Source organism: Bufo gargarizans, chromosome 3 (genome assembly GCF_014858855.1).
Source record: "Bufo gargarizans isolate SCDJY-AF-19 chromosome 3, ASM1485885v1, whole genome shotgun sequence".
Taxonomy (NCBI): Eukaryota; Metazoa; Chordata; class Amphibia; order Anura; family Bufonidae; genus Bufo; species Bufo gargarizans.
This window is the reverse complement of record NC_058082.1, coordinates 542,332,548-542,404,636: the sequence shown is the minus strand read 5'-3', so window position 1 is coordinate 542,404,636 and position 72,089 is coordinate 542,332,548.

Below are 72,089 nucleotides of genomic sequence, written 5' to 3'. Positions count from 1 at the left end.
CATTTTCTTCATTTTTTTTCCATGCAGCACCTCCATCTTGCACAGCTGCGTCCACATGTCATGCAGCCGTCTCTGTATGTCCTGCATGCCTGCATCATGTTGGGCTTGCAGTTAGGCCATTTTTTTCTGCAATTGAATTAGTACTGTTAGGATAGAAAAAAAGATTAAAAAAATAAGTGCAATTCAGATCAAGACGCATGGATACCAAATTATATTGCTGTGTGAACATATTTACACTCCTGGCGGGGGCTGGTGACAACCTCCTCCTCCTCATCAGGAGCCGGGTGTGTCGTTTTTTGCTTCTGGGAGGGACCAGACTCTGCAACTTCCACCTCCTCACCCACTTCAGGTGGTGTTGTTGGTGCCTCAGGCTCTTGCTGGGAGGGTCCGGCCTGGTCTCCCTCCTCCTCCTCGCCGGACACCACCACCACCTCTATCTCGTCCATCGACGACCTACGACGGACTGTGGGAAGTGGAACCCCTGTAATCACACAATGTTCAGAATTTAGAAAAACAACTCAGAACTATGGTTGGGCGAACCCGAACTATAAAGTTCGGGTTCGTACTGAACTTTACGATTTTTGGACCCCAGACCCGAACCTGAACTTTTCAGTACTTGCGAACTTTTGGTGTTCGGGGAGTTAATGGCGCTTTTTGAAAGGCTGCAGAGCAACCAATCAACAAGCGTTTAACTTGTGTGCCCTTAGAAGCCATCACAGCCATGCCTACTAATGGCATGGCTGTGATTGGCCAGTGCAGCATGTGACTCAGCCTCTATATAAGCTAGAGTCACGTAGCGCTGCTCTGATTAGTGTAGGGATAGGATACTGCTACTGTGAGGAAGAGGATAGGAAAGAATCTTTAATCAGAAGTGCTTGTTAACTCAGCGATCTACATAGATTTTGTTTTGTGGGTGCAGTGCACAATCTTTTTACCCTACCCTGATCCCAGTGACACAGAAAAATTACTTTTATCCGTCTGTTAGTTAGGTGGGCGTCGACGGCCATTTTATGCAAGTTCAGTGCACTAGCACTGCATATGTGCATTTGTGACAGTCAAATAGAAGCTTGAAATACTGCAATTATATTCTGGGTTTAAAAAAGCAACTATTTTTGGTAATACCATACATCTGTGGCCTTTGCAGCACTTGACAGTGTGAAATACAATCTTGAAATACTGCAATAATGCTCTGGGTTTAAAAAAGCAACTATTTTGGCAATACCATACATCTGGGGCCTATGTTGCATTTGTTAGTGTGAAATACAAGTTTGAAATACCGCAATAATAATTTTGGTTTAAAAGGAAAGACAATTTTTTTGGCAATATCCTACATCTGGTGCTTTTGCAGCATTTGTCAGTGTGAAATACAAACTTAAAATTCTGCAATAATTTACTAGGTTGAAAAAAAACACCCATTTTTGGCAATACCCTACATCTGGGACCTATGCTGCATTTGTTAGTGTGAAATACAAGCTTGAAATACTGCAATAATATTATTGGTTTAAAAAAACACCCATTTTGGGCTAAATACTAAATTTGCGGAGAATGAGGAGAGCGTAAAATAAGGGACGTGGCCCCGGTCGTGGTGCTGCTGGTGCAGCTCCTGTTGCAGGGAGAGGACGTGGTCGATCTGTGCCAGCTACACGCACAAATGAAACACCTTCCTCAGGTGTGAGTAGGCGACAGAACCTTCAGCATTATTTGGTCGGGCCTAATGCGGCTCTATGAATATTGAGGCTAGAACAAATACAGGCAATAGTAGATTGGGTTGCTGACAGTGCCTCCAGTTCCTTCACATTGTCTCCCACCCAGTCTCTTGCTGAAAGATCAGAGTTGGCACCTGCAGCCGATGTCCATCAGTCTTTCACCTCACCCCCTTGCAAATCAGCCAAGCAGTCTGAGCCCCAAGTCATGCAGCAGTCTCTTCTGTTTTTTGACAACTCTGCTAGCAGGGTTTCCAAGGGCCATCCACCTAGCCCTGCCCCAGAAGTGGAAGAGAAACCCGGTGAAAGATGATGTGGAGGACGATGAAGTCCTCGACCCCACATGGAATCAAGGTCATGCGAGTGACCTGTCTAGTTCAGAGAAGGAGGCGGTGGTCACACAGAGCCACCAGCACAGCAGAAGAGAGAGCAGGGTGCAAAAGCGGTACGGCCGTCCCCTAGACAGTATGCCTGCTACTGCCCAACGCAGCAAGGGACTGAGCACACCAAAGCCAGCTCCAAGGAGTTCCCTGGCGTGGCAGTTCTTCAGACAATGTGCTGACGACGAGACACAAGTGGTTTGCACGCTGTGCAATCAGAGCCTGAAGCGAGGCATAAACGTTCTCAACCAGAGCAGAATCTGCATGACCAGGCATCTAAGTGCAAAGCATAAGCTGCAGTGGAGTAGACACCTCAAAAACCAAGAAAGGTCTCTGGCTCCTCCCGATTCCTGTTCTGCTGCAGTCTCGGCACCTGCCACCCGGCAAACAGAGGATCTGCCAGCAACACCACCACCTGGGTCCCACAGAAGCGTTCAGCTCTCCATCTCCCAAACACTGGAGCGGAAGAGGAAGTACCCCCTACCCACTCGCGATCCCTGGCCCTGAATGCCAGCATTTCAAAATGCTCACCTTGCGACGTGCCCACAAGGTGGAGCTCCACCTTGCACATCCTGGCCAGACTGTGCGAGCAGCAGCAGGCTATAGTGGAGTTTCAGCTGCAGCACGCATGGGTGAGTCGCTCTGCGGAACAGCACCACTTCATTACCAATGACTGGGCCTCCATGTGAGACCTGTGTTACTTGCTGCGCTGTTTTAAGTACTCCACCAACATGGCCAGTGACGATAATGCCGTTCTCAGCGTTACTCTCCCACTTCTATGCCTCCTTGAAAAAACGCTGCTGGCAATGATGGAAGATGATGTGGCACAGGAGGAGGAGGAAGAGGGATCATTTCATAGGGTTTCCGGCCAGTCATTCACAAGTGGCTTCGAGAGTGGGTTCCTGCACCCACAAAAGCCAGGTACACAATTGTCCAGCCAGGGCACAGTTCTGGAGGATGACGAGGTGGAGGATGAGGAGGAACCGTGTTCACAGCAGGGTGGCACCCAAACCAGCTCATGGCCATCACTGGTGCATGGCTGGGGGATATAGAGGACACAGACTATACACCTCCCACATAGGACAGCTTTTCGTTGCCTCTGGGCAGCCTGGCACACATGACCGATTGCAGAGTCTCCGCAACGACCGCCGAGTTGCCCACATTCTAACTTGTGCTGATTACTGGGTGGCTACGCTGCTGGATAACCATTACAAGGACAACGTACCGTCCTTAATTCCGTCACTGGAGCGTGATCATAAGATGCACGAGTACAAGCGCACGCTGGTAGACGTGCTGCTGGTGGCATTCCCACCTGACCGCGGGGGCACAGTGGAAGCATAATCAAAGACAGAGGAGGAGGAAGAGGTTGCCAACGCAGCTGGGGAACCATCAGCACCTCAGAAGGCAGGGTTAACATAGCCGAAATGTGGAAAAACTTTGTCAGCATGCCACAACAACCAGCACCACCAGCTGATATGGAGCATCTTAGCAGGAGGCAGCATATCACCAACATGGTGGAGCAGTATATGTGCACACGCCTACACGTACTGATTGGTGGGTCTGCACCTTCAACTTCTGGGTCTCCAAATTGGGCACATGGCCTGAGCTTGCCCTTTACGCCTTGGAGGTGCTGGCCTGCCCTGCAGCTAGTGTATTGTCTGAACGTGTGTTTAGAGCACGCCAGGGGGCGTTATCACAGACAAGCGCAGCCGCCTGTGCTCAGCCAATGTGGAAAAGCTCACGTTCATTAAAATGAACCAGGCATGGATCCCACAGGACTTGTCTGTACCTTGTGCAGAATAGACATGTATACCACACTTACCCAGCCATTGTTATACTACAGCGCAATTGCTCATTGTTGTATTTTTGATATTTCCCACTCTTTTGGGGTGTACCCTAATAAAAAAAAAAAAAAAAAAAAAAAATTTAAACCAAAAACCAGTGTTGGTTACCTCGTCCTCCTCCACCGCCGCTTCCATCTACACCCCTACGTCCACCGCCTCCTCAAGCTCCTACTCCATATGGACCTCCACCTCATACATCAAGATGATTTTTTTTAATTTGTACGTATTTTATTTTATGTCATTTTAATAATTTGTCTGTTAAATTTTTAGGTGAAATCTACCAATTTCTGGGTGTGATATACCACTGCTCTTCCTAGTAGACAGGTAAAAAAAAAAATCACTAATTTTTCTTTTACATTTTTGGGTGAAATTCACAAATTTCTGGCTGTGATATACCACTGCTCTACCTAGTAGACAAGTAAAAAAGAAATTCCCTTATTTGTCTGTTACATTTTCAGGGTGAAATTCACCAATATTTTGGTGATATACCACTGTTATACCTTGTAGACATGTAAAAAATAATTCACTAATTTGTCTGTTACATTTTTGGGTGACATTCAACAATTTTTGGCTGTGATAGACCCCTGCTCTACCTAGTAGACAGGTTGATAAATTTCACAAATTTTTCTGTTACATTCTTGTCTTGGGTTGACATTTTAAATGTTTTGCCATGAATAAACCCCTGTTTTGCATAGGTGACAGGGACCGAATTTTTTAAAAATAATCTGCTCCATTGGTGGGTGACATCAACACATTTCTGGCGATGAAAAACCCCTGCTCTGCATAGTTGACAGGGACTTAAATTTCTAAAATTCATCTTTAATTGGCCCTTTCATTTGATCCTTCTGCTTTAATAACTTGTCCCACATTTAATAACTTGTCCCACATTTCACCACAGAAACAGTGAGATACAGCAGTGTTCCGATCAAAAGCCACAGGTACAGACTGCATCTGCTTTGTATCCAATTCAAGCAAGGTACCTTGCATTTTTTCCTCCTGGCACCACAAAAAAATACAAGATATAGGTAAGCTTACCACCCAGTCATTTCACGTGGGATGCCACGAACGGACACTTAACCTGTAAATGTGAGTACCATAGACTCCATCTGCATTTACATTTTGAAATTATATTCTGACTTATGAATTCACATCGTAGCAGCACATGAATATCATTCATCAAGAATATCTCAGTGTAATATGCGGCAATTAGCAATACAAAACCAAAAAGGTATATTTGCTAGAGAGACCTCCTAGAAAGGAAACAGATGAAGTTGTATCAGATTTTTGGATAAGATCCATATGAGTGGCAGAGCCCTGCATATTGCTGTTCACCTTTGACTACATTATGTACCTTTAAATATCATATCAAGTTGTTACAATCTGTTCACTTTTTTAATATATATATATATAGATCCTATTCCCCCCCCCCCTTTTTTTCATTTTTTTTTCACGATTTTCTTCTTTTCACTAGTTCTGGAATATACCAATTCCATCTACTACTTTTAAAAAAGACACACCCGATTTATGTATCATCCAGTTCACTCACTAGTGGCACCAGGAAAGCTGGTTGTAATTCTATAACAATCTGCTGCGCAGATCTTTTCAATACACCACTACAGGTGTTATACAATATTTGGACTAACCTCATCACAGGTTTTCTACAGTATATCAGCTGACCTGACATTTGAAACAGCATCCCATTGATCAAGTATATCAACCTCACCTTTTAGAACATTTTTATTGAGTATTTACAGAGCAGTTTTTTATGATATTACATTGTAGGCTGCGAGAGCTCCGCAGCTTAAATTTTAATTTCGAATTTTAAATTTAATCTTAAGTAAGGACCGTGACTACTATAGCCACATTGTTTGATTTTTATCATTATTAATTGGTTTTATAACCATACTGCTCATATATTGCTATACGTTTGCGGTGGGTGGAGGGTTTTTCTTTGTGGCGCTGTGCGCTTCTTGCGGGGTGTTTGTGGTGGTCTGCGGGGAGGCGCCTGTTGGTGTGTGGTCTGTGCGGCGGCGGCCCTGCGGGTGTTCTCCGGCTGGTGGCACGCGCTCCAGAGCGCTCACCCATCATGTACACCATCAAATACTCATCTAGCACCCTCCTCAGTCTAAGGAATACCGCCACACTACTACCAACCACTTCCCAAACAATACTACGAAAGAACAACTTGTAAGAACTAACCTGAAATTACCGATCCAAAACAGGACCATACCACTTCCAGCACAACACCTGTCATGCGCCCTAATTAATACCAGATCAGCAGTGAAGCACAAACACGAAATCCACGACTTCATCACTCAAAACAACACGGACTGTCTCTTTATCATAGAAAGCTGGCTAACGCCAGACTGTAACACCATCTTAGAAGAACTAGTCCCGAAGAACTACTCCATCCTAACTGAGCACAGAGTCGGTCAAAGAGTAAGCGGCCTAGCGGTGATTTATAAATCCCATCTTATCCTCACCAAACCAACTGTACAGAGCACATTCCCATTTATGGAAACACTCACACTTCAACTCCAAACAACACCCCAGGACACCATCCACATATTACTATGCTACAGAGCACCGGGACCAAAGACACACCTCCTCACATCCCTCACGGAATTCATCTCTTCACTCCCTTTTTTAAACCAAAAACCTCGTGCTACTCGGGGACTTCAACCTCTGGCCCAACTCCTCCCAGGATCCCATCACCACTGTCTGCATCAGCCAACTGGAAACACTAGGTTTGCAACAACTGATAAGGGCTCCCACACATGTTTCGGGCCACACTCTTGACCTCATCTTCAAACAAAATATCGACATCAACATACTGGACAACATGCCACTGCCATGGACGGACCACCACGCCATCAAATTCAAAATAACCACTGACACCATTTGCCAAAAACCTACACACTTAAAAACTACACACTGGACAAGATCACAAAATAAATTATACTCACAACTTTTCAAAACCACACTTTGTAACAAAATAGCTGTGCTAACACAAAATTGCGCAACTGAAGACACACTCAACACCCTTAATACAGCACTATTACAGACAGCAGACACAGTCGCACCAATACGTAGAGCACCCACCCACAAAAATAATTCTGGTTGGTTCAGGGCGTGGTGAAACACGTGTCGAGGTTGAAGCAGTGGGGGAACCGTGTCACCATTTATCAGCAGCAACATGGGTAGGTAACATGGTATCTGGATTAGGGTGGGACTAGTGGCTTGCAGTTATTGTTATATGCCATCTTTATGAGTAGTATTGCACTGTCCATTTATATACCCTACAGCATCCATTGGTTGGACGCTGTGAATAAGAGCCAGGTAGTTGTTCAATACCAGGGAACAGTAATTGCACCCGCAACTACTCCAATATTCACAGCTTCTGTCAATTGTCTGTTACCTGCTGTATATGGTCACATTATCCCCCATTGTGATTCTCCACATTGTAGAGCCCTTTTGTGGCCCAGTCTCCATGTTCTGTCCCTTTTGAGTCTCACTTGTAATGATCATGTAATTTATATTGAATAAAATGAGATTTTTTTACCTTGTTAAATCCTTGCTCTTTTTTTGTACATGGTTCAACGACTACCTTACTTCACTGAAACAAGAACGCAGAAGAGCTGAAGGAGCCTGGAGAAGGAACCCAACAATGGAATACCACACAAATTACAAATCACTCACTAAAAAATACCGCAAAGCCATCTTCACAGCAAAAAAAATATTTTTCTAACACCATTTCAAAAGCCATAAACCGTCCCCGTGAACTCTTCAAACTAGTCGCTCAGACTATGAACCCTAACTGTTTAGAGCCTCCAGCACACGAAACACAAGAATTCTGCAATGAGCTATCTGACTTCTTTATTAACAAAATCACAAACATTCGAGAAATAGTCCAACAGAACATAGCAAGCAACACTTTTCGGCCAGGGCAAGAAGACAAAAATCACACAAATACTTTACAATCACCGAGATTTACTCTGGTCCTAATCACCATTGACAACACTAAAACCATCATCAGAAGCCTTTGAGACAGCACATCCCCAAATGACATTATTCCCACAAAACTTTTGAAAGAATGCACCGACATTCTGGCACCCACCATAACACACCTTATAAACCAGTCATTCAAAGAAGGAATAGTCCCGATCGACCTCAAGCAAGGCATAATCAAACCCCTCCTAAAGAAGCCCAATCATGACCCCAAAGACCCAAATTACCGCAGACCGATTACAAGCCTCAACACCATCTCCAAGATTATCGAGAAAGCAGTAGTACAACAGCTACAACCCCATTTGGACACTCACAAACTCTTGTACCCACTTCAATCTGGATTCCGCCCTGGCCACGGGACAGAAACGGCGCTTCTCAAAATCTGGGATGATGCCCTCGAAGCAGCAGATGAAGGAGAATCATGCCTCCTGGTGCTGCTGGACCTCAGCACAGCTTTTGACACAGTAAATCATCAAACCCTGCTCACTCGTCTCACAGAAGTAGCCGGAGTCGCAGACTCGGATCTACCCTGGTTCGCATGCTTCTTGGAGAACCGATCCCAGAAAGTGAAACTAGGAGCCTTCACCTCAGAAGCACGTAAAATCACATGCGGAGTCCCTCAAGGATCACCCGTGTCGCCTGTGCTCTTCAACATCGACCACTCCTCAAAATCATCAGCAACCAGAATCTGCTCTATCTTTCCTACGCTGATGACACCCAACTTTATTTACGCATTACCAACAAAAAAGAAGAAATACCATGCCCTGGAAATCTGCCTCTCATTGATTGACGAGTGGATGACTGAGAGCTCTCTCAAACTCAATGGTTCCAAAACAGATCTCCTCTTCCTTCATGCAAACTGAAACAAAAACTCTAGCATGACATGCACGCCACCCACCATCCTCGGACAAACCATTACTCCCAGCACCAAAGTCAAAAACCTCGGAGTCATCTTTGACTCAGACATGACAATGGATGCACAAATAGGATCAGTAGTCAGTGGATCCCATCATCTTCTTCGCCTGCTGCACAGACTCATTCCCTTCATCCCTGAAGGAGACGCAGCAGCAGTAGTTGGAATAACCATCAATTCCTGACTGGACTACGCAAACTCCCTCTATCTAGGACTTCCCAAATATCAAATTTCACGTTTACAAGTTGTCCAGAACACAGCCGCCAGACTGATAACTGGAAAAAAAAACTGGGAATCTATTACTTCGCCCTTGAAGACCCTCCATTGGCTACTCGTGAAGGATCGGATCAAATTCAAAACCCTCTGCCACATAAATGTACACAAGGGAAAGCACCCCAATACCTCTGCGAAAAAATAAAGCACTACACCCCAGGTCGCCTCCTCCAGTCAGCTAACCAGAACCTTCTCCATATCCCCAAGACCCGCTACAAATCAAAAGGCGAACGAAGGTTCACAGTCCAAGGACCCCGGCTATGGAACATTCTAATCTGCTCAGAAGAAAACCATCTAGCCTTCAGGAAGAAGCTCAAGATCCACCTCTTCTGAAAGCACAGGCGGTCAAGGGCTGCAAAAGCGCCTTGAGGCGATTTAGTTTGCAATTGTAGCGCTATATAAGTTATTCATTCATTCATCCCATTGCAGCCATTGAGCTCCCTGGGATGAGGTCTCCCTTTCTCACGCTCCCTCTCCTGTGTGGAACCCTAATTCGCCGATAACCGTGATCAACATGGTAGGCTCAGAAAAGAACATCGAAAGTTGATAGAGAAGATATCCAAATGGATCGTGGACGTCACAGGGACGTGCAATCAGGCAGAAGTTATCTATAGTCAACACAGTTAGAACAGTTTTTATTTTAAAAAAATTACGGTGTTCATCTGAGGGGTTAGGTCATGTGATATTTTTATAGAGCTGGTCGATACGGATGCGGCGATACCTAATATGTAAACTTTTTTTATTTATGTAAGTTTTACACAATAACAGCTTTTAAAAAAAAAAGAAATTATGTTTTAGTGTCTCCATATTCTGAGCCATAGTTTTTTTTATTTTTTGGGCGATTGTCTCAGGTAGGGGCTCATTTTTTGCGGGATGAGACGGTTAGATTGGTACTATTTTGGTGGGCAAATGCCTTTTTGATCGCTTGCTGTTGTACTTTTTGTGATGTAAGGTGACCCAAAAATTGTTTATTTAGCACAGTTAAAATGTTTTATTTTTTACGGTGTTCATCTGAGGGGTTAGGTCATGTGATATGTTTATAGAGCCGGTTGATACGGACGCGGAGATACCTAATATGTATACTTTTTTTCCCCCCCTATTTTTTACCTATTTTTTTAAACTTTATTTGGGGAAAATGACGTGTTTGCTTATTTTTAATGAACATTTTAATTTTTTGGGGGTAAACTTTATTTTTCAGCTTTTTTTTCACTTTTTGGGGTCCAATTCTTTACAATGCATTCCAATACTTCTGTATTGGAATGCATTGGCTGTATGAGTAATACTGTGTGTATTACTCATACAGCTTCTGGCCTGTGAGATCCAGGGGGCTGGATCTCACAGGCTCGTCACCGGAAAGCAGCGCAGATGCCTAAGGAAGGCATCGCACTGCCTTCCATGCCATCAGGTCCCCACTACAGCCCCATGGGGACCCGATGGCACCACCGCCGCACCAGGTAAGAGCCACAAACCGCAAGTCTGAATTGACCTGCGGTTTGCGGCGATCGCTGACATGGGGGGTCTTGGGACCCCCCGCGCATTTAGCCGAGGTGCCTGCTCAATGATTTGAGCAGGCATCGGGTTCCTATACATGACGTACCGGTATGTCATGGGTCCTTAAGGAATCAGGAACCATGCCGTACTGGTACGTTATGGGTCCCTAAGGGGTTAGAATCCTGTATTGTTATTTATCGTCACTAGTGTGGAAGTGAGTAATAGCCGCACACCCCCTCCTTTCCTTCAATTCTTCCGTTTTAGTAGCTTCTCCCACATTTCCGCTCAATCACAATTAAATTTCATCCATTGATCTCCCTTTGATGTGCTATCCCTTTCTCACGCTCTCCCTCTCCATCGTGGAACTCTGATTCGCTGCTAATCGTGATCAACATGGTAGGCGCAGAAACGAACATCGAAAGTTGATAGAGCAGATATCCAATTGGATCGTGAACATGGTGGGGCAGTATGTGTGCACACGGCTACAAGAACTGACTGATGGGTCTGCTCCCTGCAACTTCTGGGTTTCCAAATTGGGCACATGGCCTAAACTTGCCCTTTACGCCTTGACGGTGCTGGCCTGCCCTGCAGCCAGTGTATTGTCTGAACGTGTGTTTAGCACCACTGCAGGGGATAATCACAGGCTATATTTCCCAATGTTTTGGGGTGTACCCTAATTTAAAAAATAAAAATAAATTTAAAACCAAAAAGCAGTGTAGGCTACCTCCTCCTCCTCCACCACTGCTTCCACATACACTGCCACATCCACCGCCTCTTCAACCTCCTACTCCATATGGACCTCGTCCTCCTAGATCAAGATTTTTTTTTTATTGTTGTGTATTTTATGTTATTTAAAGTCATTTCCCTAACCACATTTGTTTGCAGAGCACTTGCCATGCTCTTAATCTCATTTTGCTGGCATTTGCAGCCCTCTAGCCCTTTCCATGACATTTTTTGAGCCATTTTAGTGCTCAAAAGTTCAGGTCCCCATTGACTTCAATGGGGTTCGGGTTCGGGGTCAAGTTTTGGTCAAGTTCGGATCCCGTCGAACCTGAACATCAAGTTGTCCGCTCAACTCTAACAATGACAAATATAGCTCAAGGTAAACACATGGTTGACATTCTTAACAAACAGCGTGATTAAAAACACAATGCACCGTCACATGTGTTGTGCTTTTTTATATTAGAAAGCTCCTAAAATAATTATGCTTGAATAAAAGTCTCTTTATATCATCAAGAAAGTGAGTGCTAGTCCTTCTTTGCTAAAACACAATTTTTATGGATACCTGCTTGGCTAAACATTATCATCATTGCGCCTCTTGAGCCGGGCTACACACAGCCAGAGCACAGACCGGAAGAGGTCTGTGACTGTTTAATGACAGTTGCATGGATGTAAGTATGTGATTTATTATTTTTATTTGGCAGCATGCTGTTGGGCCAATATTGAGGGGGGGGGGCTAAAAAGGGGAATTGTTGTTCTGGCACACATTATAAGGGGGCCACTGAAAGGACATTCATTCTACTGACACATATGCGTTTTTTTGTATTGGCACACATTGTAAGGGGGGTATTTTTTGTACTGGCACACATTTTTTATACAAGCACAGATTGTAAGGCGTAATTTTTCGTACTGGCACATATTCTTTTTTTTTCTACTGGCACACATCATAGGGGAATTATTAGTACTGGAGGCATTATGGTGGGTATTATTACTTCTGGGGCACAATGAGGGCATTATGACTATTGGGAGCACTGTTAACACTAAGTGCACTAAGTGACAGATAATTATTACTATTGGTGGGAGTTTTGGGAGCACTGTTACAGTGGGGGGCACTCTGGCACAGTATCAGCTTAGCACAATGATGGACAAGTTTGTCATACTCTGCAGAGACAAGAGATGGCTTGAAGAAATCATCATAGCGGGGAAAGCTTCGCGAATGCGGATAAACAGCCAAAAGTCTAACTATTAAAATATGGCAAAAGCTGAGGCTGATGACAGAGAAGAATTATGTTATAACTGGTATAACAATGCAATTCGTGTAGTAAAATGTTTTCTAACTAAGCAGTTTCATGCAGTAATGTGTTCGCTAAAATGGATATAACAATGCAATTGTGAAATGTCTTTGAACTATGTGTTCAATATCACAGTTATGCAAATAGAATTATTGCAGCATTGCTTTGGCTGTAACTACCTGTTAACTTGCAGCAATTTTCAGTGTACCTAATAATATGCCTCTGGTAGAGATGGCCTTGCAGTTCGCTCGGCAGTCGTTCGCTGCGAACTTTGCTCGTTCGTGGTTCGCCGAACGGGCAAACATATGGCGATGTCCGCCGGCGTCATATTTTTTTACATTGGAAGAACTTTGACCCATGACACATCCTTCATGTGGTGCAGAACAGCCAATTAAGACTTTAGCACATGGATATACCCCATACCTTATAAATAAACCCAATATGGCTGCCATTTTACATTCAGTCTTTTGCCAGTGCAGGGAGAGGTTGCTGTGTGGAGCAGGGACAGACTGTTAGGGACACAAATCGCTAGCTAATAGGGCAAAAGTCTTTTTAAGGACTGGTATAGGTGTGTTATCGATAGGTGTGACTTACAGAGGGGTGTGATATAGCTAACATAGAAAGTATATTATAGTACATTTGCATTGTGCAGCAGTTGTGTGCGATACTGCAGCTATACAGAGGAGCAAACGCTCTTGGAACCAATAATTTCAACTGGTGTGATATACCAGTTGCCCCCCAAAAAAAGTAATTGAGGCAGGGGTGTGATATACCATTAATATACTATCTATATAGTGCATTTGGGTAGTGCAGCATTTGTTTGCGGTTCTGCTGCGTTACCGCAGCTACACAGAGTGACAAACGCTATTGGAACAAATCATTTCAACTGGTGTGATATACCAGTTGCCCCCCCAAAAAGTAATTGAGGCAGGGGTGTGATATACCAACAATAGACTTTCAATATAGTGCATTTGGGTAGTGCAGCATTTGTTTGCGGTTCTGCTGAGTTACCGCAGCTACACAGATACACAGAGTAACAAACGCTATTGGAACAAATAATTTGAACTGGTGTGATATACTAATTGCCCCTCAAAAAGGTAATCAAGGCAGGGGTGTTATATACCAATAATATACTATCTATATAGTGCATTTGGGTAGTGCAGCATTTGTTTGTGGCTCTGCTGCGTTACCGCAGCTACACAGAGTGACAAACGCTATTGGAACAAATCATTTCAACTGGTGTGATATACCAGTTGCCCCCCCAAAAAAAGTAATTGAGGCAGGGGTGTGATATACCAACAATAGACTTTCAATATAGTGCATTTGGGTAGTGCAGCATTTGCTTGCGGTTCTGCTGCGTTACCGCAGCTACACAGAGTGACAAACGCTATTGGAACAAATATTTTCAACTGGTGTGATATACCAGTTCCCCCCAAAAAAACTGATTGAGGCAGGGGTGTGATATACCAATAATATGCTTTTTATATAAGGCAGGCCATTCCAGGAGGGTGGTAGGGGTCGGGCAGGTTCTCCAGGCCGGAGCCTAAGTGGGAAGTTGCTGAAGGTGCTTGTGATTATGTTAAAGAACACACCATATTTAGTTGAGTGTCTCACTCTGCCTTCCGCTTCTGCACCTTCCTCATCCTCTCTATCTGCACCCTCTTCACTCTCTGCTGTGTGCACCCCCAAAAACACCACCACCAACATATCCCCTCCACTCGAGTCAGAGGAATTCGTTACGCAACCATTCCAAGACCTTACCGATGCGCAGCCATTCTTGACATCGAATCAGTAAGAGGAGGTATCAACGGTCGCCACCCAGCATTCTGACGACAGTACCCAGATCAGCCCAAGGAGGGTGGCCCCGCTGTTGCTGCCTACTCCGAGATCTGTAATGTCAGTGTGGTGAAGGTGACGATCATGACGTGTTGATGGACGTCACGTGGGTGCCCACAAGAGAGGAAGAGGAGAAGAGTTAAGAGGGAGAGACGGAGCAGCAGATAGGGAGGAGATGGAGGAGAAAGAGGCAGAACTTACAGTGCACAGGAGGCAAAAAGCAGACGGCTAATGTATTTGGAGCGAGCCATCCACCCTATACGGTCACATCTGGTGCTCCCAGGAGGCCGGCACATGGCTCCGCAGTGTGGGCTTTTTTTAACGTGTCCGCTGCTAGAGGTGAATCTGCAATAGCTGTTTGCGCCTCATGTATACAATAACTATTACTAACTGTGAGTAACTGTCTCCCTGCGTACACTCTACACGTTTCGCTGGAAAGCTCATCAGGAGTGACCGAAACATACAGACTAACAGACACACAACATGAACGCCAACCACCTCGTGTGATGAGGCGGCGGCAATACCTAATACGGACTCGGCAATACTTAATATGTATACTTTTCTTATTGTTCACAATTTTTTTATTACTTAATTTTGGGGAAATAACTTTTTTTTTTAACTTGAAACTTTAATATTTTTTATTATGCAAAACTTTATTTGAACTTTTTTGTTAATTTTTTTATTTTTTCCCCACAACTTTTGGGAGTACAATGCATTACAATACTTCTGTAATATACCAGTGTAATACACTTACAGCTTTCCTGTAAATCCTTAAAATCTTCTCAATAATATCTTATTATTATTTTTATAATCTGCTTATAATGTCCCTATTACACTATATTAGTGGCTTGTGCCTGTTGTTGCTTGTTGTCAGATACTGCCATATGTCACTCTTTGAGATCAGAAGCCGATCACAGATTGACGTTTTATGAAGTTCTCAGCAAAACAAAACGTCCTTAATTCTGCCCCTGATTGGCTGATTCACTGGTGTGATAGAACATGGCTGTTGCAGACACAACTATTAGATACAGTGAGGGACAGTGTGAGGGACTGGGGTGATATATTTAGTTAGGTTAGTTTGAATTACTTAATAGAAGGACAGGTTTTATAATTAGGGACATGATAGGGTGAATTAGTTTATTCTGTTTATAATGGGGTTTGCGCTGTTCACATCCATACAGACTGCTGCACTGCACTTTATTTTTTGAAGAGATAATGCTCTCTCTATGCACAGTAGCCAGCTAGCAGAGCAATTAACAAAAAAAAAAAAAAAAACTAACTCTACTGGCTGATGATATTTTAAAGCATCATAGTTGTACTGGACACAGTGCAATCATGCATTTTTTCAATAAATATGGTGCAAATTGTCTACAGTTAATAAGTGTATTAATAAGCATATTTCACTGCATACCAGCTGCTGGTCCCAAAAAGGTCAGTGGTTGAATCCCGTGTTCAGAACAAGCCACTGCTTTCTCCAGTACTTCTGTATGTGTATAAACACTGGCAGTCATGTGCCCTTAACCACTTGCTTACTGCCGCACAACTTTATACGTCATGGTGGTAAGCTCTTACACGTAACCTGACATATAAATGCGTCAAGTTACGTTGCAATTTTCCAATGCCCATTGTGCTGCAGATCGTTGTGGCCATGCTGTCATTAGACAACTGCAGTCACAGTAAGTAAACCTGAAATCAGCCAAAGTGGTATCACTGTTTGGCATTGTTGTAGCAGGGTGCTACAATGATCCACGCAGTGTGAAGTGAAAAAGTTGGCAGAGAAGTGCTTGTCTTGATGTGAGAGTGCCCCCTGCTGGCTATAAAATGAATTGTGAGCCTGCTCTCTCTGAATTAACTCATTCCTGCCCTGTCAGTGGTAGGAATGGGTTAGTCCACTTTATTCATAAAAAAACAAATAATAATACATAAATAAAAAGTTAACAATATTAAATAAATAAAATTAATAAAAAATTATTTCAAATGAATAAAAAATGAACGTGAAATAAATAAAATAAGAATATAAAAAAGTTATAGCTACAGTTAGTAACATATAGTTATAGTTTAAGGGCAGCGATAATGTAACGCCTGTAGGTAAGGACAGACATGGACAGTGAGCCCTAACCTAGAACCCAGACCACTTTTCCTACCTGCTTGCAGTGCAAGCCCTAGGTAGCAAGACCGTAAATGATTGACAGTCCATATGCTACTTGTGTGCAGAGACAGACAAAACAACACAAAAAACAGGCTCGTACGTAAATGTGTCAGAACAAGACAATCTATGCAGTACCAAACATCAGACAGAGAGTGGTCAGATGACAAGTCGGGGTCAGAGGAACAAGCAATTCAATACACACAGAAACCAGGAACAGAGCTAGTGATTAAGAGAGTATCACTGGCACATGGCCAGAAAGGGGTTTAAATAAAACACAGAGTTCCAGGATCAGAACCTGAAAGTTCATGCGCTCCATTAGTCAGAACACTAGCAACCATCAACAGAGCAGCCGAGCAATCCGCCCACTGCTATTCTCCTCCAGCACATGCCGGCTGTGGGGAGAAAGAGCATTGAATCCTGTTGCTAAGTATGCTGTTGTCTCACCAGAGAATGTTGTTTATCAGCTCATCTCTCCCAAGCCAGTCGCGCTGATGCTTTACATCTCGCCGCTAGAACCTGGACAGGTACGTTTTTGACACACATACATACATTTTTCCCCTTTTTTCATTCATAAAAAATGAAATAAATAAAAAATATTTATTAGTTTTAGCAATAGTACAGCAGACTTTGTATATAAAAATATACTAACATATGATATCTCAAATAATCTAGATTCGTTGCAGCTATATTGAGCACGCATATTGTTTTCGTTTATAAGAAAAAAAATGCAAAAATAAAAAAAGCCAAAAGCCTAATTTCTCTAAGAATACTTTTGGGGGGGAAGGGAACAACATAAAAAAGTCACTTTGAAGGAGCTTTTAATGCTTTAGCACTGTTCCACGTCTGTACTGGCATTATGTTCCATAGAATCAGCAATAGAAAAATAAGCCACCAAAATCCAAAATGCGGTCTAGTCCATTGAAGTATTGTGGTGGGCCCAGCTCTAGATAAATTGCACAAATAGCATCCATTTTCATGGTACAAACGTACAGTAATGGTTTTAGAAATGTTTTGTCTTGAAACCCGCCCGATCACCATGACGTAATAGTATGTCCAAATGCGGGAAGTCACTTGCCGCCATGACGTACTATTACGTTATGTGTCGGGAAGGGGTTCATATACTGTTCGTCCATATATTTACTAGAGATAACCTATAATAGAATTTTATTAGGTATTATAGTTAAGAAGTATCAATGAGTTTACAGTATATATTAAAAGCAATATCCTAATTAACAACAGCAATAAAAATAATAATGACAGTAACAACAGCACTTTCATCTATGTGGAAATAGGAACAAGAAACATATTTGGCTAACTAAATGGCAGGACTTCCAGTCAGTGTTCTTTAATAATGCTTCTAAAGCTTGAGCAGTACTCCTACATTCTACTTTGCCGACAGGGAATCATTAATGCTGAACAAACAACATCTATATACTTAATTGTTTTTATTGAAATAAACACTTTATATAACCTCCTGCTGCTAAGTGAATGTGTACTTGTATAGTCGAGATTCCCTCCCCCTTTAATTACTCAGCTGGAAGCAGATGAAAGCTTAAAAGGTACTTCTTCCACTTCTGACCCAGTAAAAACATAGGATCAATTTGTTCCATTTTCCCTGAGGAGATTGTCCTATATTTTTGTTTATAGCTGAAGCTGTGATCATAATCCAGTCATGCACAAGTTTAGAAAATAAAAATGAGACTGTGATACCATCTATATATACAAAATATCTATCTGACTTTAAGTCTCATTTTTAGCATGAATAAATTGTTCTAAAAAGTTCCTGTGTCTTATAGTCTACATTCAACGTGGTTCTGTATTGCCAGACCCCCTGACTGCATCGTTAATGATCTCTTCGCAGTGGCGTATTACAATAGGGGCGTTCGGGTTGGCAACCACAGGCCCAGTACCGCTGGGGGGCCCAACGGCGACCCGAACGCCCACATACTGAGGCGGGGCAAGCGAGCGCATAGTTCCCTGCCCCGCCACTGATCACCAGCAAAGGCTTCAGGCCTAGTAGGTCTGAGGCCTATGCAGTAGTGAAATCCTGGCGCAGGCGGGCGTGATGATGTATTCTCCTACATGTCATTTTTATTATAATTATATATATTTTACATTTGATGACCAAATTTTTCAGTTTAGGACCCAATTTGGGGTAATATGGCTTAGGAAGAGACTGTGGCGCTCACAAAGCACTGCAGCCTCTTCATACAAAAAACAAAAACAAAACTGAAATGGAGGGAGAGGCCAAGTTGGGTAGCCCTGGGCCTATCATGCACTTAATACGCCCCTGAGAGGACAGTGAGAAATTACTCGCTCCCCATGCTGAAGGTCCCCAGGAAGCAGGGAAATACATGAATGCTTTGACTTAGTGTAGCTAAAGAACGTTTAATGATGTCACCAGTGGGAGGAGTCAGACCAGTAAGAAGGGCACAAGCTTATGTATTGTACTGTACTGTACACTGTAATTTCAATGGACCACATGTGCCATTGTTGTTTGTTTCAATGGTCAAATGAACAGGAGATGACTAAAACTATTAAACCCGTTTATGCTAGACTGTTAAAGCTACTGATATTTTAATTAGTAGTAATTATTTTCCAATTTCCTGTTTTCTAAACGTGGGGGTATCTTATGGTCTTATGGATCTTATGGTCAGGTGCCTCTTATAGTCTGAAAAATACAAATATATAGTAAAGTTATATTGAATACTGCAGTGTCTCAAACATCTCTTATACATACAGCAATATCCCAAACTGGTACTCGGCATTATGCTATCCATACATATTAGATTAATACGGCTTGAACTCATCAATTTCATGGGAATAGTGATGATCGAGCACCAAAGTATTCGGGTGTTCGGGTATTCGGCCGGAACACACTGCTATATTCGTGTGCTCGGCCGAGCACCTGAGTATAATGGAAGTCAATGCGAGACAACCAGGCACCCTCTGCCCTAAAGAGGGGAGGGTGCCTGGTCCATTGGAAAAGGTCAGAAAGTGGAAGAAACGCCACCGAAATGGATCAGGAATACCATGAGGACAATGTCTGGATGCATCTTGGACTCCCAGGTCGCTGCTGGAAACCATGTTGTCTGAATCGTACGCCACTTTTACAGACTGACAAAGATACGCACAAAACCCCCCCAAAAATAAATTTCCCAGGAAAAATTGTTAGGAAAAATTCTTTCCTGTATATTCAATTGTATATAAAGTGCAAATGCTGCAAAAAAATTGCAAGCACTCCGAAACAGCCTGTATATCCCATAAAGGAGGGCCTCATTCACATTGTGGTACAATAGTTCAGGTAGTGGGACTCCTACACTCATAAAACCTATGCACTAAGTGAAAGGGCTGGCAAAAATTACAAGGAACCGGCACTACAATACACACATAAAGGAGGGCATCATACACAGCCTTGAAAAATGATGATTGATGGCCTGCTGGTGACCCTCAAAAACATTTGGAGCAAGGGCCTGCTGTTCTGACCATCTAAAACCTTAGGGGCGAGGGCCTGCTGCTGCATTGGTGACTCTAGATAACCTCTGGGCGATTGCAAGTCCCCGTGACGGCGACGATCCTTTTGGATGTTTGCCCTATCAACTTTCCATGTTCTTTTCTGCGCCTACCATGGTGATCACGGGTAACAGGGAATCAGGGTTTGATGCCAGAGAGGGAGCTTGAGAAAGGGATACCACATCCAAGGGAGGTCAATGGCTGAAATCTGATTGGCTGTGGTTGCCTTACCACTTTTTTTTTTTTTTTTCAGAATTGTGAACCACCCAGAGAGGGTGGGTCAAGTTATTAAAGCAGAAACATCCAAGGAAGGCAGCAGGTGCACAGCAATTACCCATTCCCGACTCGGGGAGGTAGTGACAATAAATAACAATACAGGACTCTTAAGATGCCCTGTTATTGGAATGAGTAATAAAAAATTACAGTGAGTGTCACTGCAGTATTTTGGATGAGGAAACGTTATACAGGAGAGGCCCTGCTGCCGCTTTGTTGACTCTAGATAACTTCGGCCTGATCGCATGTCCCCATCCACAATCCATTTGGATATCTTCCCTATCAACTTTCGATGTTCTTTTATGTGCCTAACATGGTGACCACCGGTAACGTGGAATCATTGTTCAATTTCGAAGAGGGAGCCTGATAAACGGCTACGGCTACTACTACAAAGCAAGGCAGCATGAGTTGCGGGCCTGCAGGTGAGCTGACCCTATAAAAGATTTTAGGTTTGGACCTGCAGGTGAGCTGACCCTGTAAAAGATTTGAGTTGCGGGCCTGCTGGTGAGCGGACCCTATAAAAAATTATATTCAAAGGCCATATATGCAAGGGCATTATATGTGACAAATAAGCAATGCATGTTGATATGACAGAAGAGGAGGAGGAGGAGAAAAGGAAGATTCAACCATATATCCTTGTTTGCGGTGGAAGGGGTGCATGGGAATACAGTATATTAACTACATTAAAAACAACACACGTAAAGTGCCTTTATGTTCATCAGCATTCCTCTGGTGGAGTCAAGAAGTCATGGTCAATCCAGGCCTTGTTCATTTTTATATGAGTCAACCTGTCAGCATTTTCAGCTGACAGGCGGATACTCTTATCTGTTATAATGCCACCAGCAGCACTAAATACAAGCTCATACAAAACGCTGGCGGCAGGGCAGGCCAGCACCTCCAAAGCGTAGAGCGCCAGTTCGTGCCACGTGTTGAGCTTGGACACCCAGTAGTTGTAAGGCACCGAGGGATCATTGAGGATGCTGACACAGTCTGCTATGTACTCCTTCACCATCTTCCAAAATCTTTCTCTCCTTGTGGCAGTAGGCCGCACATCAGGGTAAGGGTGCTGGCGGGGTGTCATGAAACTGTCCCAGGCTTTGGAGAGTGTTGCCCTGCCTCTATTGGAACTGCTGTGTGTTCCCCTTGTCTCCCCTTGTCAGAACTTCCTCGGTTGGCCAAGGAAGTGCGGACTCTGCCGCCAGCGATGTCAGATTGTCAGAAATTTTGGAGCAAGTTTCTAACAAGGATCTTCTGGTATTGCACCATTTTGCTCATCCTCTCCACCAGAGGAATGAGAGATGAGAAGTTCTCTTTGTAGCGGGGGTTGAGAAGAGTGAATTTCCAGTAATCTGTGTTATCTAAAATGCGTATAACGAGAAGGGTCACTGGAAAGGCAGCTTAACATGAAGTCAGTCATTTGTGCCAGAGTACCAACAGGCAAGACGTCGATGTCGACATCAGGATAAATCTCCAACTCCTCATCCTCCTACTCTTCTGCCCATCTACGCTGAACAGATGGAATTAAAGTTCCATGGGTACTACCCTCTGTAGCCGAGGCAACTTTCTCCAGATCCTCTTCCTTCTCCTCTTCATGGTCCAATTCGTGCTGGGAAGATGAACTGAGGGTGGGCTGGCTATCACCCTGTGTAATGTCCTCCCCCATTTCCTCATCTACCACATTCAGAGCGTAATCCTTAATTGTGAGCAGCGATCGTTTGAGTAGACACAGCAGTGGGATGGTTACGCTGATAATAGCGTTATCACCACTAACCATCTGTGTGGATTCATCAAAGTTTTTTTAAAACCTCACAGAGGTCTGACATTAATGCCCACTCCTCGCTTGTGAATAGTGGAAGTTGACTCGAAAGGCGATGACCATGTTGCAGCTGGTATTCCACAACTGCCCTCTGCTGGTCACAAAGCCTGGCCAACATGTGAAATGTAGAGTTCCAGCACATGCTCACGTCGCATAACAGGCTGAAGCTGTGGATGACTTGCGGAAATGGGCACACACGCGGCGCGCCTTCACTAGTAGCTCTGACAAATTGGGGAAGGTTTTGATAAACCGCTGAACCACTAAGTTTAAGACGTGGGCTAGGCATGGGATGTGTGTCAGGTTGCCGAGCTCCAAAGCAGCCACCAAGTTATGGATATTGTCCGACACAACTATGCCTGGTTGTAGGTCGAGTGGCAAGAGACACAGCTCGGTCTGATCCCTTATAGCCTGCCACAGCTCTGCGGTAGTGTGCTGTTTGTCCCCTAAGTAGTAGTGTTGATCATGAATATTTGAATTGCAAATTTATTTTTTTCCAGCTAGTGACTGATGGCTGACTGCTGCTGAAGGTGGAAGTGGAGGAGGAGGTGGCGGAGGAGGAGAAGTGGGGGTTGGAGCCAGTAACATAGCTGCTGGCGGAGACCCTGATGGACGTAGGGCCCGCAATCCTAGGCGTGGGTAGCACTTGTGCCATCCCAGGGTACAACTCACTCCCGGCCTCCACAACATTTACCCACTGTACTCAGGAAAATGTAGCGTCTCTGGCCACCATCACTTGTCCATGTGTCGGTGGTTAAGTGGACCTTCCCAGTGACTGCGTTGGTCAGGGCACAGGTGATGTTCTGGGACACATGCTGGTGTAAGGCGGGCAAGGTACACTGTGAAAAATAGTGGCGGCTGAGGACTGCGTACCGAAGGACGGCCGCTGACATCAGGCTGTGGAAGGCCTCAGTGTCCACAAGCCTAAATGGCAACATTTCAAGGGCCAGTAATTTGGAAAGTTGCGCATTTAGTGCTATGGCCTGTGGGTGGGTGAGTGGGTTGGTATTTGCCCTTGCATTTTGGACCACTTGTGAGAGCCCTGAGAGGTATAATTTTTTTGCAGGGCAATCTGTATTTTTTATTGATACCATTTTGAGGGCTGTATGACTTTTTTTATCACTTTTTATTAAATTTTATGTGGTAGGGGAATCAACCAAAAATGGTAAATCAGCAATTTTGACTTTTCTGAAGGAGTTAAATATTTTAACAGTCCTGGCATTTTTGCATGCAGTGATGCTCATGATGTGTATTTTTGTTATTTTTTATGTTTTTTATTTTGGGGTGATTTGTACTTTTTTTTAGACTTTATAACAAGCAATAATTAGATTGTTTCTCTCATACACTTCAATGCATTAGCATTGGAGTGTATGGAAAATACACTGCATTCCTATGCAGTCCTGCCACAAGCAGGGACTCCATAGGAACTAATTTGAGACAGATTTAGTTCATTCCGGAAGACTGGACATGCCAAACAATGCATGGTAGAGATCCACGGAGCCGGAGCACACCGGCTTCCGGGTTTTAGCATGTCCACATTTGACCACGGCATCTGAAGGGTCAAAAGTCCAAGACCAACATTACTGCCAGTTGTGGACATTAGCTGTGGGTGTCTTCTGTCTAAAATCATCTGACACCCAGTTGCTATCATCAGCCCCAGGAACATCATTTTTTCTTCACCAATTTACAGTTGTAAACAAGCATTTTGGCAGAAAACATTCTCCTAAAACATGATCTATCACTTCCGAGAACATATTTTTACTGTTGTAGATTTAAAGCAGGTGTGTTTTCGACAACTCTAGCTAATGCTTGGAATTGGTCTTAATGATCACAGGGTTACGAACATCTGCTTGGCATTGTAAGCCCAGTCTGATGAACAGCATTTACGGAGGCACTTTGGAGATCAGTAGTTTGTGATGAAAGCAAGGTCAGATTATTTTATAAGGTATATGATTCAGCAGCTCCATTTTTATTACCTTGTGTTTGGATTACTGTTGTTTTTAGACATTGTCACTTTACAGTAAGTGTAGGTTCAAATCTCTTCTAAAAGAAATCTATTAGTATGTTCCTGCAGAGGAATAGACTACCAGAATTATCATTTCAGGCATAGCTGGACATCGCTGCACACCACCCGATCCCTATTGACTATGATGGGATCCGACAGCTTTCTGACAGACAAATACCCAACAGTAGGGAAGCTGTAGTAGGGCAGAAAAATGATTAACTGCCTGTTACATAAGTTTAAATGGCATACTATAACAAGGCCAGCTTGGAACTGATTGAGCTCTTTCAAATGACCCATCCTGCATCTATTTATCTGGTTGCATATAATTTAGGCACTCTTATTAATAGGTATGGCTGAAGAGGGTAAACATAGTGGGACAGATTAACTAATACCATGTAAGATTAAGAAGTGTAATGAATGAAAAGCTTTGAGCCGAAACATAGTAAAGTTAAGTGTTTTGTGCTGTTTTGTCAGTGCAGTAGCTTTTAAGATAAATTTATGAAGTGTTTGTGTGATTTTCTCCAAGTCCTGCATTTTGGATTTAACAAGAGGGGCACAGATGTTTTGTAGGTAGAGTTACAGTTTTAGCTACATTTTTCAAACAAAAACATTTGCGAGTGCATTTGACTTCTGTTGGCATAGAAAATACTGCACCTTTTTATAAAATAACTTTAGACTTTAGTAGGACTGGCTGAGCCCGGCATGCGTGTGTATTAGGAGAGTGAGGAAGAATAGCTGTCAAGTCAAAAGGAGCCTTTGACCAACATCTTTTGAAGGTGAATGGGCACTTTACTAGGAACCGAATTCAATATTGGAAATAGGACTGCGTATTTTTCTATTAATTATAAAAGTCCTTGTTCAGCTGCCATGTTTTACCAAATTAAAATGTTCCGCTTAAAATATTGCCGTTGCTTTCACTGACCCAGAAACCCTTAATATTTTCTCACTGACATTAAAAAATGTAATTCTGCTGTTTGTTGTTCAACATACTATGTCATTCCCAGAACACAATCTGTTGTGGCGAGGTGCTTTAAAAGGGAATGAAAGCGATTAACCAAATTGCCTCTCCGAGAGCAACAAAGCAATGTATTATTAAAGGAAGGTTAAAGTCTATGACAAAAACCTTTTATAGCAACCATACACTGTGTGGAATGTGAAATGAATTATACAATATAGCTATTGTGCTACAAACTTTTTATGCCTATTGCCAAATTCACTAATGTTGCATGTATTGTCCACAGACAATATGCTCTTCCTTGCTAACAGACCTGTGACATCTAATATATAAAGCTGAGTGTATGTGTGTACGTGTGTATGTCCGCTAAAGGAATCCACACCAACACATTTACAATCACAAAGAGGGTTTCAGCTCTCTAGTTCCTGAGATATTCCCAAAAAATGCATTAGCCAATAGAAACCTGGTCACATGACCCTTATCAGCCAATAGAAGCTCGCAGGCCCTTAGTCTCCACATACACACAGTTTTGCACAAGGTTTCCATAACAACCCAGCCATTTTTCTCTTCACTGCTGTAGGTCAGCTTTAACTCCTTAAGGACACGGCCATATTTCACCTTAAGGACCAGGCCATTCTTTGCAAATCTGACCAGTGTCACTTTATGTGGTGATAACTTTAAAACGCTTTGACTTATCAAGGCCATTCTGAGTTTATTTTTTCATCACATATTGTACTTTATGACACTGGTAAAATGAAGTAAAAAAAATTTGGGAAAAATTTGAAAATTTCCAAGTTTTAATTTTTCTACTTCTATAATACATAGTAATACTTCCAAAAATAGTTATTACTTTACATTCCCCATATGTCTACTTCATGTCTGGATCATTTTGGGAATGCCATTTTAGTTTTTGGGGACGTAGCAAGGCTTAGAAGTTTAGAAGCAAATCTTGAAATTTTTCAGAAATTTTCAAAAACCCAATTTTTAGGTACCAGTTCAGGTCTAAAGTCACTTTGTGAGGCCACCCCAAAAAAAAAAAACATTCTGGAAACTACACCCCTCGAGGTATTCAAAACTGATTTTACAAACGTCGTTAACCCTTTAGGTGTTCCACAAGAGTTAATGGCAAATGGAGATAACATTTCAGAATTTAGATTTTTGGGCAAATTTTCCATTACAAAGCAAGGGGTAACAGCCAAACAAAAATGCTATATTTATTGCCCTGATTCTGTAGTTTGCAGAAACACCCCTAGATTAGAAACTCCATAAAATTGACCCTATCTAAGAATCTACAGCCCTTAAGGTATTCAAAACTGATTTTATAAACTTTGTTAACCCTGATGATCGGGGCACCTGTCACACTGAGTAATGGTGTCCTTCTGTATCCCCCTCCTGTGACACTCTCTGCACCTTTTTTGGGTCCGTCCCTTCTTTCCAGTATGGGGGACCACACCTGGAATGTGTTGGCCAGGGATTATCCGGGCGCCTCCAGTTCCCAAGGTACTCAGGCCTGCTCTTTCACGGTCAGAAAAGATCAGGTCCTTGAGGACTGCCTCATAGAACTGAAGAAATTTCCCTGTGTTGCCAGCGCTCCGGGACAGCACAAAACAGTTGTACAAGGCAACTTGCAGCAAGTAGACCGCAACTTTTTTGTACCATGCCCGGGTTTTGCGCATGGCATTTTATGGCTTGAGAACTCCTCCTATATACGATTGTAGTCGACGATGCAATCGGGTTTTAGAACCATTGCTGTGGTACCTTGCACAGGGACAGGTGTGATGCCGTTACCGTGAAGGCAGGATCACCTTGGGGGGGACATGCTGCATTATGTGCATAATGCAGGCATTTCCGGATGGCCTCAAACCGGGAGCGTGTCATGACCGTACTGTAAAGTGGGGTCTGGTAGAGGACGTCCCCACTCCAGTAATGCCGGACACTAGGTTTTTTGACTCAACCCATGTGCAGCATGAGGCCCCAAAACGTCCTCATCTCAGATGCACTGACCGGAGTCAGCCACCGGGCCTAGCCAAAAAGGAGCCCGGGTGTTGAGCAACAAACTGTTGGGAGTACAGGTTTGTTTGTTCCACCATCAGATTTACAAAGTGGTCACTGAAAAAAAGACTAACACAGTCGTATTCAGTGAAGCTACATAGTACACAGCACTGCTACATGCAGGTTACACATACAGCTCTACTACACAGTACACAGCTCTGCTACATGCAGGTTACACATACAGCTCTGCTACATGCAGGTTACACATACAGCTCTTCTACACAGTACACAGCTCTGCTACATGCAGGTTACACATACAGCTCTGCTACACAGTACGCAGCTCTGCTACATGCAGGTTACACATACAGCTCTGCTACACAGTACGCAGCTCTGCTACATGCAGGTTACACATACAGCTCTGCTACATGCAGGTTACACATACAGCTCTTCTACACAGTACACAGCTCTGCTACATGCAGGTTACACATACAGCCCTGCTACACAGTACGCAGCTCTGCTACATGCAGGTTACACATACAGCTCTGCTACACAGTACACAGCACTGCTACATGCAGGTTACACACATATCTCTAGTACACAGCTCTATTTGATGGCTACAGTTCTGTACACTCTACCAGCTGCTGTGCACATCTGACCCCTCCCACACATGTAACTCGTCACATGATCATGACGTCATCACAGGTCCTTTGCCTCTCCAGCAGCTAGCAGCTACGTCAGGTGAAGAGTGTGTGTAGTAGGGCGTATTTTGAGTTAGGGAGGACAGAGTTTTGGCTGATGTCTGAGGGAAGATGGAGTTTTGCATCAGGGAGGACGGAGTTTTGGATGAGGGAGGACGGAGTTTTGGCTGATGTCTGAGGGAGGACGGAGTTTTGGATGAGGGAGGACGGAGTTTTGGCTGATGTCTCAGGGAGGATGGAGTTATGGATGAGGGAGGATGGAGTTTTGTCTGAGGTCTGATGGAGTTTTGGATGAGGGAGGACGGAATTTTGGCTGATGTCTGAGGGGGACAGAGTTTTGGATGAGGGAGGACGGAATTTTGGCTGATGTCTGAGGGGGGACGGAGTTTTGGATGAGGGAGGACAGAGTTCTGGCTGATGTCTGAGGGAGGACGGAGTTTTGGATGAGGGAAGATGGAGTATTGTCTGAGGTCTGATGGAGTTTTGGATGAGGGAGGACGGAGTTTTGCCTGACGGAGATGGAGTTGCGGATGATGTCTGATTATGTCCTAATATGTATGCCGTACTGTCGATATCTTTTAACGACACACACAAACATTAAATGAAATAGATGATAATATACCTGTGAGAAGCCGGGTCCTTCTGCTAGTAGAACATAATTCAAACTTCTGTCATGTTGGCAAATTATGCACTTAGAATTGTATGATTCTCAACACTTCTAAATATATTTTTTTAACATTTCTACAGGTTTTTTTTTCCTATATGAGGTTGATTTCATTTCATATATTTCACTAAAGGCACATTTGGTGTTGTTTGAATGCCTGTATGATGGTCCACCCCATCAAGCTCTGCACGAGGATTAACACATATCAGTTTTGCTAGTAGTCCTTGAAAGTAAGCTGTTCCTGATAGAGGTTTTTATTAAATTGTAAACATGTTCAGATGGGAATTTAATTTTAAATTATCCCCTGATATTTTATCTACACTCACTCAGTCTATCAAGATCCTTCCACTTCTGGCTCAATATTGAATATAACTCACGCCCAAAATAATGAGATGCCAATTCGTTAGCACAAAAGTACACACACCGCTTTCAGACATAATTTCTTCAAAAAGCTATGGGTTATTATAGCTCCAAGGACTAAACATAAAAGGTTGAAAGTTTTAATACGAAAGGGTACAGTGCTTATAAATATATACAATATATATATATATATATATATATATATACATATATATATATATATATATATATATATACACAGTACAGACCCAAAGTTTGAACACACCTTCTCATTCAAAGAGTTTTCTTTATTTTCATGACTGTGAAAATTGTAGATTCACACTGAACGCATCAAAACTATGAATTAACACATGTGGAATTATATACATAACAAAAAAGTGTGAAACAACAGAAAATATGTCATATTCTAGGTTCTTCAAAGTAGCCACCTTTTGCTTTGATTACTGCTTTGCACACTCTTGGCATTCTCTTGATTAGCTTCAAGGGGTAGTCACCTGAAATGGTTTTCACTTCACAGGTATGCCCTGTCAGGTTTGATAAGTGGGATTTCTTGCCTTATAAATGGGGTTGGGACCATCAGTTGCATTGTGGAGAAGTCAGGTGGATACACAGCTGATAGTCCTACTGAATAGACTGTTAGAATTATTATTATGGCAAGAAAAAAGCAGCTAAGTAAAGAAAAACGAGTGGCCATCATTACTTAATGAAATGAAGGCCAGTCAGTCCGAAAAATTGGGAAAACTTTGAAAGTGTCCCCAAGTGCAGTCACAAAAACCATCAAGCGCTACAAAGAAACTGGCTCACATGTGGACCGCCCCAGGAAAGGAAGACCAAGAGTCACCTCTGCTGCGGAGTCACCAGCCTCAGAAATTGCAGGTTAACAGCAGCTCAGATTAGAGACCAGGTCAATGCCACACAGAGTTCTAGCAGCAGACACATCTCTATAACAACTGTTAAGAGCAGACTGTGTGAATCAGACCTTCATGGTAGAATATCTGCTAGGAAACCACTGCTAAGGACAGGCAACAAGCAGAAGAGACTTGTCTGGGCTAAAGAACACAAGGAATGGACATTAGACCAGTGGAAATCTGTGCTTTGGTCTGATGAGTCCAAATTTGAGATCTTTGGTTCCAACCACCGTGTCTTTGTGCGACGCAGAAAAGGTGAACGGATGGACTCTACATGCCTGGTTCCCACCGTGAAGCATGGAGGAGGAGGTGTGATGGTGTGGGGGTGCTTTGCTGGTGACACTGTTGGGGATTATTTTAAATTGAAGGCATACTGAACCAGCATGGCTACCACAGCATCTTGCAGTGGCATGCTATTCCATCCGGTTTGCGTTTAGTTGGACCATCATTTATTTTTCAACAGGACAATGACCCCAAACACACCTCCAGGCTGTGTAAGGGCTATTTGACCATGAAGGAGAGTTATGGGGTGCTGCGCCAGATGACCTGGCATCCAAGGTCACCGGACCTGAACCCAATCGAGATGGTTTGGGGTGAGCTGGACCGCAGAGTGAAGGCAAAAGGGCCAACAAGTGCTAAGCAGCTCTGGGAACTCCTTCAAGACTGTTGGAAGACCATTTCAGATGACTACCTCTTGAAGCTCATCAAGAGAATGCCAAGAGTGTGCAAAGCAGTAATCAAAGCAAAAGGTGGCTACTTTGAAGAACCTAGAATATGACATATTTTCAGTTGTTTCACACTTTTATATAATGTATATAATTCCACATGTGTTAATTCATAGTTTTGATGCCTTCAGTGTGAATCTACAATTTTCATAGTCATGAAAATAAAGAAAACTCTTTGAATGAGAAGGTGTGTCCAAACTTTTGGTCTGTACTGTATATATATATATATATATATATATATATATATATATACAGTCAGGTCCATAAATATTGGGACATCAACACAATTCTAACATTTTTGGTTCTATACACCACCAAAATGGATTTGAAACGAAAACTGCATACTGTCAGCTTTAATTTGAGGGTATTTACATCCAAATCAGGTAAATGGTGTAGGAATTACAACAGTTTGCTCTCTGTTCTTTTGAAATTTTCACCTGTGCAATTAATCTATAAATCATTGTTTTTTACATGACCGACTATTGTGAAACATGCACCTACTTCTATACCTTGTTGTATTCCAATGTCATTCTCACTTGATTTGTTGTACAAAAACAATAAAAAATTGTCAATAAAAAAAAAAGAAGAAAAAGTAAGTGGAAATAGCTGTGTAAATGTTTGTATATACAGACGTGGACAAAATTGTTGGTACCCTTTGGTCAATGAAAGAAAAAGTCACAATGGTCACAGAAATAACTTTAATCTGACAAAAGTAATAATAAATTAAAATTCTATAAATGTTAACCAATGAAAGTCAGACATTGTTTTTCAACCATGCTTCAACAGAATTATGTAAAAAAATAAACTCATGAAACAGGCATGGACAAAAATGATGGTACCCCTAACTTAATATTTTGTTGCGCAACCTTTTGAGGCAATCACTGCAATCAAACGCTTCCTGTAACTGTCAATGAGACATCTGCACCTCTCAGCAGGTATTTTGGCCCACTCCTCATGAGCAAACTGCTCCAGTTGTGTCCGGTTTGAAGGGTGCCTTTTCCAGACTGCATGTTTCAGCTCCTTCCAAAGATGCTCAATAGGATTGAGGTCAGGGCTCATAGAAGGCCACTTTAGAATAGTCCAATTTTTTCCTCTTAGCCATTCTTGGGTGTTTTTAGCGGTGTGTTTTGGGTCATTGTCCTGTTGCAAGACCCATGACCTGCGACTGAGACCAAGCTTTCTGACACTGGCTAGTACATTTCTCTCTAGAATTCCTTGATAGTCTTGAGATTTCATTGTACCCTGCACAGATTCAAGACACCCTGTGCCAGACGCAGCAAAGCAGCCCCAGAACATAACAGAGCCTCCTCCATGTTTCACAGTAGGGACAGTGTTCTTTTCTTGATATGCTTCATTTTTTCGTCTGTGAACATACAGCTGATGTGCCTTGGCAAAAACTTTGATTTTTGTCTCATCTGTCCACAGGACATTCTCCCAGAAGCTTTGTGGCTTGTCAACATGTAGTTTGGCATATTCCAGTCTTGCTTTTTTATGATTCGTTTTCAACAATGGTGTCCTCCTTGGTCGTCTCCCATGTAGTCCACTTTGGCTCAAACAACGACGGATGGTGCGATCTGACACTGATGTTCCTTGAGCATGAAGTTCACCTTGAATCTCTTTAGAAGTCTTTCTAGGCTCTTTTGTTACCATTCGGATTATCCGTCTCTTAGATTTGTCATCAATTTTCCTCCTGCGGCCACGTCCAGGGAGGTTGGCTACAGTCCCATGGATCTTAAACTTATGAATAATATGTGCAACTGTACTCACAGGAACATCTAGTTGCTTGGAGATGGTCTTATAGCCTTTACCTTTAACATGCTTGTCTATAATTTTCTTTCTGATCTCTTGAGACAGCTCTTTCCTTTGCTTCCTCTGGTCCATGTCGAGTGTGGTACACACCATATCACCAAACAACACAGTGATTACCTGGAGCCATATATATAGGCCCAATGGCTGATTACAAGGTTGTAGACACCTGTGATGCTAATTAGTGGACACACCTTGAATTAACATGTCCCTTTGGTCACATTATGTTCTGTGTTTTCTAGGGGTACCATCATTTTTGTCCATGCCTGTTTCATGAGTTTATTTTTTTACATAATTCTGTTGAAGCATGGTTGAAAAACAATGTCTGACTTTCATTGGTTAACATTTATAGAATTTTAATTTATTATTACTTTTGTCAGATTAAAGTTATTTCTGTGACCATTGTGACTTTTTCTTTCATTGACCAAAGGGTACCAACAATTTTGTCCACGTCTGTATGTGTCTCTGTATATTTGTATGTATGTGTGTTTATATGTTTGTGCATATATGTGTCTGTATATGTATCTGTACAGTCATGGCCAAAAGTTTTGAGAATGACACAAATATTTGTTTTCACAAAGTTTGCTGCTAAACTGCTTTTAGATCTTTGTTTCAGTTGTTTCTGTGATGTAGTGAAATATAATTACACGCACTTCATACGTTTCAAAGGCTTTTATCGACAATTACATGACATTTATGCAAAGAGTCAGTATTTGCAGTGTTGGCCCTTCTTTTTCAGGACCTCTGCAATTCAACTGGGCATGCTCTCAATCAACTTCTGGGCCAATTCCTGACTGATAGCAACCCATTATTTCATAATCACTTCTTGTAATTTGTCAGAATTAGTGGGTTTTTGTTTGTCCATCCGCCTCTTGAGGATTGACCACAAGTTCGCAATGGGATTAAGATCTGGGGAGTTTCCAGGCCATGGACCCAAAATGTCAACGTTTTGGTCCCCGAGCCACTAAGTTATCACTTTTGCCTTATGGCACGGTGCTCCATCGTGCTGGAAATGCATTGTTCTTCACCAAACTGTTGTTGAATTGTTGGAAGAAGTTGCTGTTGGAGGGTGTTTTGGTACCATTCTTTATTCATGGCTGTGTTTTTGGGCAAAATTGTGAGTGAGCCCACTCCCTTGGACGAGAAGCAACCCCACACATGAATGGTCTCAGGATGTTTTACTGTTGGCATGACACAGGACTGATGGTAGCGCTTACCTTTTCTTCCCCAGACAAGCCTTTATCCTGATGCCCCAAACAACCGGAAAGAGGCTTCATTGGAGAATATGACTTTGCCCCAGTCCTCAGCAGTCCATTCACCATATTTTCTGCAGAAGATCAATCTGTCCCTGGTGGTTTTTTTTTGGAGAGAAGTGGCTTCTTGGCTGCCCTTTTTGACACCACGCCATCTTTCAAAAGTCTTCGCCTTAATGTGCGTGCAGATGCGCTCACACCTGCCTGCTGCCATTCCTGATCAAGCACTGCACTGGTGGCACTCCGATCCCGCAGCTGAATCCTCTTTAGGAGACGATCCTGGCGCTTGCTGGACTTTCTTGGACGCCCTGCAGCCTTCTTAACAAGAATTGAACCTCTTTCTTTGAAGTTCTTGATGATCCTATAAATTGTTGATTGAGGTGCAATCTTAGTAGCCACAATATCCTTGCCTGTGAAGCCATTTTTATGCAATGCAATGATGGCTGCACGCGTTTCTTTGCAGGTCACCATGGTTAACAACGGAAGAACAATGATTGCAAGCATCACCCTCCTTTTAACAGGTCAAGTCTGCCATTTGAACCCAATCAGTCTGACATAATGATCTCCAGCCTTGTGCTCGTCAACATTCTCACCTGAGTTAACAAAACGATTACTGAAATTATCTCAGCAGGTCCTTTAATGACAGCAATGAAATGCAGTGGAAAGTTTTTTTTGGAATTTATTTTTTTTTTTTTCAGTTTTAGTATCTTTATTATTATTTTTCTTAAATATAAACAATATAAAACAGATATCTGGTCACAGGGAATGAAACACGTATGACAAATACATTTAAAACAGTGTGTCACTTCCATACCAAAGAGCATACATGTATGGAAAAACATCTATAATCGGCGTGACCCAGCTTAATATCAATTCTCTGGCATAAATATCAAAAACCCAAAAACCCATCCCCCCCCTCATCATCCCCCCACCCATCACACCTGGCCTGGTGCGGCCGCCACGAGGGGCGATAGGGCGCTCTTACCCCTTTCTTGGATATTTCTCAAAGCTTTTATAGTATCAAATCCGCTTAGTGTGGACTGTGCAGGTAGTATTTGTTGTTTAAGGGTGCATAATAGTTTATTAGGTTATAATTAGGCCGTAGCCACAGCCAGTGGGTGGTCATCAGTTCCAATCAGGATGTTTCTTCTCGGCATTTCCCCTCTCTATACGTCCGTTCCTGTTGCATAACTCACCCCGCGTCGTTTCATGCTCTCAAAGTCTGTTATTCTCGTCATTAAACTTTGCCATTCATTTATTGTTGGTGGTCTATCTTTCACCCACTGTCTCAGGATTATCACCTTGGCCAATAGAAATCCCTTCAGCCAGTACGCCTGTTCATTTTTGGTAGTTCTATTTTTGTACTCGGGGGGGAAAAGTCCAAGCACAGCTACTTGGATAGTTAAGGGGGGGCTATTCCTACTGTTTACCGCCATTGTCTGAAATATGCTGCCCCAAAAAGTCTTAATGGCCGGGCAATCCCACAACATGTGTACAAGCCCTGCGGCTACGAGAGAGCATTTCAGACAGCTAAATTCTTGACCCTTGTTACTATACATTTTGGATAAGAGACTCGGGGTAACATATAAGCGATGTATTATTTTAAATTGTATCAATCGGTGTTGTCGTGAAAGGGAAGCCTTCTTGATGTTTTGGTATATTTCCTGCCATTGTGGAGGGTTACATTCCCCAATATCCGTCTTCCATTTATCTACACTTTTGAATTTAGTGATAGTGCTTAGTTCCTCAATGAATCTCCTATATATTAGTGAAATCTTAACTTTGTTCCCTACTATGTTATAGCAAAATAATAAAAACCTCTGAGTGGCTATTATCAAAGGTGTTTTTTTAAGCGTGCATACTAATGCGTGTTGTAATTGGCAGTATCTATAGTGCTCTAATGCAGTTATTGGTGTCTGTTGAATCAGTTCCCTTATTGATTTAATTTTCCCTTTCGTGTATATGTGTGAAACTAATGTGATACCTCTTCGAGTCCAATATTCATTTTCGTTAAGTGTCAGGAATTCTGTTAGCGCAGGGTTATCCCATAACGGGGAAAAATCCAGAATTTGAGGAGCCTGAATCAGTACCTTCATTTTATTCCAGGACTTCTGTAGCACAGCCCCGATGGGGCAGGAATAGTCCGCGCGCTGAAGCAGCCCGGTTTCCAGTATACTAAGAATATTATTTACCTGCTGTTGACGTTGCCCTAAGATATGGGATAGTAGTGCTCCGTCCCCAGTGTTAACACACCATTGTAGTTGTGCACACAAATAGTAGATTTGAAAATGGGGCAGGCCTAGGCCTCCATTACTTGCCGCCATTCGCAAATATTGTAATTTAATGCGGACCCTTTTTCTGCCCCATATCAGGTCATTTATCAAGCGATCAATCAAATTGAAAACACTATCCTCAATCCAAGCAGGACAAGAGCTAACCGTGTACAATATCCAAGGCAGCAGAACCATTTTAATCAGCGCAATCCTGTTAATCTGCGAGAGCGGAAGTTTCTGCCAAACCCTTATTTTTTCTTTTATCTTCCCAACTAAGGGGGTAATGTTTAGCTTATTATAATCCCTAATGGTATTGCTAATTTTTATCCCAAGATAGTCTAAATGGTCTGTTGGAGCAATAATTCTGACCCTGAGGTCATTCAGGGGAGGCATCCGGTTCAGGGGGAAGAGTACAGACTTTGCCCAGTTTATCTCGTACCCGGCAATTCTGCCGAATTCCTCTGTTATCCGCATAACATCAGGGACGCTTCTCCATCCATTGTTCAGATAGAGTAGAACGTCATCTGCGTATAGACAGATCTTATCATCCGTCCCTCTCCCCCCAAAGCCCACTATACCGGGTTCAGCCCGTATCCTGCAGGCGAGGGGTTCCATAAAAATTGAAAAGAGGAGTGGAGAGAGGGGGCATCCCTGGCGTGTCCCCCGCTTTTTGGAATTAAGTTAATTTTCATGGCAAAGAAGGACTATTTAATTCGTCTGATCCCTGTTCATAACATTCTAATTTCCAATATTTATGTAATTCTCAAAACTTTTGGCCACGACTGTACATGTGTCTGTATGTTTGTCCGTACATGTGTCTGTATGTGTGTATACAGGTGAAACTCAAAAAAATTTGAATATCATGTAAAGTTTATTTATTTCAGTAATGCAACTTAAAAGATAAATCTAACATATGAGATAGACTCTTTAAATGCAACGTGAGATATTTCAAGCCTTAATTTGTTATATTTTGGACGATTATGGCTTACAGCTTATGAAACCAAACCCCAAAGTCACAATTTTGAGGTACTATTTGCTCAGGGAATATGGATTAATTAGCTAACTAAAGTGTGACACTTTGAGCCTAGAATATTTTACCTTTTCACAAAATTCTAATTTTAAGCTGCATTAATGCAATTACTTTTAATTTGCATTACTGAAATAAATGGACTTTTGCACGATATTCAAATTTTTTGAATTTGTTATATAATGTCGTATACTGCTATATTTTGTTATATACTGCCGTATACTACTATACACTGCTAAATACTGCTGCATACTGCTATAAGCTGTTTTATACTCCTGTATACTGCTATACGCTGTTATATACTGCTGTATACTGCTATACGCTATTTTATACTTCCGTATACTACTATAAACTGTTATATACTGCCATATACTACTATACGCTGTTATATACTTCTGTATACTACTATATGAAGAGGGGGGCTCCATTTTAATTATTGCCTCAGGCAGCAGACAGGCTTGCACCCCTGTATGTGCATCATCCCCCATCCTCATGAAGATCTCACCTGAGTTTACATTACACTGACATGACTGCAAGGAGCAGCACCAGCTCCATCAGCAACAAATTAAGTCTTGAGTTTCTGATGAGCAGTTTCATCAGCCGCCTACTGTACAAACAACCCAACAGCAGCAGGACAAGGAGAAAAATCTGAGCCAGCAGGTGGTGACATACTTGGACTGCATCCTGTCAACCCAGATCCAAGATCCCCTCAACTACTAGGCAGCCAAACTTGAATTGTGGCTGAAACTGGCCGAGTTTACCCTGGGCAAGCTTTCCTGCCTAGCCACTACTGTGGCATCAGAGCAGGTGTTTAGTGCGGTGGGTGGCATAGTTATCCCAAAGATAACTCGCTTTTCAATGCAAAATATTAAGAGACTAACCACTATAAAGATGAATCAGGCTTGGATCAACCAGGATTTCCAGACACCAGTGCCTGATGCAACAGACTAGATCATTCTAACAGTAATGATCTGACTGTAGTGTACTGCCACACCAGAACTTTGTGACAAATGACCTGTTACTTCTGCCCACATTCTGTTGCCACTATTCTTATTCTGTCATCCGCCTAATGCCACATGCCCGCTGCCTCTACCGCCATCTGCTCCTACTCTGATATGCTACCATCTTGTACTGTTACTGCCACTTCTGTTGCTCCTCCTCCTCATGATTTGGAAGCCAAAAAAAGACCCACTCCTGTTTTTGCCTAACCAAATACTGATCAAATACTGACTAAATAGTGACTGTGTAATAGTGGCCATACAATTCCTGCATGCAGAACTTCTTTTCAATCTAAATAAAACAGAACATGGCCAAAACTCATGCAAATCGACCATGACCTCTATCACACGGTCAGTATTTTGCATCAGGATTTGATCATGATTTATTAGCCAGAAGCAGGAGTGGGTACAGAACACAGAAGACATGAAAATATTTCCATCATATCTTATTTCTGTTTTGGACCCACTCCTGTTTTTGCCTTACAAATACTGATCAAATGCAGATCAAATACTGATGGTGTGAAGGTGGATGTTCAAACTACAGGATTGTTTTGTTTGGGCTGTTCTTCTGACAGATCAGAAGAACTGAAAAATAAACAGTGATGTGAGCACAGCCTTACTGCTGACACCCTCACCATTGTCATGGGGCCACTACTTGAATCTTGGGCCACTGCATGGTTTAGTCCACACCAATAATTTAGACCTGATGCTAACATTGACCTGTAAAGCTGGGTTCACACTTCAGTTATTTGGTCGGTTATTTCCATCTGTTTTTGTCAGCCAAATTCAGGAGTCAAGCCTACTATCAGATTATGTATCATCAATAGATTTGCCCCTGTTCTGTGGGTTTGACCTGTTTTTTGCTGACAATAAATGATGAGAATAACTGACCAAATAACTGAAGTGTGAACTCAGCATGAGGCCTCATGCACACAACCGTTGTGTGTTTTGCAGTCCGCAAATCGCGGATCCGCAAGACACGGATGGCGTCCGTGCACGTTCCGCAATTTGCGGAACAGCACGGGCAGCCTTCAATATAAATGCCTATTCTTGTCCACAAAGCGCGGAGCACAAAACGGTGGCTCGGATGCGGACCAAAACAACGGCCGTGTGCACGAGGCCTAATGGTTACGTAGAGTCATTCTACATCTAACAGAAGGGATTTTATCACATATGTTTGCACTGTCACAATATGGATTAATAGAACTACTACTTTATTGGCACTTCTTTCATTATCCTTATTTTGTTCCACTAAAGAGTCATTGGAACAGGGGCGCGCAGCATTTTTTAAATTTTCTATTTTTTTTTTTGCTTTACTGAAGGCTGCTGTTTGTTTTTCTTTTGGTTTAGCTAGGGGTTAGCTACGACTGTTGGTGACCTGCACGATGATGCGCATGTCCAGATATGTGACCTGCCTATGGTTGGGCGATATCAAAAATATTCCCACGATAACAATAATTAGAAATGTATCGCAATAATAATATATTGCGATAAATACCCATTTAGAAGAAAAAAACACTTGGGGCCACAAGGAAACATTATACTATATGGGGCAGCCACAAGGAGACATTATAGTGTATGAGGGCAGCCACAAGGAGATGTTATACTATATGGGGGCAGCTACAACGAAACGTTATACTGTATGGGGGCAGCCACAAGTAGATGTTATACTATATGGGGGCAGCCACAAGGAGACATTATACTGTATGGGGCAGTCACAAGGAGACGTTATACTGTATTGGGCAGCCACAAGGAGACATTACACTGTATGGGGCAGCCAGAAAGAGACATTATACTGTATGGGGCACTGGGTCAGCCACAAGGAGACATTATACTGTATGGGGAAGCCACAAGGAGACATTATACTGCATGGGGCAGCCACAAGGAGAAATTATACTGTGTGGGACAGCCACAAGGAGACGTTTTATTGTATAGAGCACTGCGTCAGCCACAAGGACACATTATGCTGTATGGGGCACTGGGGCAGACACAAGGAGAGGTTATACTGTATGAGGCAGCCACAAGGAGATGTTATACTGTATGGGGGCAGCCACAAGGAGACATTATACTTTATGGGGGCCACAAGGAGACATTATACTGTATGGGGGCCACAAGGAGATATTATACTATGTGGGGCCACAAGGGCATATTATACTGTATGGGGGCCGAAAGGAGACATTATATACTGTATGGGCAGGCAGAAGGGCACAAGGAGACATTATATAATGTGTGGGCAGGCAGTGGGGCACAAGGAGACATTATATACTGTATGGGCAGGCAGCGGAGCACAAGGAGACATTATATACTGTATGGGCAGGCAGCGGGCACAAGGAGACATTATATACCATATGGGCTGGCCGGTCGGCAGGCAGTGGGCCACAAGAGTCACTATACTGCATGGGGCCATCAGGAGACATTATACTGTCTGGACTTAGGAACTATACTGTAAGGGGGCCACAAGGTGACATTATACTGTATAGGACAACAATTTGTAACACCTTCGCCATAATTATAATAATGTCTTGTGGCCCCCATACAGTAATGTCTTCTTGTTGCTCCTGTATGGGGGCAACAGGGAGACATTATAGTTTATTAAGTGCCACCACCATGTGCAGTGCAGCTTGCAGGCAGGGCAAGGGCCACAGAAGACATAGACAGTACAACCTTTACAGTACAGGACTGCTGACTGACTTTGCTGACTGACTATGGGAGCTAGGAGGAACTGGGGGTGGCCGCTGCAGGAAGTAATATGTACGGTACGCATATGCACGATGCAGGGGCGGGCTGACACAGATTTAGGAGCGGTCAGCACACATATGACCGCTCCTATAATGTCACCAAATACCACGGTTATTTGGAAACAGCGATATCGCCATGTCGCTGTTTCTTAATACCGTGGTATATCTTTGACACCTGTTTACCGCTCAACCCTAGACCTGCCTGTAATTCTGATGCACAATAACCATTTCGCTACCAGAAAGGACTAGCAATGCATGTTGCTGCACTGCACACCAAGGCACATTCTCCATATAGTTTACCTGCCGGCTGGGATAGATCTGATTTAAAGGGAACCTGTCACCAGTTTTATGGTGTCCTAACTAAGGGCAACATAAATAAGTGACTGATTCTGCTAGCAAAATGCTGGGTCACTTTCTTTAATTGACCCAGTCAATCTGCCAACATCTTGTATTGAAAAGTTCCAGCTCATAATGATGAGTCCTGAATATTCATGAGCTCCTGACTCTCCCCGCCTACCTGCTGCTGAATGACAGTTATTTTCCATATGAATCAGCAGCAGGTGGGCAGGGGAGTGGCTATAGCCCTAAATTAACAAAAATGCTGGACTCACTGACATCACGCTGGACTCAAATCAGCTCATTAGCATGCGGCATCTTTGTGTGTATATTATGAGGTAACCATCTGTCACACCAGTAAGTGAATACATCTAGGGTACTTTTTAGTAGTTAATGATTGTATATAATTAGCTAGATTATAATCAAATATCCACATGACAGGTTACCTTTAATGCACTTTGGGACAAATAATTTATATCTAACCAAATTTCTTGGAGATATTTGGCAAAGCGACCAAATCAAATATTTGAAAAATTCGCTCATCTCTACTTGTAAGGTATCTATTTGTTTTCTTTGGTCTTCTTTAAAAAAAAATAAAAATGTCATAAAAAGAAGCCCACAGGAATGTTTTCATACTATAAGAATAAATAAAACTTGTCTAGATCAGGTTTTATTATTATTTTTTGATCATAATGATTTAAAAAAGGTTTACTGTATATTAAGTCATCAGTGGCTAATATTGCCAAGTTTGACAGTGTTTTAGAACTGGCAATTTGTAACTGCAAAGTCACTGTCTGGCAAAAACAGCCACATGGAAATATTTGACTATTTGCGGGAATGTCTGAGCTGGAATAGTTGTCTGAAACTGGAATAACAACCTGTCTTTAGTTAGTCGACATTTGTTTTTGGAACTAGATGAACTGAGGCTCACCAGAGCTTGTTTTATCCCAGGAAAATAGCAATAATTTCCTTATAATCTGTTCATCTTTTGACAGGAATGCCTAGCACATTCCCTACATACCCTACCCCTTTTCTATTCCTTATTATAAAATATATATATATTTTTTTGTTTTTGCAATGTTAATGAACAAATCTTTTAAGAATTTAATAATTTCCTCCATACACATACCGGTAAATATTTTGGCCGTCATTTATTTTTTGTTTTACACCACTTTTTGGGCTTATTTAGGTCAAAATTTTTGTTGCAAAGGTGTTTTGCGACAAAATCTGTGACTTTACCCAACTCATGCCACTTCTGCAAAGTGGCAGAAAACGGGGGTGTTGGGTGATCCGTTAAGAGGGCGGACCAGCTGGCCCATCTTATTCATCATTTTCCATGCCAGTTTATGGAGTGTAAAATGGCCTTAAAGAGGACCTTTCACCTGGAAAAACAATGTGAACTAAGTATGCTGACATGTAGAGCAGCGCCCGGGGATCTCACTGCACTTACGCCGCTCCTTTCTTCCGTTATGCCCTCCGGTATCTTCGCTCTGTAAGGAGGTTTTTTTCTCCCAGGCTGTGAGCTGTGCACTGCGATTGGCCAGCGCTGCAGCCTAGGAGAAGGAGACGCCCACAGGACAAAGGCAGACACCGCCTACTATAACTTACAGAGCGAAGATACCGGAGGGCATAACGGAAGAACGGAGCGGCGCCCGGGGATAATAGTAAGTGCAGTGAGATCCCCGGGCGCCGCTCTACATGTCAGCATTTTTAGTTCACATTGTTTTTCCAGGTGAAAGGTCCTCTTTAACCACTTCAGCCCCCCTAGCTTAAACCCCCTTAATGACCAGACCACTTTTTACAATTCTGCACTGCACTACTTTCACGGTTTATTGCTCGGTCATACAACTTACCACCCAAATGAATTTTACCTCCTTTTCTTCTCACTAATAGAGTTTTCATTTGGTGGTATCTCATTGCTGCTGACATTTTAACATTTTTTATATTAATCGAAATTTACCGCAATTTTTGCAAAAAAATGACATTTTCACTTTTGGTTGTAAAATTTTTCAAATAAAACTGCATTTCTATATACATTTTTCTCTAAATTTATTGTTCTACATGTCTTTGATAAAAAAAAAATGCAATACGTGTATATTTATTGGTTTGGGTAAAAGTTATAGCGTTTACAAACTATGGTACAAAAATTTGAATTTCCGCATTTTGAAGCAGCTCTGACTTTCTGAGCACCTGTCATGTTTCCTGAGGTTCCACAATGCCCAGACAGTAGAAACACCCCACAAATGACCCCATTTCGGAAAGTAGACACCCTAAGGTATTTGCTTATGGGCATAGTGAGTTCATGGAAGTTTTATATTTTGTCACAAGTTAGCGGAAAATGATATATTTTTTTTATTACAAAGTCTCATATTCCACTAACTTGTGACAAAAAATTTAATTTTACATGAACTCACCATACCCCTCACGGAATACCTTGGGGTGTCTTCTTTGCAAAATGGGGTCACTTGTGGGGTAGTTATACTGCTTTGGCATTTTAGGGGACCTAAAGCGTGAGAAGTAGTTTAGAATCCAAATGCGTAAAAAATGCCCTGTGAAATCGTAAAGATAGTCTTTAGAATTTGGGCCCCTTTGTGGACCTAGGCTGCAAAAAAGTGTCACACATGTGGTATCGCCGTACTCAGAAGAAGTAGGGCAATGTGTTTTGGGGTGTATTTTTACATATACCCATGCTGGGTGAGAGAAATATCTCTGTCAAATGACAGCTTTGTATAAAAAAAATGGGAAAAGTTGTCCTTTAGAGAGATATTTCTCTCACCCAGCATGGGTATATGTAAAAAGACACCCCAAAACACATTGCCCTACTTCTCCTGATTACGCGATACCACATGTGTGACACTTTTTTGCAGCCTAGGTGCGCAAAGGGGCCCAAATTCCAATGAGTACCTTTTAGGAGGACATTTTTAGGCATTTGGATTCCAGACTTCTCACGCATTAGGGCCCCTAAAACGCCAGGGCAGTATAAATACCCCACATGTGACCCCATTTTGGAAAGAAGACACCCCAAGGTATTCCGTGAGGGGCATGGCGAGTTCCTAGAATATTTTATTTTTTGGCATAAGTTAGCGGAAAATGATTATGTAAGAGAAAAAAAATAATAATAATCATTTTCCGCTAACTCGCCATGCCCCTCACGGAATACTTTGGGGTGTCTTCTTTCCAAAATGGGGTTACTTTAGGGGCCCTAAAGCGTGAGAAGAAGTCTGGAATATAAATGCATTTGGATTCCGTGAGGGGTATGGTGAGTTCATGTGAGATTTTTTTTTTTGTCACAAGTTAGTGGAATATGAGACTTTGTAAGAAAAAAAATAAAAATAAAATAATTACGCTAACTTGTGCCCAAAAAAAATAAATTCTATGAACTCGCCATGCCCCTCAAAAGTGATCTTTTTATAGCGCCGCAGCGATTTTGCAGTGTTTTTGCAGTGATCAGAAAAAAAAATTCTGTCATTGCGGTGGGGCGGACTGAACGCAAGTGTGCGCACAAGATCAGGCCTGATCGGGCGAACACTGCCTTTTTTGTAGAGCCTATAGAACATGTCCTATTCTTCTCTGCAATTGCAGACAAGAAAATGCATTTTCTATATAGTTCTGGCAATGTGCGGATCCGCAAAATGCGGAAAGCACATTGCCGGTGTCCGTGTTTTGCGGATCCATGGTGTCCGTTTTTTGCGGATCCGTGGATCCGCAAAACACATACGGACATCTGAATGAAGCCTTACAGGGGGGTGATCAATGACATGGGGGTGATCAGGGAGTCTATATGGGGTGATCAGGGGTTAATAAGGGGTTAATAAGTGACAGGGGGTGGGGGGTGTAGTGTAGTGGTGTTTGATGCTACTTACAGAGCTGCCTGTGTCCTCTGGTGGTCGATTCAAGCAAAAGGGACCACCAGAGGACCAGGTAGCAGGTATATCAGACGCTGTTAACAAAACAGCATCTGATATACCTTTCAAGGGTTAAAAAAATCGCATCTAGTCTGGCAGGCTGTAGATCCACTCGTCTACCTCCCGATCCTGTGAACGCGCGCTCCTGTGTGCGCGCGTTCACAGGAAATCTCGCGTCTCGCGAGATGACGTGCCGCCGCGTCAAGGAGGAACAGATCGACCGCCGCCAGAACGCAATCCTGAGTTAGGCAGTCCGGAGGTGGTTGAACTACATAACATAACTTTGGCGCATCCACCAAGACTACAGTACTAAATTGCTGGTCTTAATAAATGTCTCCCTTTGCATACAAAACTATCCACATTTGATAGTACAGGCCTGAACACATTTAAATGGGTTTTCTCATTTCAGCAAATGACATTTATCATGTAGAAAACGTTAATATAAGGAACTTCCTAACATATTGTTAATGTATAATACAATAGGGAAATGAGTCTAGTTAGCAAAGGTGGCAATATGGACAATCACAATACATTAGTAAGTGCCTTGAATTAATTAAAGAGCTGCTGATGCCCCCCCCCCCCCTCTACTTATGACATGCATACGCCTTATTAGATTTGTTGCATAATTCATAGCCGTACATTTTCACAATATTCTTATACTTATTTTCCTTTATTCATTTTACTGTTTATGAAATGTATATTGTGGTGCAATCATACAATATCAAAGAATGTGTAATGCTGTATCATGAGAAGGTCACAGACACTTAGTTAGCTCATAAAGGACAGGTTTCTCATTGTCAGTAGTTATGTATAGCACGCAACTTTGTCTAATATATCACTTAACTATTTTTTGGTGACAATGAAACTATTTAATTCTATATCTTTACCGTGCACCACAGATAAAATAAGTCTAGGTAAATCACATAAAGCCAGAAGTACTTGAGTAATATTCAATAATTATATTTTTTTTGGATATGTGTTATGGTAGAAAAAGCTGATACAAAACTGTAAAGGCAAAGGACTTTGCATTTGAGTGTTTGCATTGGATCCAATTATGTATTAATCACTAAAGAAAAGATCTCTCAAGGGTGGTACCAGCTGTTTTGGCAGCCATGTTTAGTATGCAATGTCCTCTCCCAATAACAATGATGACCATAGTGCCCCAAACACAATGACAGTGATGGCTTCCCTGTGAGTCCCCATGAGTATCTAAGCACCAGCTACAGTTTCAGTTACCAAGGTGAAACATTTTTACATTTTGTTATAGATTCTGTGCTGATTTTCTTAATGCTTTGTGTGGATGGTGTTTTGAAAAAACAGTCCCTACAAATGATCTCCTTTCAAAACTATCAACCTACTAGAAACTTAGAGGACTTCAACAAGTGATTGTTAGATTCCTTGTCCCATAGACTGCAATTAATTTGTATTGCAGCCTATGAAAGTTGCGCTGTATTCCTGTGGAGCCCACTAACTGCAGACCTCCCGCTGTGATAGGCTCGATCCTTTTGAAGTATCCAAGGCTATCAGAACAAACTCACTGCTCCTCCCAAAAGCCGTCTCGCATGACGTGGTCACAACTGACCACAGCATCTGAGGTTAAATGTCTGTGATTGGCCGTATGATGATCTCTGCTCCGAAGCAGGCCCACTCTTTACAGAGACAACTTGTGCTGTAAATGTACAGTGCATGTTGTCAAGGGTTAAACAAAATATTCCTTATACATTACATAATAGTAAAAAAAAATATGAATTCAAATAAATGAATATAGTGTGGAAAAAAACAAACTGATATGGCACTATTGACTTACATGGTTTTTCCTGCCTGATCCAGTTGTTCAGTTTCCCATGCCGCACACAAAAATGCTGCTTGCAGCGATTTTGTGTCCGTCATGGGAACGCAACTGAGCGGAACACAATACATTCTGGTGCACTCCATTTCGGTTTGTTCAGTTTTGTCCTCATTGACAATGAATGGTGACAAAACTGAAGCTTTGTGCTGTGGCTTTAAGAGCCTGTGTCGGATGTCAAAACCGGACAGCACAACACTGATGTGAAAGTAGCCTAAACAAATCCCTTGGCCCAGGCAGCCTTACAAATGAATATTATAGAACCTTTTTTTGCAAATCCTTGACCCTTGGTTCATCCTTTTTTTCAATAACAGAAGCAGGTATTCTTCCAAAATAATTACTTAAATCAACTATAATAACAATACCCAAACCAGGTAAACCCCCAAACTGGCACAACTATTTCCGATTTTTTCTAAATGCTGATTAAAAAATATATTCTAAGAAACCAGCAACCAGCTGGTTTATCTCCAGATAAACTTTGCGCACAGGAGACATTCAATTGGGTCCATTATGGATACTTGGGGGTAGTGTTCTGCAAGTTTGGCATCCCTGGGGCCTAATCCGAACTATTGGCAGTATATCTCAGGATTCTTATCCAAACCTTTTATTATTTCCAAAGGTACTTGTCAGGGGTCCCTCTGCCCCAGATCATTTTTGCCTTTTGCATAGAACCCATAGTTGAATACATAAAAATTCATATTACAGTTATGAAACTTGTCAATACAGACCACAAAGTTAGTCATAATTTAAATTCTAACAAACTTCATTGTATCCATTCTAGAAATCAAACATACGGTAGCTTAAACAAAAATAGTAACATCACGAAATCACGAAAAATCAGGTTTACTCATGTCACTCTGCCTAATTATATTAATCCCACTTAGTGGGCCAATCTCATTGCGAAGGGTTGGAACTTAAACGGCAGGGACAATGTAGGGCGATTGCAGGGAGAGTATACATTACGTTCTAGTGCACCCCCATTCATAGTTACTCCATTCTGTACGTACTGTGTCATCAGTATTACAGCTGTAATTTATCACCATCTACATCACTGTGCAGTTCGTCAAGATTCATAGCTAATTCTTTCTGTTAAATAATAGTGATGAGCGGCATAGGCAATATTCTTTTTTGCAATATTTCGTGAATATTTTGTATAATATTCACAATAAATTAGCAAATTCTAGAATGTGTGATCTCCAGTCTTTTGTTTTGCGATTGCGCAAATCTGCACTAATGATGCGCATATTTTTTGCGCAATACATGCAACTTCACATTTTATCAGGTCTGAGTAAATATTACTGATTGGTGCACTAAGTATTGTTGTGACATCACAGCACTATGTCTGTAGCATGTATTTATGGACAGCAGGGAAACAGCAATTCCTATCACACTACCTAACACCCTGCACTGGAACCTCAGCTACACTATATCACTTTCTAACCTACACTGACTATCTACCACTAACTATCTGTATTATATATATATATGAGCTAACTAACTGTCTAATGTAATTGGATAAGGAATAGGATCCAGATGAAAGCACAGAGCACAGCAATGTCACTGCTCTCTCTCAGAACTGCAAAAAAACTGCAGAAAATGGCTGCTGGGGAGGTTCTTATATAGTAAGGGGTAGGCAACTTTCCTATTGGTTGCTAGGGATGTTGCTAAGCTCTGACAAAGATATTGCAGCCTTCTCATTGGCCCACAATCAAGAAGGGAGGTTACTGATAAAAAAAAAATCTAGAATATTTGCGATTATGAATATATATAACACTATATTCTACATCTTCGTCAATTTTCAAAGTGCCGATATTCGCAATAAAAATGTGTGATTAGAATATTCGCGATCAACACTATATGTAAGCCAAAAACAGGAGTGGGTCCAGAATAGAGATAAAATGTAATATAAATATTTGCATCTCATCTGTGTCTTGAGCCCACTCCTGCTTTTGGCTTACAAATACTGATCAAATACTGACCAAATACTGACAGTGTGAAAGAGGCCTTATAGATGCTCAAAATTCTGGATCCTTCTGATGGATAAGAAGAACTGAGTCAACATGGACAAACAGGAATATGTTGGAATGAGGTCCAACAGCAGTAGCAGAAACAGGGACAATACTGGCCCCATGACAGAATGGGGAGGGGGATAGCAGGACTTCATGTTTCTGAAGGTTAGGCTCTTAATAATTTGCACGTGCTCTGATTGCACACTACTGGCTGAGCAGGAAAGCATGCCCATGGCAAACTCAGCCAGTTGTGGCCACACTTCATGTTTGCATGCCCAGTAGTCTAGGGGATCTTGCATCATGGGTGACAGGGTACAGTCCAACAGGGTAGTTTCAGGTGCTGCACATCTCGTATCTTCACAGCATATGCTGTGAAGATACGAGATGTGCAGCACCTGAAACTACGGATACTGGAAGCCTGTGCTAGCATTCCTCCTGCGGTGTTGCTATCAGTGTGTGAAGAGTGGGAGAAGAGGGTTGCATTGACAATCCAACACAATGGGCAGCACATTGAACACATTTTATAAGTGGTCAGAAACTTGTAAATAACTCATTACAGAATAAAGTTACATTAAAACCAAGCACACCATTGTTTTTCTTGTGAAATTCCCAATAAGTTTGATGTGTCACATGACCCTCTTCCTATTGAAAAAACAAAAGTTGGATTCAAAATGGCCGACTTCAAAATGGCCGCCATGGTCATCACCCATCTTAAAAAAAGTTTCCCCCCTCACATATACTAATGTGCCACAAACAGGAAGTTAATATCACCAACCATTCCCATTTTATTAAGGTGTTTTAATATGTAAGATCTCTATTACCTCTTCAGTGCCTTACAAATCAAATTAGACACTAGTATGTTTGAATTGAAAATTATAATCTTCGATGCCGTGATTTCAACTAGACCAAAAATAGTGACGTTTTGGAAGAACCCAGAACTCCAAATAAATCTTAATGAAAGGTACATTTCTGAGAAGATAATACATCTAAAAAGGTTTATTCACACACGCTGGCTACTTTCACACTCGCGTTTTGTGCGGATCAGTCATGGACGGATGATACAACCATCTGCATCCGCTCAGAATGGATCCGTTTGTATTACTTTTAACATAGCAAAGACGGATCCGTCTTGAACACCATTAAAAGTCAATGGGGTATGGATCTGTTTTCTATTGTGCCAGATTGTGTCAGTGAAAACAGATCCGTCCCCATTGACTTACATTGTGTGCTAGGACGGATCCGTTTGGCTCAGTTTCATCAGACGGACACCAAAACGCTGCAAGCAGCGTTTTGGTGTCCGTCTCCAAAGCAGAATGGAGACTGAACTGATGAAAACTGATGCATTCTGAGCAGATCCTTTTCCATTCAGATGCATTAGAATGCAAACTGATCCGTTTTGGACCGCTTCTGAGAGCCCTGAACGGATCTCACAAACGGAAAGCCAAAACGCGAGTGTGAAAGTAGACTAAGCTGCCAATTATCGGCAAGGAAGCGTTGCTTGCCAATAACGACTTTCTCGTTAGTGGAGTGAAGACCAGTATTTACATGCAGAAATTACTTCTACTATATGGGGACAAGAGATGACTATGCCATTGTCTTGTTCTCCTACAGATTTATTGTGTCTGGCCAGTAGAGTGCCGCTTACACAGCACAATCTGCTGCTCAGAAACTATTTAGTTGTCCACAAGGTGACTTGCTAGTTCATCAGGTGATCAGTGGCACCTTTACATGGGTCAATTACTGGGAAAGAGTGCTCATACTAACTTAGTATCACTTACACTATACACCATTTGCTCTAGATTTTTAGTATTTTGGAGCCGGCAGTTACCCTTTAAAGGGCATCTGTCAGCAGCTTTGTACCTATGAAACTGGATGACCTGTTATATGTGCGCCTTGGCAGCTGAAAGAATCTGTGTTGGTCCCATGTTCATATGTGCTCGCATTGCTGAGAAAAATTACGTTTTAATACATGCAAATGAGCCTGTAGGAGCAATGGGGGCGTTATCGTTAGACCTAGAGGCTAAGCTCTCTCTGCAGCTCCTGACCCTTCTGCATTTTGACAGGGCCAGGCAGTATAAATGTGATCCTGTCTGCCTGGCCCTGTCATTCAAAGTGCATAGGGTGCCGCAGTTGGATAGAAAGATATACAAATACAAATTGAATTAGTCTTAGGATCAGGAATTCCATTATATTATACTATATTATACTATATTATTATCTGACTGGTGCAGTTATTTACTGCGAGTGAAGACTGTTCTGTCATTCTGATTATTTTTCAAAAATGTGTTTTTGCTGAAAATAATCTTTATTCTAATCTTAGGTATAATAGATGATTCTAAATTATGGGTTATTGCATTGTCTTTAGCTAACAAAATACTTATTTAATACAGATATGAAGTATTTTCTCAATACTTCAGTCTTACTAAAAAAATATTAAGGGGAATAAATATTTTGACTTTAGAAATAATCTTGGCAGGCGGCTAAAGTTTTGCCCTCCCTAAAAAAGTTAGAAAACCAACAGTGTATTCAACAAGGTTAGTTGGATGTGGTACAGAGAGCCTTGAGCTGAGATGAGCGCAGGCACAGGCAGGAGCCCGCCCTGATCAGCTAAAACCTGGCAGAGAACATCGGTACAGGGCATAGGGTATCGATGTGCTGTGACAGAATAAGGTTGGGGTGGGCGCAGACAGGACAGCGATCTGTGCTCCCTCCAGTGCAGAGTTCTCCACAGCAGCAGAAATCCATACTCTGTACATAACTGACAAGCCAGTGCAGTACGGGAATGATGATTTTAAGAAGCAATACTATCAAGAACTTTGGGTACCTTTTTAAGTTACAAAACATCATAATTAATTAATAAAGTATATTATAATAAATATTTTGGGGCTATTTAGAAGAGTTTAAAAACAACTTGTATAAAAGTTTAGTTGCTCTTTATTTATTTATTTTTGTCAGTTACATTGCAATAAAAAAAAAAATCATGCAGTCTCTACGGTATCAGAACCTCCAAAGGCATAGTCCAGGGCATTGTAGCTTTTGTGAAACTACAACTCCTAGATGAAAAAGTGTGCATGCTGGGAGTTATAGTTTTACAGAAGCTGGAGTGCCATAGCTTGCTGAACCCAGGAATAGTGGATACCTTTTTTTTGTTTTTTTAGGTGTTTAACCTGTTCAATAAAAATGTATGTCACTTGGCACCCACCACAACTGTCAGCATTCTCTCAGTTAACCTCTTCAATTCTGCAATCAAACATGACCATAGCACTTTGCAAGGTAGGGAGCCTCCTTGTAATATTGAATGCAATTCTCCTTGTAATATTGAATGCAAGCTCAATTGCCAAGCTTGTGTCAAAATTTAGATGGATCAAGACCTGAAAAAGGTTTAAAAATTCAGCAAAAATTATACAAAAACACCATGTGACTTAGGTCATTTCAGTTGTTGAGTGAAAATTAAGATGTAATACAAAAAAAGGCTACCATGTTCAAAAATAGAAAATGATAATAAAAAAAAGTACAAAAAATGTATTGTGTGTCGAGGACTTTATATTATCATATCGACTAACAGCAAAATATCTTGTTTTTCCTTTAGGTTATTAAAAAAAAATGCATTTTTTTTTAGGTGATACATAGAGATTTATTTTGTCATTTTTATTTATTTATATTTGTGTTTGTTTTTTCTATCTGGGAAAAGGAAAGAAAATGTGATCACCAGATGCCGGTAACTGCAGGAGCTGTTGGATCTTAGCAGACTCATATCAGCTCTGCATGAGGATCTAGAGGCAGTATTCAATTTAAATCAAGTCTAATATTCAAGTGTAATATGTTGGTCACAGTAACAGGGGAGAACATAAATAAAATAAAAAACTGTGGTGTATGATTGTGTCTGCCATTTGGGGGGAACTTTAACATTACATTATTAGAATTTTTTTATGTTGTAACTGCAACTGGCATATTTGCCCCAGTTAAATAGGGAATACAGCTGTGGATACTTACTGCAGAACTTATCTGGGTGTGCTAAAAGCCAGCAGCTCTTGCAGTTATATGGCGCCTAGTATAAATTGAGGAGAGGAAGACAATTCCAGAAAAAAAGAGAGAGTGTTAGTCAGGGAACTTCCTGAAAAGAAGCCAGGAAGGTCAGAGAATAACCACAGGGCACCGGAGAGGGAAGGACAATGTTGAGAGGGTGAGGGAGGAAAGAGACTATTGAAGGGAGGTTAAGGCTGACGGTCAATATCAGAAAGGAAGAAAAAAAACACGATGTAGGCGCCAACCCACTTGAGTATACAATATTTACAATACGTGAGGACAGGTGGGGACAAACAATGGTGATATAAACGAGGATATATATCTCAACGGTTACATTTTAAAATAAATGTGTTACGACCTGAAATACAATGAAATGTTAAAATTATTAAAATCACTGTAATAAGATCTATGAACCAAGAACTCACTTCACCAGGGAGGTGTTTTGTGCGATAAGCTCAATCAAGACACCTACAAAAACAAACCTACCTCGCCTGGATCGCTCGTAGTGTATTAGGAAGAACAACAGTTCCACATCTGGTACTTCTGGTGTAATCCTTTATTGATATCACAGGCTTAACACGCTTCGGGGTATTATTTCATCACCCTTCATCAGTTCCAGTCACAATAGTTAAAAAATATTAGAGACAAGAATAATACATCGAGGAATATTTATAATAACATGGTTGCCCACCAAAAACGACAGGAGGAATGGTCAGAGACATTATTTCCGGTTTTGGGGATGAGTTCCAAGGTGGAACGCACGCATATTTTTTTACTATATAATAATTGGGAGGGATGTGGAAGAATACAGTTATTAAAGTGGCAATGGGGGGGGGGGTGAGTGAAAGGAGGCCAATGAGGGTGGTGGGGAGAAAATCTCCTAAAAGTGTGGTCCTCGCTGGTTCGCGCGCATTGAACAGGAAGTGGAGGCACTTTGGTCTGATCGGGTGGAACGCAGGCGTGGGACGCACGACTTTGGCCCTTGTAAAAAGGCACAGGTGGAACGCATCTGTGTGCCTGTGTTCCACACCCTCTCAGAGCGGGGAGCGCATCGGATTGCCGGTGGGAAGAGGAAAAGAGAAGTAGTAGCAATTTAATTATAGTCTGTTGGTACTGTAGTGGGGTGTACTACAGGGTATGAAATGGATAAGTTAATAAAAGAATGAAAATATAAATATAGCTAAGAATGAATGGGTATATAAATCGATGTTCAGTGTTCAAATGGGGAACTTTGGAAAAATGGTGAGATAATGGATTAATGGCTGTTACAATAATAAAAAATATGTAAATAATAAAAAAGGAGATACAAATGATAATATAAAGTATAACATAAATAAATAAATAAATGTACTGATGAAAAAATTAATAAATGATCTGTCACCGCCAGTTCTGTATGAAGGTCTGGCAGACGTTCTTCTCTACCTCTTGCATGACGTTCTTTGTTTTGGTTTCACTTTGTCATCTCCTTTCCTTCTCCCAGGTGTCACCTATTTAGACTAATTGTCTCCCTTTATAGTCCCTCTCATACTGCCTCACTTTGCGGTTTATACTACTTCCTGGATTAGGTGTTCACTGCTGGAGGCTGCTGCTGCTATTTGCTACAATAAGTCTTTTTCTTTATTTGTGTTTCCTTGCTGGCTTGATTCTAGGTGACCCTGACTCCGTCCGTATTAAGTGCATAGAGCCGGTGGTCGTGTCCCCTCACTATTATAGTGTCTTCAGGTGTCACACAGTCTTAGGTACGTGGTCATGCAATCGTCTACCATTCAGACTCTTGCATGGGCATAGCAGTCAGGGAGAGCTCTTAGGGTTTTATAGGGCTCACCCATGTGCTCCTTAGTTTGGGATCAAGCCAGTCGGATGTTTATTTATAAGTTCCAGATATCTGCAACATCATCCGTGACATGATCGAATGGAAAAATGTGTAAGTGGTTTCTTGACATGTGGGGAGTTTGTGAGTCTCAATGCGATACAATGCTTTAAGTTAGGGAATTAAGATTAGGATAATAACAAAGATTGGGGTGATAAAATAAATTTGGATAGTAAAATGAGAGGGGGGGGACCTTAGGATGACCAAATAAAAATATAAATGTATATACATATCTGAAAAGTATGTATATGTAAATGAATAAATAAAGTCTCAGCATCATTTATTTTATGATTGTACATAAATGTTCAAGACAAAAATTATGTTCAAGATATAAAATCCGTAACAGTATATGTAGATTGGTCAGTGGGGTAATTCTTGACTGATAGAAATTGATCACAGTTGAGACCACATAAAAAAAATATAAATATAGATATATAAATATGTAAATGAATAAAAGATACTTCTTGGTTGGGGGAAATTGATCACCATTAAGGACACTTTAAAAATTTATATAAATATAAATATATAAAAATAAAATGCAGTGTATCGTATAATAGAAGTATAAATGTAAATAAATATAAATATAAACGTACGTATATATAAATATATAATTATAGGTTCTTGACTTTGTATATAAATATATAGATATAAAAAAATCCAGTATATTGTATAATATAAATATAAATAAATATAAACATACATGTACATACATATAAACAAATAAATATATAAATATAAGATGTCAGCTTTGCTTTTTGTTGTTGTACTGGGATATTTTTTTAAAAGATAAGAGTCAAACTAGCATTTCCGGTGGAGAGCTATTAGCGACTAGCGACTAGTCGTTGACATGTTCTAGGGATTCGTTTAATCAGAAAGGAGATAGGGTATTCAACGGGTAAATCCAGTACATCGCCTTCCTACATAACTGTTGGAAAGAATGTGGGATCCACTCCAGGAGGGTCACTTTCAGGTGAGAGGGATTATTGTTGTGGTGTTATGAAAAGTGCCGAGAGAGGCTATGTGTCAGTACTCCATGGTTGATGTTGGAGCGATGCTCATTCAGCCTCTCTCGGAGGGTTTGGGTTGTTCTGCCCACGTATTGTAAATTACATGAACATTGTAACAAATAAATGACATTCCTAGTGCCACAGTTCATCTCTTGTTTTAGGGTGAATATTTCCTTGGAACATCTTTTCTATTGTGGGTGATCATATCGCAACACTTACATCTTTTAATTCTACACTTAAAAGACCCTTTTGTGACAGTAAAATTCATATTATTTATATATGTGTATGTTCATTATCGTTTTTAACCTTGGGGCAGGAAGGTGCGATAATGTTTTTCAAAGTTTGTGCTTTTCTGAAGGTAATCGAAGAGACACAAGGTATTGTATCTTTCAAAATGGGGTCTTTTTTTTGGGAGTATCCCCCAATGTTTCATCAATACCTGTCTGATCTCTGTGTTTTTTGCATTATATCTAGTGATCAGATTAATTTGGGGGGCTTTCAGGATTTTCTGTTTTTTGGGGGTCTGCCAATTTTGGTTTTAACGCATCTTTTTGGCTTTCCCTCATGGTTTTTTGCATTGAATTGCTGATGAGTTTTTTCGGATAGCCGTTTTCTCTGAACATACAGTACAGACCAAAAGTTTGGGCACACCTTCTCATTCAAAGAGTTTTCTTTATTTTCATGACTATGAAAATTGTAGATTCACACTGAAGGCATCAAGACTATGAATTAACACATGTGGAATTATATACATTACAAAAAAGTGTGAAACAACTGAAAAAAAAATCATATTCTAGGTTCTTCAAAGTAGCCATCTGTTGCTTTGATTACTGCTTTGCACACTCTTGGCATTCTCTTGATGAGCTTCAAGAGGTAGTCACCTGAAATGGTTTTCACTTCACAGGTGTGCCCTATCAGGTTTAACAAGTGGGATTTCTTGCCTTATAAATGGGGTTGGGACCATCAGTTGCGTTGTGGAGAAGTCAGGTGGATACACAGCTGATAGTCCTACTGAATAGACTGTTAGAATTTGTATTATGGCAAGAAAAAAGCAGCTAAGTAAAAAAAAACGAGTAGCCATCATTACTTTAAGAAATGAAGGTCAGTCAGTCCAAAAAATTGGGAAAACTTTGAAAGTGTCCCCAAGTGCAGTCACAAAAACCATCAAGCGCTACAAAGAAACTGGCTCTGCTGCGGAGGATAGGTTCATCCGAGTCACCAGCCTCAGAAATCGCAGGTTAACAGCAGCTCAGATTAGAGACCAGGTCAACGCCACACAGAGTTCTAGCAGCAGACACATCTCTAGAATAACTGTAGAATATCTGCTAGGAAACCACTGCTAAGGACAGGCAACAAGCAGAAGAGACTTGTTTGGGCTAAAGAACACAAGGAATGGACATTAGACCAGTGGAAATCTGTGCTTTGGTCTGATGAGTCCAAATTTGAGATCTTTGGTTCCAACCACCGTGTCTTTGTGCGACACAGAAAAGGTGAACGGATGGACTCTACATGCCTGGTTCCCACCGTGAAGCATGGAGGAGGAGGTGTGATGGTGTGGGGGTGCTTTTCTGGTGACACTGTTGGGGATTTATTCAAAATTGAAGGCATACTGAACCAGCATGGCTACCACAGCATCTTGCAGCGGCATGCTATTCCATACGGTTTGCGTTTAGTTTGACCATCATTTATTTTTCAACAGGACAATGACCCCAAACACACCTCCAGGCTGTGTAAGGGCTATTTGACCATGAAGGAGAGTGATGGGGTGCTGCACCAGATGACCTGGCCTCCACAGTCACCGGACCTGAACGCAATCGAGATGGTTTGGGGTGAGCTGGACCGCAGAGTGAAGGCAAAAGGGCCAACAAGTGCTAAGCATCTCTGGGAACTCCTTCAAGACTTTTAGAAGACCATTTCAGGTGACTACCTCTTGAAGCTCATCAAGAGAATGCCAAGAGTGTGCAAAACAGTAATCAAAGCAAAAGGTGGCTACTTTGAAGAACCTAGAATATTACATATTTTCAGTTGTTTCACACTTTTTTGTTATGTATATAATTCCACATGTGTTAATTCATAGTTTTTATGTCTTCAGTGTGAATCTACAATTTTCATAGTCATGAAAATAAAGAAAACTCTTTTTATGAGAAGGTGTGTCCAAACATTTAGTCTGTACTGTATATTGGAGGGTCTGCAGTTGCTGTTTCATAGTGGAATTGTCAGAGCAATCCCTCCTTATCCTTTTCATCTGACTATACAGGATGTTTCTTTTCCATTTTAAGCGGTGAGAGCTGGTGTAATCTAAATAGCTGTTTGCGTCAACTTTCTTAAAATGGGTTTTCGTAGTGATTCTGTTGGATGTTGAAGTGAGATGTATGTCAAAAAATATAGCTTCAGTAGCGATGTATTCTAGGCTAAAGTTGAGTCCCCAATCATTCGTGTTGAGTTTTTCGATGAAGAATTGAAGTTCATCAGCATTGCCCTCCCAGATAAGAATGATGTCATCAATATAGCGATGAAAAAACCTGATGTTGGGGAGGGATAGTAGGATGTGTTGCTCCTCAAATAGCCCCATGAAGAGGTTAGTGTATGAGGGGGCAAATTTTATCCCCATCGTGGTTCCCTTGTTCTGAATAAAGTAGTTGTGGTGTAGTATGAATTCAATAGCTCTCAAAATGAATTCTTTTTGAAGAATGGGCAGGGTGGGATCAGTTTCAAGGAAGTGTTTTATGGCTGGGAGACCTAGCTCGTGTCTGATGTTGCTTTATAAGGAAGATACATCTAAAGTCACCCATAGAAACCCCTATTACCATTGGAATTAATCTAGAAGATCAATAAGGTGGGAGGTGTCTCTCAGATAAGATGGAAGTAATAAGACATGTTTTTGGAGAAATTTGTCGACGTATGCTGAGAGATTTGATGTAAGAGAGTCAATGCCAGATATAATAGGTCTTCCCGGGGGGTTGTATACACACTTGTGGATCTTTGGTAGAAAATAAAAACGGGATATGGATGGATGTGGTATTTAAAGGAACTGTTTCTCTGTTTTGTCCATGATACCAAGTGTGTACCCAGAATCAATGAGTTCTGTAAGGGATTTTTTTTAAAGCCCAATCATTATCAAGTCCCCTATAGTATTTGAGATCAGATAGTATTTTACTTGCTTCAGACATGTAATAGTCGTGGTCCATGATGACGATTCCACCACCTTTGTCGGCGTTCTTAATTACAATTTCTTTGTTATTTCTGAAACTATTCAGAGCTTTCCTTTCAAGGGGGCTTAGGTTATTGAGACTAGTAGATACTGGGTTAGTGTGGTCTGGGGTGGTCAATGTCTCGAGGTCATCGAGTACTATATTGTAAAAACTTTGGAGGTGAGGACACCTGCTTTCAAGAGGATAAAAGGTGGATTTGTTCTTGAGGTTTGATGGTATTGGGGTTGGTTCGTGTGGTTGAGATATTGTAACAGTATCTGCATAAGTATGGGGGGGGGGGGTTGCTCTTGGAGAACTTGTATTCCTGCTATTTGTAAGGGAATCTTCCCTATGTTTGAGTGAGGCTAGTTCCTTCATAGTAAAATATCACTTCAAAGTAAACTTGCGGATAAATAGATTTAAGTTGACAAACAATTCAAAGAGATCTGGCCCACTTGTGGCGTAGAAGGAGAGGCCTCTACTGAGTAATTAAGTTTGTTGGATTTTAGTGTGTATTTTAAGAGATTAAAGATACCTTTTGCTTTTTCATCTTTTGTGACATCATTGTTTAATGTATCATTGCTGGAGTTTGCTGTGCTTTCTATCTGGGCAGGTGGTTTACTAATTTTAGGTTCTATTCTATTAAGTTTGTTTTTTTCCTTCCTAGATCCCCTTCCTCTGCATCCTCTAAATCATTTTTTGTTCTTTTGTGCTTTGATGATAGGGGGGTGAAAAAGTGGGTGATTTTTAGGTTTTGTCTGATCGGTGGAGACTTCACGGATGGTGAGGCGAGGCCGTGGGGGTAAAGAACAGCTGAGCATTTGTATGCTGGACAGGGTTTTTCAAACTGGTGGTGTGGGTTGTCGTACGGTGGTGTTTTACAAACTGGTGGTGTGGGATGTCGTACGTTGGTTGTGGGTGACAGCTTCTCTAAAAAAGGACAGTTTGATAGGTTTGAAGGTTGGGCTAAAGGGTGGTAAAGGATAAATAACTAGAGATGTTGAGGAGAGGGTCTTTTGGGGTATGTTTGGGTGAGACTGTTATGGTTGGCGGGCTCGTAGGATAAATGGTATTATTGATTACTGTTACTTGTTATGGAGAGTTTGTCAACTACAGGAATGGAAGAGAGGGGTATGATGGCTATGTTGGGTGTGGAGTAGAGGGATAGATCCTCTAAGTCCACAGTACCAGATATATTGGTGATTGTTACCCCTGTAGTGTGGGGGTTGATCAGCTGGGGTAAAGAGGAATGGGGGGGATCCTGTCTGTCTCAGGGGAGGATATAGTAGGTTTTGGGGAATAGCACCTGTGTGGAGTCGTGGATTGTGCGGATGGCTGATTCATTAGTCGAGGGTTGACTTTTGAGATCGAAGTGGAGGGCGATTGCTGGTTAATAGAGGAAGGGGGTAGTGGATATTTTTGTTGTAGAATGTTCTAGTGAATCGCGGTCTTCTGGTTGGTTAAGTGTAAGGTAATCTTTTAAACCTTGGGGCCTTGGGGGGGGGGGGCGAATGAGGAATGATTGGTATTAGAGGATTTATTAGTGTTCAAAACATCTTTTTGGGATGTGTATGGGGCGGGAATTCAGTTGGTCATGGGTCTGGACTTGGATCTTCTTTACCTCGTCTGGACTGTATTCTTGTAGTAATTTGAAAGGTCCCTAAGTAATTTCTTGCATTTCACTCTTACTTCACCATATTCAATTCTTCTTAATGTTTCATATTTTGGGAGAAATGTTGGTGTCTCTCTGTTGGGTAATGGGTTACTAAAAAGCATGTGTAAGTATCTCATTTTTAGGCAATTTGCCAGGTCTCTGCAGATCCGTTTTCTTTTTTCTATTAATATTTTCATAAAACCAACAGAGCATTCATCACTAATTCCCAACCAGTTCTTAACAAACTCAGTGTCACAAAAAAATGTGGGTTTAAAAAAAAGTCTCAGATCCCTTGGTGTAAATGGTAAGAAAAAAAACAGTCAATTTCATTGCGTATGACGTTCTTGGTGGTTTCAAGTAAATTGTCCCCAATAGTCTTATTGTGTCCGGTGTGTTGTCCGGTCGCGGTGGTAGACCATGTTCCAAGGGGCTGGATCTCACAGGCTTCTGTAGAAGGCAAGCCCCAAAGCCTATGGAAGGCATCGGGCTGCCTTCTTTGCCATCAGGTCCCTGTCACTGCAGCGCAGGGACCCGATGGAGATGCGGAGGGCACCCGTACCCTCTGCATGCCGCGGTCAGCTTTGACTGCGGCATACAAGGGGTTAATATGCTGGAATCTGTTCCATGGCTCGGGTCCTTAAGTATGGCTCGGGTCCTTAAGTCACATCTACCAGCACCGTACATATATGGAGCGGGTCCTTAAGGGGTTAAACACACTGCATTGTATAAAAAAACAATAACATCATTTTACCAGCAAAATTAAAAGTAAATTACATCATACACAGAAATCCCCTCACATATAAGTGTACGTGTGAGTGAAAACAGCGAAAAATAGGCCAAAATCTTTTACAGAGCATTTTCAGACTGTTTAAGCATTGGTGTGGGTTGAAAAAAATAGAGTGAAAACACCTGGAAAATTAGGCTGAAATCTGGGACAGGGCATCTCCAGACAGTTCAAGTGTTGATATGGTGGTGGGTGGTATAATCTCATAGAAGGTTGACAACTTGTCTTTTATACTATAGGAAGTACATGCACATGAGACATTAGGCCCAAATCTCTTAGTGGCGCCAATACTGCATTATTCCAAAGTAAATTGTCAATAGCAGTGTCTTCAGTGTGTTTGTCGAAAAGGAAATACATTTAATTGTGCTTCTCTGTCTTTAAGTTCCAGAAAACAGACTTACAAACCATATTAGGTCACAGTTCTCTTTGGCTTCGGAAAAACCAGGAATCAAGAAAATGAAAATAATTCAATATTACTTTATTTTAAATATATTCCCAAATACCTCTCATTAGTTGTAATGGCTCATTTTGGAGCAATAATAGGGAGAAATAAAATGGCTGCCGCCCTATTAGAACACATAAAACCTGTCCTAATCACACAGGAGGACAAGTTACTTCACAACCCTTAGGTAAAGAGTTGCCTCAGCCTCCTCTCTGCTCTGCTTGTCAGGGATTATGATCCTGAATACAGCTGATAAGATCTTCAGCTGTATCCCTGTAGGAATGGAGTTGATGAGGAGACATGAAGTACAGAGAGGATGGACAGAACAGACTGTGGTAACGTGAGGCATTGGTCATAGAGACTGCATACAAGTGCTGCTGCTCATTACCCACATCCCCACCTCCTCTCTGTACTTCATGTCTCCTATTCCTATAGAGATTCAGCTAAAGATCTTATCATCTGTATTCAGAGTCATAATCCCTCAAAAGCAGAGGACAGAGGAGGATGAGTGTAACGAGGGGCTGGCGATGCGTGCTTCTTTCGCAGCACCACCGAAGCCCTGCACATGGAGAGGGGTGAGGACGCAGCCTGGGTCCTCATCTCGATGGCAGCAGGCGAGCAGCAGGAGAGCTGAGCGCCGATAATGATGATCGGTTCTTGGCTGTGTTGGTCTGTGTATTGTGAGTCACGTGACGCTGGCCACATCATGTGACTCCGCAGCCAGGGCTATTTAAACAGGCAGCCTGATGCCACAGGTTGCCTGTGATTGGTTTTCCTTCCTTCAATAGCGTACTCAGTGACCTTGTGTGTTTTGACCTTGGCTTTGCTTTCTGACTTCGACTTTAAATCCTCCCTGGTATTGACGTTACCTTTTGGCTTCTGAACTCGGCTTTGTTTGTGACCTCGACCTTGCATCCTCCTTTTGTATTTATGTGACCTCCTGGCTACTGACCTCGGCTCATATTTACCATGTTGTATTTTCTACCCCCCTGTGCCTGCCTGTCACTTTGTTTGTTGTTTTCTCCGGTATTGTATTATTGCCTTTAAGGCGCTGCACGTACTCAGTTTAGGGACTGCCTTCTAGTTGTACCCCATCGCCAAAGGCAGATCGCGCAAGTAGGCAGGGACAGAGGTGTTGGGGGAGCTTAGGGCTGCGCACACTCCATTCCACCGTGACAATGAGGCAGTTCTTTAGCTCAGTGTTCAGAAGTAACTTGTCCTAAGTGAGTGATTAGGACAGGTTTTGTGTGTACTAATAGGATGGAGGCCATTTTATTTCTCCTAAGGATTGCTCCCCAGACAAAATGAGTCATTATAACTAATGAGTTATTTTGGAATATATTTATAATAATGTAATATAAAAAAAAATCTGTAAATCTTATTTTCTTAATTCCCAGATAACCCCTTTATGGAGGAAAAGGATGAGATTGTGGATTGGATGGCTCACCCATCCTCTTAATCAGAGCAAGATGATATGGAGGTGACTTCTGAGTCTGAAACAGTTCTGTGGAACCTTGGGTCACAGTATTACTGCTGCATTCTGGTAATGAAAGGGAAACTATTGAAACATTTACAGGTTAGGTGCAGGTGGAAACCTCATTCCCGAAGAGGAGGGGATGGACAGGTATATGGGCTATATAGATAAATGATTTTTGCATATCCATATGTTTATTCCCCAAAACATAGAAAATGTCTAGGGTTGAGCGTTCGTACCGAACTTTAGGATTTTTGGACCCCGGACCTGAACCCAAACATTTCAGTAAAAGTTTGGGTTCAGTGTTTGGCGAGTTAATGACGCTTTTTGAAAGGCTGCAGAGCAGCCAAACAACAAGCGTTTAACTTGTGTGCCCTTAGAAGCCATCACAGCCATGCCTACTAATGGCATGGCTCTGATTGGCCAGTGCAGCATGTGACCCAGCCTCTATATAAGCTGGAGTTACTTAGCGCTGCACGTCACTCTGCTCTGATTAGTGTAGGGATAGGATGCTGCTGCTGTGAGGGCAAGAATAGGACAGAATCTATAATCAAAAGTGCTTGTTAACTCAGCGATCTACCTAGATTTTGTTTTGTGGGTGCAGTGCACAATCTTTTTACCCTGCCCTTAGCCCAGTGACCCAGAAAAATACCTTTATCTGCCTGTCAGGTGGGGTCGGCGGCAGCCATTTTATGCAAGTTCTGTGCAACAGCACAGCATATGTGCATTTGTGACAGTCAAATAGAAGCTTGAACTACTGCAATTATATTCTGGGTTTTAAAAAACAATCACACATTTTTGGCAAGACCTGTGGCCTTTGCAGCATTAGTCAGTTTGCAATTTAAGCTAGAAATACAGCATTAATTTTCTGGGTTTTAAAAAAACACCCTTTTTGGGCAAAATACTAAATTTTACAGCCCTTGCTGCATCTGTACGTGTGAAATTAAAGCGTTATATACTGCTGTCATATTCTGTTAGTAAAAAAAAACACCCATTTTGGGGAAAATATTTAATATTGCAGCCTTTGCTGCATCTGTAATTGCTAAAAACAAGCTTGAAATTCTTCAATAATTTTTTGGGTTTTAAAAAACACCCATTTTTGGCAATACCCTCAATCTTGGGCCTCTGCCGCATTAGTCAGTGTGCAATTTAAGCTAGAAATACAGCAATAATTTTCTGGGTTCTAAAAAACACCCTTTTTGGGGAAAATACTCAATTTTACAGCCCTTGCAGCATCTGTCTTTATGAGATACACGCTTTAGATACTGCTGTGCAATTTTGTTATTCAAAAAACACCCATTTTGGGCAAAATACTTAATTTGCGGCCTTGTCTGCATCTGTCTGTGAAATTCAAGCGTTATATACTGTTGTGCTATTCTGTTATTAAAAAAACACCCATTTTGGTCAAAATACTTAATTTGCGGATTTGTCTGCATCTGTCACAGTGTGAAATTCAAGCGATACATACTGCTGTCATATTCTGTTATTAAAAAAACACCCTTTTTGGACAAAATTATAAATTTTACAGCTCTTGCAGCATCTGTCATTGTGAAATACACGCTTTAGATACTGCTGTGCTATTCTGTTATTAAAAAAACAGCCATTTTGGGCAAAATGCTTGATTTGCGGGCTTGTCTGCATCTGTCAGTGTGAAATTCAAGCGTTATATACTGCTGACATATTATGTTATTAAAAAAACACAAATTTTGGGCAAAGTACCTAATATTTCAGCCCTTGCTGCATTTGTCATTGTGAAATACACCCTTTAGATACTGTTATTCTATTCTGTTATTAAAAACAAGATCCTAAATTTGAGAAATATGAGGAGAGCGTCAAATAAGGGACACGGCTCTACGAATGGTGAGGCCAGAACAAGTACAGGCGATAGTAGATTGGGTTGCTGACAGTGCCTCCAGTTCCTTTACATCGTCTCCCACCCAGTCTCCTGCTGAAAGATCACAGTTAGCTCCTGCAGCAGATGTCCATCAGTCCTTCACCTCACCCCCTTGCAAATCAGCTAAGCAGTCTGAGCCCCAAGTCATGCAGCAGTCTCTTCTGTTTTTTGATGACTCTGCTAGCAGGGTTTCCCAGGGCCATCCACCTAGCCCTGCCCCAGAAGTAGAAGAGAATGCCGATGCCCAACCACTTATCTTTCAAGATGTGTACATGGGAGGACCACAGGTGCCAACTGCTGTGCCTTTCGAAAGTGTGCAGACCGACAAGGAAGTCAGGGGTGAAGACTGGGTGGAAGATGATGTGGAGGACGATGAGGTCCTCGACCCCACATGGAATCAAGGTCATGCGAGTAACCTATGTAGTTCGGAGGAAGAGGCGGTGGTCGCACAGAGCCACCAGCACAGCAGAAGAGGGAGCGTCCTCTAGACAGTACGCCTGCAACTGCCCACCGCACACCAAAGCCAGCTCCAAGGATTTCCCTGGAGTGGCAGTTCTTCTGAAAATGTGCTGACGATAAGACACGAGTGGTTTGCCTGAAGCGAGGCATAAACGTTCTCAACCTGAGCACAACCTGCATGACCAGGCATCTAAGTGCAAAGCACGAGCTGCAGTGGAGTAGACACCTCAAAAACCAAGAAAGGTCTATGGCTCCTCCTGCTTCCTCTTCTGCTGCATTCTTGGGCTCTTCATCCACCTCTGAAGGGACAGTGCCACCTGCCACCCCGCAAACAGTGAATCTTCCAGCAACACCACCACCTGGATCACCAAGCATCTCCACATTGTCCCACGGAAGTGTTCAGCTCTCCATCTCCCAAACACTGGAGCAGAAGAGGAAGTCCCCCCCTACCCACCCACTATCCTTGGCCCTGAATGCCAGCATTTCAAAATTGCTGTACTTTGAAATGCTGTCATTCCGTCTGGTGGAGACGGAGAGTACAGCGTGCCCAGATGCTACTACTTTTCCAGGCGTGCCATCCCTTCCCTGCACAACCAAGTGGGGGACAAAAATCAGATGTGCACTGCACAATGCCATCTGTGGCAAGGTCCACCTAACTACGGATACGTAGACCAGTAATCACGGTCAGGGACGTTATATCTCCATAACAGCAAACTGGATAAATGCAGTGGCAGCTGGGCCTGAGGCGGAGAGCAGTTTGGCGCATGTCCTTCCACCTGTTGCTTCCTCCTCCTACTCCGCTTCCTCATCCTCTACCGGCTCCTCATCCAGTCAGCGTAATACCTTCACCGCCAACTTCAGCACAGCCAGGGGTAAGCGATAGCAGGCAGTTTTAAAACGTATCTGTTTGGGGGACAAATCCCACACCGCGCAGGAGCTGTGGATGGGCCTTGAACAACAGACCGATGAGTGGTTGGTGCCAGTGAGCTTCAGGCCTGGTAGTGTGCGATAATTGGCAAAATCTCATAGCAGCTCTGTGACTAGCCGGTTTGACGCACATCCCTTGCCTGGTGCATGTGCTGAATCTGGTGGTGCAGAGGTTCCTTAAAAATTACCCCGATATGTCAGAGCTTCTGCATAAAGTGCGGTCCGTCTGTGCGCGATTTTGGCGTTCTCACCCTGCTTCTGCTAGCCTGTCAGCTCTGCAGCGTAACTTTGGCCTTCCCGCTCACCACCTCATATGCGACGTGCCCACAAGATGGAACTCCACCTTGCATATGCTGGCCAGACTGTGCGAGCAGCAGCAGGCGATAGTGGAGTTTCAGCTACAGCACGCACGGGTGAGTCGCTCTGCTGAACAGCACCACTTCACCACCAATGACTGGGCCTCCTTGCAAGACCTGTGTTCCTTGTTGCGCTGTTTCGAGTACTCCGCCAACATGGTCAGTGCCGATAAAGCCGTTCTCATCGTTATTATCCCACTTCTATGCTTCCTTGAAAAAATGCTGCTGGCGATGATGGAAGAGGATGTGGCACAGGAGAAGGAGGAGGAAGAGGGAGCATTTCATAGGGTTTCCTGCCAGTCATTCACAAGTGGCTCTGAGGGTGGGTTCCTGCATCCACAAACGCCAGGTACACAATTGTCCAGCCAGGGCACAGTCCTGGAGGATGACAAGGTGTAGGATGAGGAGGAGGTGATGGAGCAGGAGGAACCGTGTTCACAGCAGGGTGGCACCCAAACCAGCTCATGGGCATCATTAGTGCGTGGCTGGGGGGATACAGAGGACACAGACTATACACCTCCCACAGAGGACAGCTTTTCGTTGCCTCTGGGCAGCCTGGCACACATGAGCGATTACATGCTGCATTCCCACCTGACAGCGGGGGCACAGTGGAAGCACAAGGCGAAGGCAGAGGAGGAGGAAGAGGTTGTCAACGCAGCTGGGGCACCACCAGCACCTCAGAAGGCAGGGTTAGCATGGCCGATATCTGGAAAAGCTTTGTCAGCACGCCACAACAACCAGCACCACCAGCTGATATGGAACGTCTTAGCAGGAGGCAGAATTTAACCAACATGCTAGAATAGTATGTGTGCACACGCTTACACGTACTGAATAACGGGTCTGCCCCCTTCAACTTCTGAGTCTCCAAATTGGGCACATGGCCTGAGTTTGCCCTTTGCGCCTTGGAGGTGCTGGCCTGCCCTGCAGCCAGTGTATTGTCTGAACGTTTGTTTAGCACGGCTGGAGGGGGTTTTCACAGGTTATATTTCCCATTGTTTTGGGGTCTACCCAAATTTAAACAAAAAAAATAAAAATAAAATAAAAAACATAACAAAAAACCAGTGTTGGCTACCTCCTACTCCTCCACCTCCACTTCCACCTACACCGCCACATCCACCTCCTACTCCATATGGACCTCCTCCTCCTAGATCAAGATTATTATTAAGTCATTTCCCTATCCACATTTGTTTGCAGAGCACTTGCTCTTAACCACACTTTGCTGCCATTTGCAGCCCTCTAGCCCTTTCCATGACTTTTTTTACACCATCTTAGTGCTCCAAAGTTCGGGTCCCCATTGACTTCAATGGGGTTCGGGTTCAGGGTCCCCATTGGGTTCAGGGTCAACTTTTTTGTGAAGTTCGGCCGATCCAGTTGAACCCGAACATCCAGGTGTCCGCTTAACTCTAAACATGTCCTATTTTTGGCTGCGAATATGAACCAATCAAACCCAACGGATCTATAAAAAATGTGGAAATCACATACAGATGTGTGAATTTACCCTTAAGTATATGATTATTACCAGTATAGATTGCATCTCAAACCTTACATGTCCTAGGATGAACACATCACAGTGCCTCCAACATGCACAGTAACATGAACCTCAGTAAAACTAAGGGCTGGGCAATGCAAAATACAGTAATATGTGTTTAATTTAAAAAGGAACACTTGCACAAACAAAACTGCAGTGCATCATGGTTTTCTTCTCTGTGAATTATTGGCCTTGTGTAACATGTGTTATTTTAAAATTGGCCAAGTTTCAGAAACTTTTCTGTTCATAGCTTATTTTAAGAATCATGTCCATGTGGAGATGTTAATAATTTTTTTTATTGCTGGATTCCTATAAGATTTTCATTCTGCATGCAGATTTATGGAAATTACCTGTTCTCTAAGGAATATCTGATGCAAAATTTATAAAGATCATATAACATTCTACTAGTAATATTTAATACATGTAACTCAAAGACCGGAGAAACAGAAGAGTTATAAATATCTTTCAGCATAAGATGTAAGATGATTTATGGTCTTACTAGAATTACCAAACTATGATTCTAAAATAAAAGAATTTATGAGGCTATGGAAGAACTACTATTACTGGACCTGGAAAAGACCCTGTGGACACATGACATGTTCAGAGTTGCTTAAGAAACCTTATAAATATCTATTTGGCGTTCTGTTGATTTATTATGTGTGCTAATAAATTATAAAGAACACTTAATATAGCTCTGAATTTAACATTTTATCTGATTCCATATGGTTACAGAGTTAAAACAGTATTGTAACTAAATGAATTCTAAATGAATACTGTAAGGGCAGGACTACCAAAATAACAGTGACAGTTGCTGCTTTGGAGGCCACTCAAGGTACTGAGAGAAAAACATGGGTGAATGTGTTAAGATGTTATTCTATTTATTAATACCATTCCATGTAAGACAGCACACCACAGAGGCGGTTCAATGTGTCAATTTATTAATCCAGCCAAAAGAAATGCATCATGTATAGTTACAGTAGCAAAATTTCGGACCCATTAGTTGTTCTTTTTCAAGCAAAGGCCTCATACACACGGCCGTTGTGCGGCCGTTCCTCGCATTGGGGACCGCAATTTGTGGTTCCCAATGCACGGGCAACATCCGTGCGGCGTCCGGGACGTATAGAGACCCTTTCAACTTGAATGGGTCCGTGATCTGTCCGCACTGTAAAAAAAATTGAATATTATATATATATATATATATATATATATATTCTATAGTTCTATTTTTTGCAATACTGAGACACGGACAGAAACACCACGAAAGCCGCTCCAGATTGCGGACCCATTCAAGTGAATAGGTCCGCGTCCGTGTTGTGGGGAGCACACAGCCGGTGCCTGCATATTGTTTGTGGGCTGCAATATGGCCACAGCTGGGCAAAGGCCGTGTGCATGAGGCCAAAGTCGGATGCACATTATGTCGGACAGCTTGGAAGTTCCAAACTGTCGGGTTGGCTATGCACTCTACTTTAATTGATAAAGGACCAACAACTAATGGGTCCGAAACATTACTACTGTAACTATACATGATGTAGTTCTTTTAGCTGGATTAATAAGTTGGCACATTGAACCGCCTCTGTGGTGTGCCATCGTACATCGTATACTGAATATTTAGTCTCTTGGCTAAAGAGACTGAAGACGGGCACCCACCAAAGCCAAAAATTCAAGACATGTGCTCTCGTTATTGGGGTATATTGGGGGTATTTATTATAATAATTTAACGGGTTTCTGTCACCCCAATTTTTGCTATTAAACAGGGTGACATTATAAATGTGAAAATGTCACCTGAATTTAACTCTGCACTTCTTATATTTAAGTATGCCCCCATTTTCGTGCAATTTTCGGCTTTCTCACTGCGCCTGCGCCGAATACTGAGCGGGACAGCGCAGGCGTGAGATTTACACGGCAGGCGGGGCCAGCAGGAGAACCAACGCTGGCCTGGCCCTGTCTATCAAGACAGAAGGGCGTGGAAATGAGGTGTGCTAATGGAGCGTCTAGGAGTAGGTGCAATGCCCCCCCCTGCTCCTAGGGGCTCACATTGCAGGAAAATATAAGCAGCCATAGCAGTCTATAGTAATTCCAAAAGTAATACAGTCTACTCACTTTGAACAACCTCTTATTATATAATAGGTTACCTATCAATGAGCTCTTTGTGGATGGCAAAGCTAGACTCAAAATGTGAAGGCATTCAGGAATAAGTGATATACATACTTAGGCCTCATGCACACGACAGTATTTTTTCACGGTCCGCAAAACGGGGTTTCCGTTGTTCCGTGTCCGTTTTTGTTTCCGTGTGTCTTCCTTGATTTTTGGAGGATCACCAGACATGAAGGAAATAGAAAAAAAATCTAAGTCAAGTTTGCCTTGCAAATGATAGAAAAAAAAACGGACATGGATCACGGACGCGGATGACAATCTTGTGTGCCTCCATGTTTTTTCACGGACCTATTGACTTGAATGGGTCTGAGAACCGTTGTCAGTGAAAAAAATAGGACAGGTCTTATTTTTTTCACAAACTGAAAACAAAGATCACAGACGCGGATGACAAACGGTGCATTTTCCGAATTTTCCACGGACCCATTGAAAGTCAATGGGTCCGCAGAAAATGGAACAACGGACACGGGACACAACAACGGTCGTTTGCATGAGGCCTTAGGCCACATGCACACGACCGTATGTGTTTTGCGTTCCGCAAAAAAAACAGATGATGTTCCGTATGGCATCTGTTTTTTTTGCGGATCCGTTTTTTTTTGCGGATTAATTGTACTAATGCCTATCCTTGTCTGCAAACTAGTAAAAAATAGGACATGCACTATTTTTTTTTGCGGAGCAACGGAACAGATATACTGATGCGGACAGCACACGGTGTGCTGTCCGCGTTTTTTGCAGACCCATTGAAATGAATGGGTCCGCATCCTATCCGCAAAAAAACAGATCAGACACGGAAACAAAATTCGGTCGTGTGCATGAGGCCTTAGCTGTACCTTATATTACATAGCAGGGGCAAACAACATTGAGCAAAGAATTCTGCTACAGGAAAATAGGAAAGTGACAGCATTCTCCTCACTAAATAGATTTTTTTAAATTGAAATAAATTAAGATTTTTTTTGATTATAAGTGTATAGCCATTTTGGGTGATTTTTTCAGTTTTTTTTTAAATCAGATTCACTGTGGATTTTTCTCTGTGGAAAATCCTCAGCAGACCTGCTGTGTGGCCAAATCATTAGTTGAGACCCTGTGCAGTGGTAGGTATTAAAGTGAATGTCCACCCATGAAATGTGCTAATTCTGCTGGCACAGAGCTCACCAGGCCAGGGAGAGTTTAGGAGTCTACTGCATATATATATTTTTTATATATATATTGAACTGAATGAGCAAACTGTATACAATAAGCTCCCCCTAGTGGTGGCTGCATCATTGGGATAAATGGGTGCCTCATTCACAGTGTGGTTTGACTGATCAAAGTGAGAAGTGCATGTCGATCATTGTCTGGTCTGTTCTATACAATAATTCATGTTAAATAAATGTGAATCAATTTTATAAAGCAATACTAAAGCAAAGTACAACACTACCCATTAAAACAACATGAAGATGTTTAAAAGGTTTGCATACATATAGCTTTCGTTGATAAGCAGAACAGATAGGCAGCAGCAGAATAGCAAATACAGCAGTGTGGTAGTGAATAGTTTTGAGCGAACTTGCGATTTACAAGTTCAGCGTTCAGGTTCGCGTTATCTAAGAATTCCGCAATAGATTCCGTTACAATGGACCATAA